This window comes from Cherax quadricarinatus, chromosome 32 (assembly GCF_038502225.1).
Source record: "Cherax quadricarinatus isolate ZL_2023a chromosome 32, ASM3850222v1, whole genome shotgun sequence".
Lineage (NCBI taxonomy): Eukaryota > Metazoa > Arthropoda > Malacostraca > Decapoda > Parastacidae > Cherax > Cherax quadricarinatus.
Window position 1 is genome coordinate 3,807,541 of NC_091323.1, and position 72,089 is coordinate 3,879,629.

Below are 72,089 nucleotides of genomic sequence, written 5' to 3' on the forward strand. Positions count from 1 at the left end.
AATATCAGAAGAGAGGGAACTCACTCGCCTCTTAAACCTTACCACAACGATGACCTCTACGTAATGACACATATCTTCATTGCTCAAAGTATTGTTAAAAGAGCAAAAGAAACATTCCAAAAGTCAACAACTTAGTTCAGTAGCGTAAAGAATGCTCGTACCTCGTCAACTATAATCAAAAGTGATTTGAGAGGATTGTTGACGAATATCAAGATCAACTTTTCCGATATTACACCAGCGCTGTATGATCCTTATTGGTTTAATGCTTAGTTATGATAAATATAATAATAAATACTTCAGTATAAGAAGTCTCGTCTAGACGGATTAAATTAATCTGTGATTACCTTGATGAGCCACCTCACCTTCAGACAGGTGAAGTAGTTAGTAACTGACCAATCTTCTGACGCTATATCTCCCAATCATCAACAATTTTCTTTAACCAACTCACTAACAAAACACAAGTTGACAGTTGCTTCTAACTGCGGTCTAGGTGATGATGATCCAGTAACCTAGATCTAGCTTCGTCTTTTACCTGATAGACAGACACCTACTTTGATTATAAGAACTTTGAATTGGCAGAGTTGGGATTAAATGCATGTCCTTCATGTTTACAATCATTGTAATGAGTAGTTCAATAATACTGTGTCTATCACAGTACACACAAATCCAGGTGAATCTCTGCCACATCTAAGTGAAAATAAAAATGTAATACGTATGCACAGTACCGTGACTGGAACAATACATAGATAACCCTCACGTAGGAGAATAAATTATTATTATAATCAAAAAGAAGCGCTAAGCCACAAGGGCTATACAGCGCTGCGGGGTAGGGAAGGAAGCGAGGGTATTGGGCGGCAGAATGGGTAAGGGATGATCAGTAGGTTACAGAAAACAGCGGGGCAGGGGATAGTGCGGGGGTAGAGGGTAGCAAGAGAATGAGGTAGAAAGGGCTGAAGGTATCATCAGAGTTTGTGAAGTAAGTCAGTTGTTGTCAAAAAGTCAATGAGAGAGTCCGGATGAAAGGTGGGTCCATCAGCGAGAAGGGAAGGTAAAGAGAGAGCAGCGGAGCGAGGACGACGACGGAGGTAAATTCTGCGTGCTCGTTGATAAAGTGGGCAGTCTAACACAATGTGGCTGACTGATAATGGAACCTGACAATTCTCACAGAGAGGAGCAGGGCGCCTCTCCATGAGATATCCATGAGTAAGACGAGTATGGCCAATGCGAAGACGGGAGTGAGTAGTCTCCCAACCTCGACACTGGTGACAAGAAGACGGCCAGTAACCTATACTCGGTTTAATAGATTGAAGTTTGTTACCGAGCATAGTAGACCAACGTTGTTGCCAACGGGTGTGAAGGTGGGTAGCTATTGCAGCAAAATAGTCCGCAAATGGAATACCTCTATATGAAACTGGTAGGTCATGTACTGCTGACCGCGCAGCAGTGTCTGCCTGTTCATTGTCCTGTACGTCAACATGACCAGGGACCCGACAAAAAACAATATCTTTATGCTTGATGAAGATATAGGAGAATAAAACTTATCACGGGGTTTCGATCTAACTTGGCCCATTAACTAGTCACACTTGGACCATTAAATAGTTACACTTGGACCATTAAATAGTCACACTTGGACCATTAACTAGTCACACTTGGACCATTAACTAGTCACACTTGGACCATTAACTAGTCACACTTGGACCATTAAATAGTCACACTTGGACCATTAACTAGTCACACTTGGACCATTAACTAGTCACACTTGGACCATTAACTAGTCACACTTGGACCATTAAATAGTCACACTTGGACCATTAACTAGTCACACTTGGACCATTAACTAGTCACACTTGGTCCATTAACTAGTCACACTTGGACCATTAAATAGTCACACTTGGACCATTAACTAGTCATAATTGGACCATTAACTAGTCACACTTGGTCCATTAACTAGTCACACTTGGGCCATTAACTAGTCACACTAGTTAATGGTCCTAGTCGGACCGAAATGTCGTCATATATTTCAGTCTCCTACTTGCGGGTTACTTGTGTAATTCAGGATCATTTAACTATATTATAAATGTGAGATACTCTATCATTTTTACACACAAGATATTTATTCCTTTATAAATCTTCAGTCTTTGCATTTTAAAAACGTCATCTTTACTTGCAAAAACTTTAGCATTTAAGAGTTTTAGCATAATATCTGTGTAACTGTGTCAAATTACAATATATTTTTTGGTGATCATTACTAGACTTTTGCGGTTTTAAGCGTAAGTTTATTACCTTCCTAACAATATACCATCTTCTTTTGTATCTTATTTACATCAGAGGCTGTACGACGTTTGAATAGACGATCCATTCCCATGCCTTTTAAGCACCATTTTGGACTGTGCCGAGAACCATTGCATTCCACAAAGTCAGGAAACAACTGATATCAATCTACGAGCTTAAATAAAATTGATAGTGTCCATTTAGTTGTAGTGTTGTTATGCTAATCTGTCAGTGACCTAACCTACAATTTACCCATAGCCCTTGTTTAAGTCAGAACAACTGATATTAGTTCTCTCGTATCTATGTAAAGGCAATTCATGTGGAAATTGTCCAGTGACTTCTGTTGTTACGCGTGACAAGGACGTGTAGCCATGCCAAGCTGCCATTGGTAAATAATGGAGTCAGAGTATCGGCCATACTGCCAGTGAAGTTGTAGGCTCCAGGGAACAGTGTGGACAGATGCAGCAGGTTAGCTTGCTAGTCTAACTGGGACTCTGGCTTCAGTTTACACTGAAATACCAGCTGGAACACACACACACTTGTGCCTCTGTAGTTCACTGGACTGATGAACAGTTAACCAACAATGACAGTGATGGCTGTTATTATCCTGATCTAACCGGCAACTAACAGAGAGAGAGAGAAAGAGAGAGAGAGAGAGAGAGAGAGAGAGAGAGAGAGAGAGAGAGAGAGAGAGAGAGAGAGGGGGGGGGGGAAAGAAACAAATTTTAATTAAAAATAACATCAAATATTGCAGCAATTGGAATCTCACACACACACACACGCATATATATATATATATATATATATATATATATATATGTATATATATATATATATATATATATATATATATATATATATATATAGATATATAAGATGGGGTGGTAGGGGAAGTGGAATATTCAAAAGGCTTCAGGAAGAAATCCAAATATTCTTCCTTGAAGCCTTTTTATCCACTTCTCCGAGGCTGTGGGTCCCACAATTTACACCAGAGGTGGACCCCAAACATATATATATATATATATATATATATATATATATATATATATATATATATATATATATATATATATATATGTATATATATATATATATATATATATATATATATATATATATATATATATATATATATATATATATATATATATATATATATATATATATATATATATATATATATATATATATATATATATATATATAATCATCATATATTTTCCAGGACATTAAATCGGGAATAATTTAATATAAAAACATAAATTTCTATGCAAATAGGTTAATTCGGTAGTGATGATTTTTTTAATATCAAAGCTCTATAAAATATTCTCCCGTCCATGGACAATGAGACCGGCAACAGTAGCAGCAACAGGAGCAGCAACAGGAGCAGCAACAGCATCAGGAGCAGCAACAGGAGCAGCAACAGCATCAGGAGCAGCAACAGCAACAGGAGCAGCTCCAGCAACAGGTGCAGCACCAGCAACAGGAGGAGCAACAGGAACAGCAACAGCGACAGGAGCAGCACCAGCGACAGGAGCAGCACCAACAACAAGAGCAGCAACAGCAACAGGAGCGGCGATAGCAACAGGAGCAGCACCAGCAACAACAGGAGCAACACTAGCATCACCAGGAACAGGACCAGAAACAAGAACAGCAACAGCATCAGGAGCAGCAACAGCAACAGGAGCAGCTCCAGCAACAGGTGCAGCACCAGCAACAGGAGGAGCAACAGGAACAGCAACAGCGACAGGAGCAGCACCAGCGACAGGAGCAGCACCAGCAGCAGGAGCAGCACCAGCAGCAGCACCAGTAACAGAAGCAGCAACAGCACCAGCAACAGGAGCAGCACCAGCAACAGGAAAAGCTTCAGCATCAGAAGAGGCAGCAGCATTAACAAGTGAAACAGCATTAGCACGAAGAACAACATCAACAGGAGTGTCAGCATAGTTGCTGATCCCTGTTGTATAGTATATTAATATCATCCATGTGCTTTAGATAGGAGATCCCTTTTAGGCCTGTGACTTTGTGTGACGTCACGGGATGCGCATGTGTACGGTCGTACCTCTGCCTCCCTCTCAGTCGGCGTAGACATCCAGGCTAATACAGGCAGAGGCTGGGCTCCATTTCTCTCATCACAGTCTGACAATATATATCGTTACCATCCAACAAGTGTGTCTACCTTCAACCCTCGATATCTCCATTTAAGAACCCCTACGATAAATGGTGCCAGCGGTGTGGGCGTAAAATTGATAATTACGCCGATGTACGGAGATTTCTTTCGACCAGCAAGACGGCCATTTCGTGTCCCCAGTAGGCCGACCTAGCCAAGCCTGCTACCTCAAGTCAGCTACTCTCTCAAGCTCCTACCAGCTTCTACACCATTCACTGGTCAGTCTCTTTGTATTACTGTTTATCTGCTTATTTGCATCACTCCCGAGGGGTTGACCCGAGTTTGCAAAATAAGCCAGCTTCCAGTCTGTGGTGAGGGAGCTCAGTCGAGCCTAGTCTACTCCATCCAGTTCCTTTGCCTGCCAAGCCAGCTTCCACCCCTGCTGTGCTCATCGTGTGAAGTTATCAAGCTATTCTGTGTGAAGGGTTTAGATAAGCCAGCTAGCAACTAACCCAGGTGTCTTACCCCAGTACTCAAGCAAGCCACGTGAGTAGTCTTCATCGCTTGTGATTCAAGCTCCAAGCCATCCTGAGTGCTTTTTTTTCATCCCTGTGGTGTTGTGGTATTTCGTGGGTGTATTTTAAGCTAGCCAGCTTAGAATACCTTCGCGGCAGTGTGGCTGTTCTCAGTGAGGCTTACGCCGTTCAACCCATAGGCCCAACCACCCACTCACTACGTGTGCCTCACCACGCGGTCTCAGACGCCTTAGCCCTGTTATGCCCACAAACCCAACCACTATCACTGTGTTGTGGTACTCACCCAACCTCTACCAGTGTTTTGGCGCACTACTAAGGGTTGTAGCACCATATTTTAAGGACCACATAGGGGGTCAAGAGCTAGAGTGTGTTTCGCGCCACCGTTGAAAGCCTCCTGTGTGAGTTCATCGTCGATGTAAGCGCAATTCTATGGTCACGTGTGCAAAGGACAGCATCCGCAGCAGGAGTAGCAACAGCAACAGGAGCAGCATTAACAACTGAAACAGCATTAGCACGAGGTACAACGCCAACAATAGGAGTAGCATCACCACCAGGAGCAACATCAACAACAGAAGCAACATCAGTAAAAATGAAGATTAGAAACTATAGCAGCTTTTGCAACAGGTGGATCGTCAGCAACTGAAACAGCATCTGCAACATTAACATCATCAGCATCAGAAGCAGCATCTGCAACATTAGCAACATCAGCATCAGAAGCAGCATCTGCAACATTAGCATCATCAGCATCAGAACCAGCATCTGCAACATTAGCAACATCAGCATCAGAAGCAGCATCTGCAACATTAGCATCATCAGCATCAGTTAGCATCATCAGCATCAGAACCAGCATCTGCAACATTAACATCATCAGCATCAGAAGCAGCATCTGCAACATTATCATCAGCATCAGAACCAGCATCTGCAACATTAACATCATCAGCATCAGAAGCAGCATCTGCAACATTAACATCATCAGCATCAGAAGCAGCATCTGCAACATTAACATCATCAGCATCAGAAGCAGCATCTGCAACATGCAAAAGAATCAGCTTAAGCAGAGAATATGAGAGAAGCATTAGAAACATGAGGACTATAAGCAGCAGCAGCATCAGCATCAGCACTAGCAGCGTCAGCATCAGCACTAGCAGCATCAGCAGCAGCACTAGCAGCATCAGCAGCAGCACTAGCAGCAGAAGCAGCACTAGCATCAGCAACAGCACTAGCAGCAGCATCAGCACTAGCAGCATCAGCATCAGCACTAGCAGCATCAGCATCAGCACTAGCAGCAGCAGCAGCACTAGCAGCATCAGCACTAGCAGCATCAGCAGCAGCACTAGCAGCATCAGCACTAGCAGCATCAGCAGCAGCACTAGCAGCAGAAGCAGCACTAGCATCAGCAACAGCACTAGCAGCAGCATCAGCACTAGCAGCAGCAGTACTAGCAGCAGCAGCAGCACTAGCAGTAGCACTAGCAGTTACAGCAGCAGCACTAGCAGCAGAAGCAGAATCAGCACTAGCAGCATCAGCACTAGCATCAGCAGTAGCAGCAGCACTAGCAGTAGCAGCAGCACCACTAGCAGCAGCATCAGCACTAGCAGCAGCAGTACTAGCAGCAGCATCAGAACTAGCAGCAGCAACAGCACTAGCGGCAGCAGCAGCACTAGCAGCAGCACTAGCAGCAGCAAAAGCAGCATTAGCAGCAGCAGCACTAGCAGCAGCAGCAGCACTAGTAACAGCATCAGCACTAACAGCAGCAGCACCAGCACTAGCAGCAGCAGCACTAGCGGTACCATCAGCACTAGACGCTGCAGCACTAGCAGCATCAGCAACGCTAGCAGCATCAGCACTAGCAGCAGCACTAGCAGTAGCAGCATCAGCACTAGCAGCAACCTCAGAACTAGCAGCAGCTTCAGTACTAGTAGCAGCAGCAGGGCTAGCAGTAGCAGCAGCAGCACTAGCAGCAGCATCAGCACTAGCATCAGCATCAGCACTAGCATCATTATCGGCACTAGCAGCAGCATCAGCACTGGCAGCAGCAGCAGTAGCAGCAGCGTTGGCACTAACAGCATCAACACTAGCAGCAGCATTAGCACTAGCAGCAGCATCAGCACTAGCAGCAGCAACAGTAGTAGCAGCAGCAGCATCGGGTCTAACAGCATCAGCACTAGCAGCAGCAACAGTAGCAGCAGCATCGGGACTAACAGCATCAGCACTAGCAGCAGCATCAGCACTAGCAGCAGCAGCACTAGCAGCAGCAGCAGCACTAGCAGCAACATCAGCACTAGCAGCAGCAGCGCTAGCAGCAGCAACAGTAGTAGCAGCAGCAGCATCGGGTCTAACAGCATCAGCACTAGCAGCAGCATCAGCACTAGCAGCAGCAACAGTAGCAGCAGCAGCATCGGGACTAACAGCATCAGCACTAGCAGCAGCATCAGCACTAGCAGCAGCAGCACTAGCAGCAGCAGCAGCACTAGCAGCAGCATTAGCAATAGCAGCAGCAGCGCTAGCATCAGCATCAGCACTAGCAGCAGCAACAGTAGCAGCAGCAGCATCGGCACTAACAGCATCAGCACTAGCAGCAGCATCAGCACTAGCAGCAGCAGCACTATCAGCAGCAGCGCTAGCAGCAGCACTAGCAGCAACATCAGCGCTAGCAGCAGCAGCAGCACTAGCAGCAGCAGCGCTAGCAGCAGCAGCAGCACTAGCATCAGCATCAGCACTAGCAGCAACAGCAGCACTAGCAGCAGCGTCAGCACTAGCACCAGCAGTAGCACTAGCACCAGCATCAGCACTAGCTGCAGCATCAGCACTAGCAGCAACACTAGCAGCAGCAGCAGCACTAGCAGCAACATTAGCAGTGGCAGCAGCACTAGCAGCAACATCAAAACTAGCATCAGCATCAACACTAGCAGCAGCAGCAGCAGCAATAGGAGCAGAAGCAGCACTAGCAGCAGCACCAGCACTAGCAGCAGCAGCAGCACTAGCAGCAGGAGCAACACTAGCAGCAGCACCAGCACTAGCAGCAGCAGCAGCACTAGCAGCAGGAGCAACACCAGCAGCAGCAGCAACACTAGCAGTAGGAGCAACACTAGCAACAGCAGCAGCAGCACTAGCAACAGCAGCAGCACTATCAGCAGCTGCAGCGCTAGCAGCAGCATCAACAACAGCCGCAATTCAACAACAGTAGAAGCCTGAGCAATGTAGAAGGCTAATTAGAATAGCAGGATCAGCAACAGGAACAGCATCAACCACTGAATGAGCATCAATAGAAACATTTTGCCGGCGATGCGGCAAAATCCACATCCATCCTGAGGACGGTAGTGCAATACCATATAAATATAAAAAAAGACCTAGGAACTAGGTCCCAACTGGGTTAACAGACATATATCTGGATTTATATCTACAGTTCACTTTTCTGCTGCAAACAAATTAAGGAAATTTGCTTTACATGTCTGGTTCCTAATTTTCATTAATAAAATAACCAAAATTATCACATAGGTTATTAGTCAGCTTAAATATTCCTCAATAAGTGGTTAAGCACAAAGTGCTCAAGATAAACCAAAGGGTTGTCATCATATTTAACATTTGGTTTGATCATTATCTGTGAGTCAGCCAATCTGCCAAAAGTACTTGTAATCAAGCCTAAGCCTGGCCACTAGAATATCAGTTCTTGTTATCATAGTGGGTTACAGATTTACTCAGGCTTCTAATTGCAATAAAGAATTGAGACACTTATGCAACATATGGGAATCTTTATTGAAGAAACGTTTCGCCACACAGTGACTTCATTAGTCTTATACAAAGCAGGAAGGTATGAGGAGAGGAGGAGTTTGAGGTAATCAGTCCCTCAGCCTGAAGTCGATGTGTGCGGGAGTTGTTTCTTGAGTAGCTTTGGGTAGATGTCGTTTTGATAAGGACCTGCCTCGTATGGGCCAGTAGGCCTTCTGCAGTGTTCCTACATTCTTATGTTCTTATTAATCTTGTAGAAAGTACAGCACAGGGTCATAGCAGTGGTTTATATACTGTAGTCAGGTGAGGCGAAGCAGGAGGAGGCGGGGTCATAGTGGTACCATCCACTAGTCTAAGTAGGTCTTCGTCTGACGATTGGACAAGTTTTGAAGAATTCTTTGTATCAAAATCCCATGATGTTGCAGTGTCTGACAGATGTGATGAATGGTTTTGAAAACCGACAAGTTGAAGAACTGAGACACTTATGCTCTGTGCTGTACTTTCTACAAGACTGATGGACTGAACACATCGACTGCAGGCTGAGGGACTGATTACCTCAAACTCCTCCTCTCCTTATACCTTCCTGCTTTGTATAAGACTGACGAAGCCACTGTGTGACGAAGCGTTTCTTCAATAAAGATTCCCATATGTTGCATAAGTGTCTCAATTCTTCAACTTCTCGGTTTTCAAAACCATTTATCACAACATTCAGTTTCATTATTTACTTCTATCCACATATTATTCCTAATGGTATACAAAGATACAACAAAGTTATTGTCTACAGAAATCTTTTTTGGGGGCTAACGGGTTAATTTTATCACGAAGGACTAATCTAATGTGCGATGGAATCCTTTTTCTCGAAATTTTTAGTATCTGTATCTGGCTTCTGAAAGAAGCCATTAAGCCAACAGCATCAACAGAAAGAACGCCATTAACAGCGGAATAAATAGCAATAGAAGGAGTTTCAATAAATAGAGAAGCCTGGCTAACAGTAGAACGTTCATCAGAAGAAAAGCAGCATCAGCAACAGAAGCAGCATTATCAATACGATCAACATCAGTAGCAAGCAGAGCATCGGCAAGACGAACATAATCAACAGCAGGAGCAGCATCGGCAACACGAAGAGTATCAACAACAGGAGCAAATCTACAATAGGAGCAGCACCAGCAACAAGAACAGAATCAAGCAACAGGAAGAGTATCACCAACAGGAGCATAATCAACTATAGGAACAGCACCGGCAGCACGAGCAGCATCAGCAAAAGGAAGAGTATCAGCAACAGGAAGAGTATCAGAAACAGGAAGAGTATTAGCAACAGGAGCATAATCAACAATAGGAGCAGCACCGGCAGCACGAGCAGCATCAGCAACAATGAAAACCTCTCCTCCAGTAGAACATTAGTAACAGGTACAGCATAAATAACAGAAGAAGCATCAACAGCAAGATTAGCATCAACAAAATAATCCTCAACCAATATCCATATAAAATTTCAAGCTATTTTTTATGAAGCTTGCTTCTATTATCCTGCCTCAACCATGGACCTGCTTGATACAATTTTCTCGGCCTTTTGAAAAATCAATTGGATGGCTAAAATCTATCACATAAATACACAGAACAGTAGATTATTTTCCAGTTCTAATGCTATGTTAATGTAGTTGTAATCTTAGTTCAAAGCTTTTTCCAGTTTGACCATAGTAAACTTCATCACATTATATACAAGGAATCTTGTAGACACAGCCGTCAGCATTTTTTGGGGGGAAATTTTAATCAAAATTTTTTTCACTGTATTAAGATTTTTAAATACAACTTTGATTTTAAAATTCTTAAGTAGAGAAGTTTTCCTGGTAAGGGAGAACCAACATTTTCTTCATTTAATGAGATTGTCTGTCCTTTGTTGAATTGTAAAAAGTATTTATGAGTTAAGTGTTTGGGTATTTTATATAATTAGCTATCATATGTAGAATTATAGTGCACACATGAGCAGTTATTCGTTGCTTTTCTGTATATCAGGAATTTAAAATCATGGTTTTCCTTAATAATTAATACATCTAGAAAAGACATTGAATTATTTTGTTCAAACTCATCAGTAAAATTTGTGGAATGAGCTAAATTATTTAATTTGAGAAGGCAATGGTTTATATCTATAAACCATTAGACATAAAATATCATCAGTATATCTATACTACTCAGCCGCGTCTAAAAGATTCCATGTAAAAAATGTGATAAAATTTATTTCGGACAAACTGGAAAAAATCTTGAACAAGGATTACAACAACATAAATGAAGTAGAGTCTAATGTTTTGTTTATTCCTGTGAGAGATTTTAACCATCCAATTGATTTTGAAAAATTGCATCAAGCAGGTCCATGGTTGATAGAATTATACTAGAATCATTAAAAACAATTATTAATTTAATATGCATATTGGTTTAGGATTATAAAAAATTAGATTCATTTATAATTAAGTTTAAGTATTAAAACTTTGGAAGAATGTAAGCTATGCCTGACAGGTCCTTGATCATCTCACCCACATCATCATGAAGGGAAGGGTGAGGTGTAATCTTGCCCTTGATAAATTAGACACATGTGCAACTCTTGGGTATCTTTATTGAGGAAACCCAAGAGTTGCACATGTGTCTAATTTATCAACATGTCGGTTCTCTGAACCATTCATCTACAAATCTTGCTCTTGTATGTCTTCTGCTCTTCTGTTATATTTGGTTCCTTGATAATGTGAGAAATCACGAAATCGCTTGCAAGTTCACTAATTTTATCAGTGGATGTTCTGCATATTGTGATATCACCTGTTTACTGTGAACTTATTGAACACCAACACACACACACACACACACACACACTGCAGCATATGGGCGCCTGGCAAACCTGAGAACAGCATTCCGATACCTTAGTAAGGAATCGTTCAAGACACTGTACACCATGTATGTCAGGCCCATACTGGAGTATGCAGCACCTGTTTGGAACCCGCACTTGATAAAGCACGTCAAGAAACTAGAGAAAGTACAAAGGTTTGCGACAAGGTTAGTTCCAGAGCTAAGGGGAATGTCCTATGAAGAAAGATTAAGGGAAATCGGCCTGACGACACTGGAGGACAGGAGGGTCAGGGGAGACATGATAACGACATATAAAATACTGCGTGGAATAGACAAGGTGGACAAAGACAGGATGTTCCAGGGAGGGGACACAGAAACACGAGGCCACAATTGGAAGTTGAAGACACAAATGAGTCAGAGAGATATTAGGAAGTATTTCTTCAGTCATAGAGTTGTAAGGCAGTGGAATAGCCTAGAAAATGACGTAGTGGAGGCAGGAACCATACACAGTTTTAAGACGAGGTTTGATAAAGCTCATGGAGCGGGGAGAGAGAGGGCCCAGTAGCAACCGGTGAAGAGGCGGAGCCAGGAGCTAAGACTCCACCCCTGCAACCACAAATAGGTGAGTACACACACACACACACAAACACACACACACACACACACACACACACACACACACACACACACACACACACGTACACACACGGTATCTGTATCGGCGGAAAATTGGGTATCAATACTGGCAAAAATTATGCTATTAACCCCATGGGAGACAAACGCAGAAACAACACTGCGACTAGTGGCTAGTCGCAGTGTTGTTATTGATCAATACCACTCGTTCGTGGGTACAATATATACATACATACATATATATATATATATATATATATATATATATATATATATATATATATATATATATATATATATATACATGTATATATATATATATATATATATATATATATATATATATATATATATATATATATATATATATATATATATATATATATATATATATATATGTATATGTATATATTAAACCGGCCGTATCCCACCGAGGCAGGGTGTCCCAAAAAGAAAAACAAAAGTTTCTCTTTTCAAATTTAGTAATTTATACAGGAGAAGGGGTTACTAGCCCCTTGCTCCCGGCATTTTAGTCGCCTCTTACAACACGCATGGCTTACGGAGGAAGAATTCTGTTCCACTTCCCCATGGAGATAAGAGGAAATAAACAAGAATAAGAACTAGAAAGAAAATAGAAGAAAACCCAGAGGGGTGTGTATATATGTGCTTGTACATGTATGTGTAGTGTGACCTAAGTGTAAGTAGAAGTAGCAAGACGTACCTGAAATCTTGCATGTTCATGAGACAGAAAAAAGGCAGCAGGATCCTACCATCATTTAAAACAATTACAGGTTTCCGTTTGACTCTCACTTTGCAGGACGGTAGTACCTCCCTGGGTGGTTGCTGTCTACCAACCTAGTACCTAGGATGTATATATATATATATGTATATATATATGTCATGCCGAATATGTAAAAGTGGTCAATTAGCAAGAACTCATTTAAAATTAAGTCCTTTCTAAAATTTTCTCTTATACGTTTAAAGATATATTTTTTTCATTAATGTTGATGTAAAAATTTATAATTTTGCACCAAAAGGAACTTAGAAAACTTACCTAACCTTATTATAACAAGCGCAATTTATTGTAGCCTAACCCAAGTAATTATATTTTAGATTTGTTTACAATAATTTAATACTAAACTAATACAGTGAAATATATTTTTTTCGTTAGGTTCAGAATGATTTTGGCGAAATTATTGCATACACAAATTTTCACTTGTCCTATATGGCAAGATGAGCGTTGCTATTTAAGCCAAGATCGCAAGTTCTGCCTATTCGGCACGACATATATATATATATATATATATATATATATATATATATATATATATATAGATATGTCGTGCCGAATAGGCAGAACTTGTGATCTTGGCTTAAATAGCAACGCTCATCTTGCCATATAGGACAAGTGAAAATTTGTGTGTGCAATAATTTCGCCAAAATCATTCTGAAACTAACGAAAAAAATATATTTCACTGTGTTTGTTTAGTATTAAATTATTGTAAACAAATCTAAAATATATTTAGTTGGGTTAGGCTAAAATAAATTGCGCTTGTTATAATAAGGTTAGGTAAGTTTTCTAAGTTCCTTTTGGTGCAAAATTATAAATTTTTACATCAACATTAATGAAAAAAATATATCTTTAAACGTACAAGAGAAAGTTTTAGAAAGAACTTAATTTTAAATGAGTTCTTGCTAATTGACCAGTTTTACATATTCAGCACGACATATATATATATATATATATATATATATATATATATATATATATATATATATATATATATATATATATATATTATCTCTAAGCTCACAACAGGATTCCAACCTGCAAACTCTGCATCAGAGTACACAGTTCTTTACCACGGAGCCAAACCCCAGAAAAGTATGGGAGCCTAGCCGGAGCTAGACGATGTTACCCCATACCCCAGGGCACCAGGCTTGTTTCCATAGTTATTTCATCAAATCCTGCCACATGCAGTAGACAACGAAAGAGATTTGAAAAGCTTAACAATTCGCAAACAGGCGAACATTGTCTCTGCGCCCACAGCAGGACTAGAATGTCCGGCTCTGCCTAGCCGTCAATACTTATCTCGAGTCTGGCTTCGTAGTAAAGTACTGTGTACTCTGATACAGAGTTTGCAGAAACAAGCGGACGTATATACAAAGAAAGATCGTAGTCAGCGGGATTCGAACCCACCTGTGGAGAGTGGCATCGCTTTCCAATGCCACGCCTTAGACCACTCAGCTACAGATGCCTGAAAAAACTAGGTAGCCTAGTTACAAACCGTGTTTCTCACTAGCCCCAGGCATACCAATAAGCCTCAGGCATGACCCTCTGTATGCGGAGGTATGTACTGAGAGAGATAGCTAGGAAGAAGCATGGCATGTAACCAGGCTCCATAGCTTTTTGAAGCATCTGTGACTGAGCGGTCTAAGAAAGGGGTCTCCAAACTGTGGTCTGCGGCCACATGCGGCCCGCAGCAGCTGGAAATATTTATAAATAATAAAACTAATTACCCCTCATTTTCAGTCACTTAAATTTAATGATTTTGTTGTTTGTGACAATTTTTATGTCAAAATTTGTTCAAACTTTTAGTTCTAATCTTTTCATTCTTCAGATATATTCTTCAGTTATGTAAGGCAAAAGGAAAAGAACAGTGCAGAGTGCCGCAGGTGGTAAAGCCTAGTGTGTCGTATACCACTAAATTGTTACAGTTTAGAAGATGTACAATGTACGTCGGTACTATGTGACCAAACATAAACCAAGTTATTCCCAGTTCACAGGAACACACCTTAGGAAAAATCTGAATCTGTACAGCGCAGGTTTCTTTCCCAACAAGGCTTTTTTACGCTGAAGAGAACTGAAAAATAAAGGTTTAACCAGAGCCAGTTACAAAGTAGCTTATGTGTTAGCTAAAAAAATTGAAATCTATTCACCGATGGAAATCTGATCAAAGAGTGTTTGATGGAAGCACTGGGAGAGTTCGCCTCCAAAAAGCAAACCTGTTCAAAATCCTCAGTCTTGTGCCAAATTTTGTTGGTTGTAGGATTGAAAATATTTGAAGTATTATATTTCCTCAAATTGCAGACAAAGCACGAAATTTTTAGTTTTATTCTCTCATATTTGATGAATCGAATGAGTTTAGTGACGCATGACAACACTTATTCATCCATGGCATCGACAATGAAAAACCGTGAATTTCAAAATGGCATACAATACCGACAGGATGGTAGGTAAGACACATAGGCAACAGTTAGGAAAGTTTCGGAATAAAGTTGCCTAACTGTTGCCCATGTGTCTTACCTACCAACCTGTCGGTATTGTATACGATTTTGATATTCACTCTGTCAGACATTGCAACATAATGGCATCTTGGTACACAAGAGAAAACACCTTGGACAAATCTTTCAAATGAGAATCGTTGCATCCGAGAGAGACGTGACCTGTCAGTGACTACATTCTCTCTTCTACCACCCTGTACCTCTCCTTCCAACGACTATGTTGCTGTTCGCACCTACTCCTAGGTTGAGGGACTGATTACCTCATCTTCTGTACATAGTTCTACTGTCTTCAAGTTATGTCCTAGAATTTGTATTGATAAAGCCACTGGATGGCGAAACGTCTACAATAAAGATACCCAGATGTTGCACATGTGTCTTACTCTCATCACAGTATTTAAGTCTGCACACTGTCGCTTGTCTCATCAGACTGTTTCAGACTATGGAACAGAACTCTTCTCCAGGCTGAGGGACTGACAACCTCAAATCTACGACTTCAAGCGTGATAGACTGATTTTATCGTCTTTACATCTCTACTGCCCCTGCCTACTTTCTGTACACAACTGAAAAAGCCTACTGTGTAAGCGATACGTTTCGGAATGAAGTTCCCTAACTGTTGCCCATGTGTCTTACCTACAACCAATGGAAAACCGTATTAGAATATAACTTGGAGTGGAATAAAGCACAATATGTGACAAATGATGGACGAATGAACATGTCTGTGGTGAACAAAGGTTTAGTTGGACAAATCACAAAGACTTGTGAGAATGGTGGATTCTCAAAACCCATGTTTATGCATTGTGTTATCTATCAGTGAGCATTGTGCGGAGAACATATAGATATGTCTTGCATTCTGAAACCCGTTGTTTCTACAGTGAATTTCATTCGATCTCATGAGCTTAACCATAGTCAGTTTCGTGAGTTTTTGAAAGAAACCGATTCCGAATTCGTTGACTTGGTCTATTATACAGCAGTTCAATGATTTAGTTGTGGGACGGTTCTATCACGGTTCTTTCAGCTCTGGAAGAAAACTGATTCATTTCTCACAGAGAAGAATCGTCCCAAACCATTTTGATCAAACTCTAACTGGCTTTGGTAACTGGTGATTTTGCAGACTTGACAAACCATATGAATCAACTGAGTCTGAAGTTACAAGGTGAAAGAAATTTGATTTGTGATCTATTCACGCATGTCTAAGCATTCAGTATAAAATTTATGCTATTTGAAGGACAGGTGAAAGTTTCTAACTCGGGTCATTTTCCAGGTGAAAAATTTCAGTAAGAAAGTGAAGCAGAATATGATTCTTTATTTGCAACAGGAATTCTTAATGACTTTCAACAACATTTTCAGAAAGGATTTTCCGTTCTTAATGGCCAATCAGTTTCAACGTGAAGTTATTGATCTCCAGTCAGATGATATAATGAAAGAAAAGTAGTAAGACACATAGGCAACAGTTAGGCATCTTTAATCCGAAACGTTTCGCCTACACAGTAGGCTTCTTCAGTCAAGTACAGAAAGTAGGCAAGAGCATTAGAGATGTGAAGATGATGTAATCAGTCCATCACCTTAAGGGTATCAAATGATTTAGATAAAACAAATTGGATATCAAAATGAAGAGGAGTATGGAAGAAGTGAATGTTTTCAGATATTTGGGAGTTGACGTGTCAGCGGATGGTCAGTACGCTGAGGTCAGTGGTCACCTGCGGTCATACCTGTCCTAAGCTCTGGGAGTTACCGTTGGATGTTACCAAGCACCATGGCTTGTTGTAGTGCTTCAGAACCTCAGGTTAAAGCGTTGAATAAGGAGATTCTACTTATTCAGGAGGAAAATAGGAGGCTGAAGCTTCGCCTAGATGAGTTTGGGAGTGAGTGCGAGAAGGATTTAGCTGGTAAGGAGGAAATGGTCACTAGGAATGATACTGGCAGCTGCTTTAATTGGCAAGTGGTTCACGGTTCAGGAAGAAGGAAGATAAGGAAGGTTAACAGAGTAGATGTGAAGGTAGGAAATCGATTCTCTGTTCTCCAAGACGAGTGTACTTCAGTGGTTAGTGAGGTTGAAGGTACAACTGATTCCCCTGCTAATCAAGGTAAGAATATTTTAATAGTAGGAGATTCTCAGGTAAGATATATGGACCATGCTTTTTGTAACAGAGACAGAAAGGCCAGACAGAGGGTGTGTCTCCCAGGAGCTAGTGTTAGTGACATAGTCAGCAGGTTGGATAATATTATGTCAGGTAATGGGAACAAGCACATATCTGTCTTAGTGCTGGAGGTAATAACATTGGGAAGGGCAGGAGAGAGGAGCTGCTGGATAAGTACAGGTCAGCCATAGAAGTACTTATGTCTAAGGGAGGGATCCCAGTCATATGTAGCATCTTGCCTAGAAAGGGAGTGTGCAATGAATGGATGTCTAGGGGAATTGGTATAAATTGCTGGCTAGACAGGTACTGCAAGGAACTTGCAATCCCATTCATTGATAACTGGGGCCTATTCTTTGGAAAACGTGATATGTATGCAAGGGATGGGGTTCATCTCTCTGGGGATGGAGTGGTTGCATTAGCCAATTCGATTGAGAGGGTAATTGATGACTTGTCTAGGAATTTAAACTGACAGATTATAGAGGTATGGGTGTTTGAGGGAAACAATCAGGCTGCAGTATTAGAGTTAAAAACAGTAGTTATTACCGGGATACCTCAGGGATATGTTTAAAAGACAATATTCAAAATAAAGTTGCTAGTAATGGCAAATCAAATGATCAACAAAGAGAGATAGCAGAGGGCAACGAGTGACTAGCTCCCTTAAGGTTTACTATACAAATAGTAGGAGTCCAAGAAATAAGACAGATGAGCTAAGATTACTTGCAAGTGTAAGTAATATAGATATTATTGGTATAACAGAGACCTGGTTCAACCTGAAGGATAGAGAAATGCCTTCTGAATGCAACATACATGGTTATAAACTATTCCACACTGATAGGGTCAACAGGAAGGGTGGTGGAGTGGCGATGTTTGTCAGAGAAAATTTAAATTGTTGTCTTAGACATGATATAAGATTAGAAACATCGAACACAGAATCGGTTTGGCTATAGTTTCTCGAGGGTCGCGACAAATTTATTTTGGGTGTGATATATAGGCCCCCTAACCTTGATAGGGAGTGCAGTAAGCTGTTATGGGACGAAATTCATAAGGCATCTATATATGAAAATGTTGTGATAATGGGAGATTTTAACTTAAGACAAATTGATTGGAACAATATGACAGGAAATTTTGAGTCTTGTGACTTTCTTGATACGGTTAAGGATTGCTTTTTAGAACAGGTTGTGACAGAACCAACTAGAGGAAACAATCTGCTTGACTTGGTTCTTGCCAACAAATATTCACTATTTAATAATCTTGAGGTTAATGATGAGCTTGGGGAAAGTGACCAAAAATCACTTAGTTTCAATATATCATGGAATTACTCATTTAACTGCAACCAGATTTTTGCTTGGCCGACTTAATGGGACTGAAAAATTATCTGGGTGGGCTAACTGGGATGTCCTGACTATGAGTCAGGTAGGTGATCTTGGTTGCCAATATGACCTTTTTCAGAGCATAGTTCTAGCTGCCCAGACAAGTAGGGAAATTAGATCTAACAAAAATTATCCCAAATGGATGAACAATGGATTAAAACATCTCATTGGTCAAAAGAGAGGCATACATAGGCGTGTCAAAAGAGGTGATGGGCAGTTAAGAAATCAATATATTCAATTAAAGAGAGAAATAAAAAAAGGAATAAGAAAAGCAAAAAGGGATTATGAGGTTAAGGTCGCAAGGGATTCAAAGACTAACCCAAAAGGGTTCTTTCAGGTATGTAGAAGTAAGATTAGGGACAAGTTAGGCCCACTTAAGAGTAACTCTGGTCAGGTCACTGTCAGTGATAAGGATATGTGTGAAATTCTCAATACCTACTTCCTCTCAGTTTTCACCCAGGAAAATACTAGCGATATTCCTGAAATAATATATTATGATAAATTAGACACATGTGCAACTCTTGGGTATCTTTATTGAGGAAACGTTTCGCCACACAGTGGCTTCATCAGTCCATAACAATGAGACTCTTGAAGATCAGGAGGAGAATGTGATAATCAATCCCTCGACCTTGAGTCGATGTGGTCAGTCCATCAATCTTGAATAGAATACGGCATATGTGCGGAGAATGAGCTTATAAACCGTAGGCAGGAGAGGTGCAGCAGTCGTAGGTGGTGTCACATTTGTTCACTGTGGAAGTAGGTCGTGCCCATGGGTTAGGCTTTCATGAACCATTTATCTACAACCCTGTCAGACACTGCAACTTATTGGGATCTTAATACTTGGGAATTCTTCGCTTGCCTAACCCTTGGGCACGACCTACTTCCACATTGAACAAATGTGACACCACCTACGACTGCTGCACCTCTCCTGCCTACGGTTTATAAGCTCCTTCTCCACACATACGCCGTATTCTATTCAAGATTGATGGACTGAAGACATCAACTCAAGGTTGAGGGACTGATTACCTCATTCTCCTCCTGTTCTTCAAGATTCTCCTTGTTATGGACTGATGAAGCCACTGTGTGGCGAAACGTTTCCTCAATAAAGATACCCAAGAGTTGCACATGTGTCTAATTTATCAACATGTCGGTTCTATGAACCATTCATCTACAACCATAATAGATTATGTAGAACAGGACGATAATAAACTATGCACGATTGCGGTAACTAGTGACATGGTTCTCAGACAAATAGATAAATTAAATCCTAACAAATCCCCAGGTCGTGATGAACTGTTTGCAAGGGTGTTAAAGGAATGTAAAGAGGAACTTAGCATACCTTTGGCTAATCTTTTTAACATATCACTACAAACTGGCATAGTGTCTGATAAGTGGAAAATGGCAAATGCAATACCTATTTACAAGGCAGGTGACAGGTCCTTGGTTTCGAACTATAGACCAATAAGTCTTACCTTCATAGTGGGAAAAATTTATGGAATCAATAATTGCCAAAGCAATTCGTAGCCATCTTGACAAGCACAGATTGATTAATGGGCGTTGATTAAGGGGCGTTTCTGTCTTACGAATTTACTAACATTTTTCACTAAGGTGTTTGAAGAGGTAGATCATGGTAATGAATATGATATTGTGTATATAGACTTAAGTAAGGCTTTCGATAGAGTTCCACATCAGAGGCTATTGAGGAAACGTAAGGCACACTGAATAGGAGGAGAATTTTTTTTCCTGGGTAGAGGCATGGCTGACAAATAGGCAGCAGAGAGTTTGCATAAATGGGGAGAAGTCAGAATGGGGGCACGTCACAAGCGGTGTTCCTCAGGGGTCAGTGTTGGGCCCGTTGTTGTTCACAATTTACATAAACGACATAGATGAGGGAATAAATAGCGACATAAGCAAATTTGCTGATGACACCAAAATAGGCCGTCCAATTCATTCTAATGAGGACACTAGAGCACTCCAGGATGATTTGAATGGATTGATGCAATGGTCGGAGAAGTGGCAGATGCAGTTAATATAGACAAATGCAAAGTTCTGAATGTTGGACAGGAAAATAATCATGCCACATATAAACTAAATAATGTAGATCTTAATATTACGGATTGCGAGAAGGATTTAGGAGTTCTGGTTAGCAGTAATCTAAAACCAAGACAACAGTGCGTTAGTGTTCGCAATAAAGGTAACAGAATTCTAGGCTTCATACCTAGAAGTATAAATAATAGAAGTCCTCAGGTTGTTCTTCAACTCTATATATCCTTGGTTAGGCCTCATTAGACTAGGCTGCTCAGTTCTGGTCACCGTATTACAGAATGGATATAAAGGATATGGAAAACGTACAGAGGAGGATGACAAAGATGATCCCATGTATCAGAAATCTTCCCTATGAGGATAGACTGAAGGCCCTGAATCTGCACTCTCTTGAAAGGCGTAGAATTAGGGGGGATATTATCGAGGTGTATAAATGGAAAACTTGAATAAATAAAGGGGATGTAAATAGCGTGCTGAAAATTTCTAGCCAAGACAGGACTCGCAGCAATGGTTAAAAGTTGGAACAATTCAGATTCAGGAAGGATATAGGAAAGCACTGGTTTGGTAATAGGGTTGTGGATGAGTGGAACAAATTCCCGAGTACAGTTATTGAGGCTAAAACGTTGTTTAGTTTTAAAAATAGGTTAGATAAATACATTAGTGGGTGTGGGTGGGTGTGAGTTAGATCTGACTAGCTTGTGCTGCTGGGTCTGGAGCCGTGCTCCTTCCGTGAGTGGAGGTGACCAGACTGGGTGGGTCATTGGGGTAATCCTGGGGGGGACATGGACCTGCTCCGCATGGGTTAGTAGGCCTGTTGTAGTATTTATTCTTTCTTATGTTCTTATGAAGGATGAGGTTAACCACAGAATTGATGAAGGAAAAAGATGAGATATGTGTTGAGGTATATGTGGAGACAAAAAACATTATCTATGGAGGAAAAGAAGGGAAAGTATTAAAGTACAGTGGTACCAACACTCTTATCTGAGTGTGAAGCTTGGGTTGTAAATGCTGCAGCGAGGAGGCGGTTGGAGGCGGTTAGAGATGTATTGTCTAAGGGCAATGTGTGATGTAAATATTAGTCAGAGGGTGGTTTGGTCATTTAGAGAGAATGGAATAAAGTAGAAGAACTTGGAGAGCGTATAAATCTGTAGGGGAAGGAAGGCGGGGTAGGGGTCGTCCTCGAAAAGGTTGGAGGGAGGGGGTAAAGGAGGTTTTGTGGGCGAGGGGCTTGTACTTCCAGCAAGCATGCGTGAGCATGTTAGATAGGAATGAATGGAGACGAATGGTATTTGGGACCTGACGAGCTGTTGGAGTATGAGCAGGGTAATATTTAGTGAAAGGATTCAGGGAAACCATTTTTTTTTTATATAGCCAGACTTGAGTCCTGGAAATGTGAAGTTCAATGCGTGCACTTTAAAGGAGGGATTTGGGATACTAACAGTTTGGAGGGATATATTGTGTAACTTTATACGTATATACTTCTAAACTGTTGTGTTCTGAGCACCTCTGCAAAAACAGTGATTATGTGTGAGTGAGGTGAAAGTGTTGAATGATGAAAGTATTTTCTTTTTTTAGAGATTTTCTTTCTTTTTGGGTCACCATATATATATATATATATATATATATATATATTATATATATATATATATATATATGTATATATATATATATATATATTATATACCTATATATATTATATATATATTATATACATATATATATATATATATTATATACATATATATATAAGAACATAAGAACATAAGAACGAAGGAACACTGCAGAAGGCCTACTGGCCCATGCGAGGCAGGTCCAAGTCCCTACCGGCTTAAGCCAATGCACCCAACCTAGTCAGGTCAGGTCACATTGACTCAAGGGAGGAACACGGCAACCGACCCGTTAGCACAAGCTATCAGGTCTAACTCACACCCACCCACATCTACTCATGTATTTATCCAACCTATTTTTAAAGCTACACAACGTTCTGGCCTCTATAACGGTACTTGGGAGTTTGTTCCACTCATCCACAACTCTATTACCAAACCAGTACTTTCCTATATCCCTCCTGAATCTGAATTTTTCCAACTTAAAACCATTGCTGCGAGTCCTGTCTAGGCTAGATATTATCAGCACACTATTTACATCCCCTTTATTTATTCCTGTCTTCCACTTATAAACCTCAATCATATCCCCCCTAATTCTACGTCTTTCTAGAGAGTGCAGTTTCAGGGCCCTTAGTCTATCCTCATAGGGAAGGTTTCTGATACATGGGATCATCTTTGTCATCCTCCTTTGTACATTTTCCAGAGAATTTATATCCATTCTGTAATACGGTGACCAAAACTGTGCAGCATAATCTAAATGAGGCCTAACCAAGGATGTATAGAGTTGAAGAACAACCTGAGGACTCCTATTATTTATGCTTCTTGATATGAAGCCAAGGATTCTATTAGCTTTATTGCGAACACTTATGCACTGTTGTCTTGGTTTCAGATTACTGCTAACCAGAACTCCTAAATCTTTTTCGCAATCCGTAATATTAAGATCTACATTATTTAGTTTATATGTGGCATGGTTATTGTCCTGTCCAACATTTAGAACTTTGCATTTGTCTATATTAAACTGCATCTGCCACTTCTCCGACCACTGCATCAGTCTATTCAAATCTTCCTGGAGTGCTCGAATGTCCTCGTCAGAATGAATTCGACGGCCTATTTTGGTGTCATCGGCAAACTTGCCGATGTCGCTCTTTATGCCCTCATCTATGTCGTTTATGTAGATTGTGAACAGCAGGGGGCCCAACACTGACCCCTGTGGAACACCGCTCGTGACGCTTCCCCACTCTGATTTCTCCCCATTTATGCAAACTCTCTGCTGCCTATTTGTCAACCATGCCTCTATCCAGGAAAAAATTTCTCCTCCTATTCCATGTGCTTTAATTTTCCTCAATAGTCTCTGATGTGGGACCCTGTCAAAAGCCTTACTGAAGTCCATATACACAATATCATATTCGTTACCATGATCTACCTCCTCAAATACCTTAGTGAAAAAAGTTAATAAATTCGTAAGGCAGGAACGTCCCTTTGTAAAACCATGCTGAGATTCGTTGATTAATTTATGCTTTTCAAGGTGGCTACGAACTGCCTCGGCAATTATTGATTCCATAAATTTTCCCACTATGGAGGTTAGGCTTATTGGTCTATAGTTCGAAGCTAAGGACCTGTCACCTGTTTTGAAAATAGGTATCACATTTGCCATTTTCCACTTATCTGGCACCATGCCAGTTTGTAGTGATATGTTGAAAAGATTAGCCAAAGGTGTGCTAAGCTCCTCTTTACATTCCTTTAGAACCCTTGCATACAGTTCATCAGGGCCTGGGGATTTGTTAGGTTTTAATTTATCTATTTGCCTAAGGACCATGTCACTTGTGACCCTAATAGTGCACAGTTTATTATCGTCCTGTTCTACATAATTTATCATTACTGGAATATCACTGGTATCCTCCTGTGTAAAAACTGAGAGGAAGTATGTGTTAAAAATTCTACACATTTCCTTATCACTGTCAGTGAGCTGACCCGAGGAACTTTTGAGTGGGCCTATCTTGTCCCTGATCTTACTTCTGTATACCTGAAAGAATCCTTTTGGGTTAGTCTTCGATTCTCTTGCAACTTTAACCTCATAATCTCTTTTTGCTTTTCTAATTCCCTTTTTTATTTCTCTCTTTAACTGAATATATCGATTTCTTAATTGCCCCTCTCCTCTTTTGATTTGCCTATATATGCCTCTCTTTTGACCAATCAGATATTTTAATCTATTGTTCATCCATTTAGAATCATTTTTGTTTGATCTGATTTCCCTATTTGGAACATAATTTGACTGAGCAGCTAGAACTATGCCCTGGAAAGCATCATATCGGCAACCATCACCACCTACCTGACCCCTAGTCAGGTCATTCCAGTTCAGCCCACCTAAGTAATTTTTCAGTCCTATGAAATCAGCCAAGCGAAAGTCAGGGACGGAGACTTGATTGCCATTATTAGGGGAATTCCATGATATGTTAAAACTGAGTGATTTGTGATCACTCTCCCCAAGCTCATCATTAACCTCAAGATTATTAATTAGTGTTTCCCTACTGGCAAGAACCAAGTCAAGGAGGTTATTTCCCCTAGTTGGCTCTGTCACAAACTGTTTTAAAAAACAATCCTGGATCGTATCAAGAAAGTCACCCGACTCTAAATTTCCTGTCAAATTGCTCCAGTCAATCTGTCTATAGTTGAAATCTCCCATTAGCACAACATTTTCGTATGTAGATGCCTTACGAATTTCGTCCCATAGAAGTTTACTGCACTCCCTATCAAGATTTGGGGCCCTGTAAATCACACCCAAAATTAGTTTTTCTCGGCCCTCGAGAAGCTGTAACCAAACAGATTCAGTGGCTGACGCTTCTAATTTAATATCTTGTCTAACACAACAATTTAAATTGTCTCTGACATACATCGCTACTCCACCACCTTTCCTGTTGACCCTGTCAGTGTGGAATAATTTATAGCCTTGTATGTGACATTCAGATGGCATCTCTCTATCTTTCAGATTGAGCCAGGTCTCTGTTATAGCAATAATATCTATGTTTCCTGCACTTGCAATTAATCTTAGCTCATCTATCTTATTTCTAACACTCCTGCTATTAGTATAGTAAACCTTAAGGGAGCTAGTCCCTTGCTGCCCTCTGCTGTCCCCCTTTGTTTTCTGACCTGTTCTATTGTCTTTATTTATAACTTCATGCTGAATGCCTTTTATACATTTACTGTTTCCAACCCTAGTGTTGCAACCTGCTTGTTTCCCACACACACCCATACCTCTATCTTCCATCAGTTTAAAATCATAGGCATTTCACCAATGGCCTTCTCAATCGAGTCTGCAAGTGCTACCACCCCTGCCCCAGAGAGATGAACCCCATCCCTTGCATACATATCATGTTTGCCATAAAAGTTGTTCCAGTTGTCAATGAATGGGATTGCAAGTTCCTTGCAGTATCTGTCTAGCCAGCAATTTACACCAATTGCCCTAGACAACCATTCATTTCCTACTCCCCTTCTAGGCAAGATGCTACATATGATTGGGATCCCTCCCTTAGACTTAATGAAATCTATAGCTGACCTGTACTTATCTAGCAGCTCTTCTCTCCTACCCTTCCCAATATCATTTCCACCAGCACTGAGACAGATAATGGGCTTGTTCCCATTACCTGACATGATATTATCCAGTCTGTTGACAATGTCCCCAACACCAGCTCCAGGGAAGCACACTCTATCTCTCATCTTCTTATTCCTATTACAAAAAGCACGGTCAACATATCTTACCTGAGAGTCACCAACCACAAGAATGCGCTTACCTTCATTAGCAGGGGCAGTAGTACCCTTACCTTCACTGGCCACTGAAGTACATTCATCCTGGAGAACAGAGAAGCGATTTCCTACCTTCAGATCTTCACTCTTAACTTTCCTTACTCTGATGCGCCTCCCATTACTGTGAACAACTCGCCACTTGTAGCAGGTGCTGGGCTGCACCTCACTGCTGGTACCCGTTGCTACCTCCCCACCTACAGCCTCCTCACAGTGAGAGACAGACTGCACCTCACTGCTAGAAGCCTCATTCCCCACATCTCCAACCACCTCACACTCTCTCCCAGGCCCATTGAGGTGGACCTTCAGCCTCCTAATCTCCTCCTGGAGAAGCAAGACCTCCTCCTTCAACTCTCCAAACTCAGTTTTTAAAACACTGCAGAAGCAAGCCATGCTTTGTAACCGTCCACGCTAATCCCCAAAGCAGCTCAGGGTCTGTGACCTCACGTGACGACTGACCACTGAACATATATATATATATTATTGTGATCACGAACGAGTGGTATTTAATCAATAACAACACCGCGACTTAGCGAAAGACTTGAACCCATGTCGTTTTGGCCCGCCTCATGGTGAGCGAAAATCACATGACGCTCTAACCCACAGGACCACCAAATCCTACAAGAATCAAGCACCCAGCAGAGCTTGATGTTTTACCTTGATCTGAGGACATACGGTGCTGTATGTATATTGTGGCTATGAGGCTAGTACACCAAACGGGGAATGAAATTGGCTCATAGGCACCCACACCACCGGATGTTCTCGGATTAAGGTAAAACGCCTAGCACTGCTGGGTGCTTGATTTTTGTAGGATTTGGCGGTCCTGTGGGTTAGAGCATCATGTGATTTCCGCTCACCATGAGGCGGGCCAAAACGACATGGGTTCGATTCCTTGGCTAGTCACAGTGCTGTTATTTATAATATATATATATATATATATATATATATATATATATATATATATATATATATATATATATGCAAAACAACCACTCTGAAAGAATAGAGAAATTCCAAGCGCTTTCGTGACTACTCACATTATCATAGTTCCTTGATAATGTGAGTAGTCACGAAAGCACTTGGAATTTCTCTATTCTTTCAGAGTGGTTGTTTTGCATATAAATATATATATATATATATATATATATATATATATATATATATATATATATATATAAACACATCTGCCGATTCCCACCAAGGCAGGGTGGCCCGAAAAAGAAAAACTTTCATCATTCACTCCATCACTGTCTTGCCAGAAGGGTGCTATACACTACAGTTATAAAACTGCAACACTAACACTCTTCCTTCAGAGTGCAGGCACTGTACTTCCCATCTCCAGGACTCAAGTCCGGCCTGCCGGTTTCCCTGAATCCCTTCAAAAATGTTATCTTGCTCACACTCCAACAGCACGTTAAGTCCTAAAATCTATTTGTCTCTATTTGCTCCTATCTAACACGCTTACGCATGCTTGCTGGAAGTCCAAGCCCCACGCACACCAAACCTCCTTAACCCCCTCTTTATATATATATATATATATATATATATATATATATATATATATATATATATATATATATATATATATATATATATATTTATATATATATATTTGCACGCATGTTTTGTGTATGTATTGACACATACAGAAGTAATTGTATTATAATTTTAAGAATTTAAAATTTTTCATACTAAGCATCCTGACAGTGTTGGTGGAATAGGTCTGTCTGGCACAGCTGTACATCACGACTAACATTATTACACAAGAATATTCTCTTAAGGAATTAATTAGCATTGTCACGGTATTGTGCCTTTTTTTGTTATTTATAAATGGAATGAAAAATCAGCTTCAATTTCGATATAAGTGTCTTTAAGTATAACTTTACGCTAGTTCTGATTATCGACCAATAAACACGGTTGTCTACATAAGGTGATTACCAGAGAAGCGACTGAGCTTCCAATTTCTCGATTTCGAATCGGTTTCAATATCTCATTTGCTGGTTCATGAAACTTTAATTTGGCTGAAATGATATGGATACCAGTGCCCAATCACCGACCCCTCCCATGGTTCTATCTTGGTCCCATTCCTTGCCCCCTGACCCCCATTAACCCTTCCCTCGGTCTATGTCATTTCTAGCCCCTCCACAGGATCCACCTTGTGGTATTTTATGCCCTTACCCCTTTGGCCTTATTTACCCTCCTCTCTATAAGCCTCATCTCATCCCTTCTCTTTTTACACTAATTCCTGATCCAATGCTGACTCCTAATCTCTTTCTTTATCCTGGCCTCTGTTTCCTTGCCTTATTTTGGTCCCCTACCATGTTGCCTTATCTCGGGCCCTAGAACCAAGTGCTAGCTATATTTTTCTATCTTTCCTGCTACCCTATTGTTCTTTCCTGCTTCAGAACTCGTGGCTCTAGATTTGCTTCAACTTCCTTTGTCCTATCTTCCCCCATACCCCATGAGCCTACCTTCACATCTCTCCTTTGATTTATCTTGGCCCTTATCCTTTATCCCTTATATTCGCCAATATTTCTTTGCCATTTCTTGTCCTTTACTTCTCGTTTATTACGGGTTCCGATCCCTTGATTCTATCATGGCATCTTTTCCGGGTTCTTCCTTGACACCTACCATTGTTTTTACCCTGGCCTCATATTTCTTGGTTTTCCATATCATTTGATTCCATCTTTGCCCTTCTACCCAGGCACTTCTCTTGTCTAATTCCCTCTGGCACTCTCATGTCCCTTTCTACCCTTGTCACCTACCCTAAGGTCTATCCTTTTTTTATTCTGGCCTCTACCCTCTGGTTTTATCTTGGATCCTATGCTTAGTGACGCATTCTTGATATCTCCCCCCACCACCCACTGTCCATATCCTGTCTTATACCCTTTGGCCACAACCGTATCCTTAACTTAAATACTGACTCCTACACCCTGGTCCTCTCTTGGCCCATTTCCCATAATTCTTTCTTTGCCTGCTAGCCCTATCTTAGCCCTACACCCCAGCGATATTTTTTGGTATTTATCCCTTGGTATATCGTGACAAATTCCTACCAAATATCCAAAACAAAAGTGTAAATTTCTCTAGTCCGATAATAACAATGGAATTAGAAAGATGGAAAGCTGTAGTCTAGCAAGTATTACAGGAACACAGATTGTTGACGTGTGACGCTACTATTAATTTACTGAAATATTTCTCGGTGTATATTGTGTGATTGTGAGAGTATGTCAGGTTAAACCAAGTTATTGTAAGGGTAACCACACAGAAACTGTCTTGATTGGTGTAAGTGAAACTTTTATTTGATAGTGACCAAGTTATTATAAGGGTAACCACACAGAAACAGTCTTGATTGGTGTAAGTGAAACTTTTATTTGATAGTGACTTCTTTTCTCTGATGGAGTGAGCTTCTTAATCTATAACTGTTAAACATCCTCTTCTTCCTTCTACTTAAAAATATTCTTTACCAAGCGTACAGTATTTCAGAACGAAACACTTGATCTCTAGAGTGACAATCAACTAAGGCAAATGGACACAGTTGCAACGTGTGAATATTTTATTACAGATCCCAGAAAAGACACCTTAAAGTGGATTCCTGATTTTTTTACCCCTCACTTTTTCATTCAGATACCATTTTTATTTCGTTCATATATCTGATCGGATTTATATTTTCACTGTGTTCTTTTGTTTTAACGGTAGAAAGGTTCATGAAACTACTGGAAAGTTGAGAACGAAAAGGCGTGAAACCGTGACTGAAACAATACACGAATAACCTGCACTAAGAAGACTTAATTAAACGTATAACGACGTGTCTGTCCGACTTAATCCATTAACTAACGACTAATTAATGGTTCAAGTCGTACTGAAACATCGTCATGAATTTCAGTCAACTAAGTAAAGGTTACCTGATTATTATTACAAAAATCCGATGTCATATAATCAAAGATATATTACCCGTTCCCAATTTCCTGGAATTTGTCCGATAACTTTCTAAAGCCGCATCTGCTTGGCTTCAGAAATTCAAATTCGAGGACATATAATGTAATTCACGTGTAAACGGAAAAATCTGACAATTTTACGTGTATAATACTGCCAAATTTTCTCCAGCTAAAAAATGTTAGATATATTTGAGAAAGTGTTGTCAACTTTTAAAATATTTTAGGATAGTTACACCTTACGAACAGTGTGTAAATGTCAATTTGATAATTTACTAATAGTTAGGTAAATCAAAACAAAGTGCTAAACACTTAAGATGCATGAAGTTAAAAAAGCTGGACTTTACTAAAAGAAAGTTTGGAAAAAACTTTGAGTTTCTTAAGTTTTAATTTAGCAGTTTTAAAAAAATATTTATTATATTACTTCGCATGCAATAACTACATAACTCCTCTTCTGATCGGCTTCAAACCCTGAACACTAGTATATCCCAATCATTATTTTCGTTTACTGAAGAAATTTAAAAAAAAATAGAATTTGATTAAAATAGCAAATGCTTATGAGATTGAAGAGAATTTTAAATAGAATAAAATGCGAAAAATGTGGAAAAACTTACTATTTTGTGGGGTTTCAGATTCAATTCCTTAGAAAACTCTAAAATATCAGATTTGAACACATTCGAAAGACGATCGACTTTATTTTAATGATGCGCAAATGTCTCATTTATCAGGTTTAAAACAGTTTATGAAAAGCTAAACATGACAATTAAAGATTCATGGGAATCAAAGGCAAATCCGAAAAAGTTTTTCCAGGTACATAGAAATAAAAGCTAGAGAAAAGTTAGATCAGCTTAATAATAGATCAGCTTAATAATAACTCTGGACAACTTACTGCCAATGAGTGTGTGTGTTCCATTTATTAACAGTTATTACCTTCATGTACTATGAAGTGTACATTGTGCAATAAGCATTCCCGTATGAACGTGTATGCATATATATATATATATATATATATATATATATATATATATATATATATATATATATATATATATATATATATATATATATATATATATATCGTGCCGAATAGGCAGAATTTGCGATCTTGGCTTAAATGCTTAAATAGTAACGCTCATCTTGCCATATAAGACGAGTGAAAATTTGTGTATGCAATAATTTCGCCAAAATTATTCTGAACCTAACGAAAAAAAATGTTTCACTGTGTTTGTTTAGAATTAAATTATTGTAAACAAATCTAAAATATATTTAGTTGGGTTAGGCTAAAATAAATTGTTCCTGTTATAATAAGGTTAGGTAAGTTTTCTAGTATTCTTTTGGTGCAAAATTATAAATTTTTACATTATCATTAATGAAAAAAAATATATCTTTAAATGTGTAAGAGAAAATTTTAGAAAGGACTTAATTTTAAATGAGTTCTTGCTAATTGACCAGTTTTACATATTCGGCACGACATATATATATATATATATATATATATATATATATATATATATATATATATATATAAATATGCAAAACAACCACTGTGAAAGAATAGAGAAATTCCAAGCGCTTTCGTGACTACTCACATTATCAAGGAACTATGAAAGTAAAGCATCCAAGGAAGGTATATAAGGGGTCTGGCCAACACCTCACTATCAGATCCCACAACAGTTAAACACCTGACGCGCGCCGGCCCAACTGGACAGTTTCATATAAATTATCCAAATGGCTTGATATTTTGATCCCTATTGTTGGCAAAATTTCTAACTTTAATGTTAAAAACAAAATAGACTTAGTTCATAAATTAAGCTCCTTGACTGACTTAAATGATTTTAACATGGTTAGTTTTGATGTTACTTCCTTGTTTACGAAAGTTCCTGTTGATGATTTATTAAGTTTCTTATCCGAAGAACTCGTTAACTATGATTTACCATTGCCACTTCCTACTATCATTAAACTTATTAAACTTTGCATTATTGATGCAAAATTTGTATTTAATGATAAGTTTTACACTCAGAAGTTTGGTATGGCAATGGGAAATCCTCTTTCACCTGTTCTTAGTAACCTATACATGGGATTTTTTGAAACAAGGTTGCTTAACACAATCCTCCCTAATAGAGCTAAATGGTTCAGATATGTTGATGATATTTTGTGTCTTATGCCCAAAAATGTAGATATACACCATTTCATTGGAAAATTAGATAGCTTAGCCCATTCTATAAACTTTACTGTTGAGTTTGAAGAAAATAACTCATTGCCTTTTCTAGATGTTTTAATTATTAAGGGTAATAATGAATTCAAATTTAAAATTTACAGAAAACCTACAAATAACTGTTCCTATGTCCACTATTATTCTTCGCATCAAGATAGAGTCAAACTGTCTGTTTTCTCATCAATGTTTTTGAGAGCTTTACGAATTTGAAGTCCTGAGTTCATAGATGAGGAAATATCCAAAATTTATGGAATAGGTAATAATTTAAAATACCCAAGAAATGTAATTGATAAAACTTTTAAAGTTGCTAGAAATACTTTTTACAATCCAAAAAGGGACAACCAGCCTTATTCAACTAAAAATATGTTGGTTCTCCCTTACCATGAAAACTTGGTTGACATGCCTTCTCTTCTTAAGACTTTTAATATTAAAGTTGTATTCAAAAATCTTGATACAGTAAAAAAAACTTTTGATAAAGAATTCCCCCCAAAATGCTGATGGATGTGTCTATAAGATTCCTTGTAAAATTTGCGATGAAGTTTATTACGGTCAAACTGGTAAAAATCTCGAACTAAGATTAATAAAACAACATAAATATAGCATTAGAACTGGACAAGATTCCAATGCTCTATTTATTCATGTAAGAGATTTTAACCATCCAATTGATTTTCAAAAAGTTGAGAAAGTAGTATCAAGCAAGTCCATGGTCGACAGGAATATAATTGAATCTTGTTTCATAAAAAGCAGTTTTGACAATAATATGAACATTTCCTTTGGTTTATATAAATTAGATCCATTTATAATTAATAGAATTTGGGAAGAATTTAATAATACACTGGACAAATAATAATTTTTTAAATTTTCTTGGGTAGAATAGTTTGTTGGTGGGTTGTGCGAAGGACCTGTCCAGTTGGGTCGGCGCACGTCAGGTGTTTAACTGTTGTGCGATCTGATAGTGAGGTGTTGGCCAGACTCCTTATATAGCTTCCTTGGATGTTTTACTTTCATAGTTCCTTGATAATGTGAGTAGTCACGAAAGCGCTTGGAATTTCTCTATTCTTTCACAGTGGTTGTTTTGCATATTCTGAAATCACCTGTTTACTGTGATCTTATTGCATATATATATATATATATATATATATATATATATATATATATATATATATATATATATATATATATATATATATATATATATATATATATGCATGCAAAACAACCACTCTGAAAGAATAGAGAAATTCCAAGCGCTTTCGTGACTACTCACATTATCTATTCTTTCAGAGTGGTTGTTTTGCATATTCTGAAATCACCTGTTTACTGTGATCTTATTGCATATACATAAATATATATATAATATATATATATATATATATATATATATATATATATATATATATATATATATATATATATATATATATATATATATATATATACATATAAGTGTTCACCGCGTGTGTTTCCCCCCCCCCACTTCCCCAAACACGCGTACATACACTGTGCAGACTCGTACTCCCTCTCTTCCTCCCTCCCCCAGTACCACGAGGGCTTGAGACCGCCAACCATATCTCGGCCTACGCTATTCTCTATCATTCTCCACCCTCACCATGACCAACTCGTGGAATGAACCTCCACGCACGAGTTACATTTTCCCTCCAGCCCAGCTTACAGATTGAGGTATGGCAGATGATGCAGATAGCCAGCCACAAAGCCAGGAAAACTGTGGACCTAACAACGAAAAAAGAGGCACATGTCAGGTGTGTGGAGAGTATCGGGCACGCAATAGGAATGGCCTTATAGGTACACACAATGGATTTGCTGGATCACATATGGTCCCTGCAGAGAGCACCCACAGCCTCCACAGGCAGATGAAAGTTCCAGTGGTAACCTCAGTTGCGAAGATCTTCTGATGGCATTCAAATCCACGGCTAGCAGTACCTTATGTCACATTCCTAAAGCGGCTTGTCCATATGCAGCAGGGAAATTCACAGACCTTCTTAAGCAGGTGAATGGAGGTTCCACCAACTTAGAAGCCCGAGGCACCAACCTTCTCCTGTTCGGCAATGTCTGTCTTGCAGTTCCTGAAAGACGCGGCAAATCGCTAACGGCATGAGTCAATAAAGCAGTGTGAAACTACCCAAGAACAGATAACTGTGTCCTTCTGCCCCAATCATAGCAGGAATAGCAGAGGAAGACCCAAGAAAAATTCTATTGAAAACGAGAAAATTTGTGCACAGGCTAGCAAAAAAATCGAAGATAACACAGTGGGAGCAATGAGAATAATCACATGTGACGACACTGTTGCTTCGATAGATGAGGCCACAGCCCAAGCAACCAACCAGGGACACCAGAGTCATTAACAACAACCCTGAGGAAGATCTCTTCAATGGATAATTAATTTTGCCACAATCAGAAGTCTATTATGCAAGTGTCATTTCCAGCAGGATGCGCAGGAGGTTACACTGGAATTCGACCACAACACATCAAAGAGATGGTAAACCCAGTACTCGGCACATCTGCATCAATTCTTTTCTCTGAGTTTACAACTTTCGTCAACATCTGCCTGACTGGGCGGATTCCGGAAGAAATTAAACCTTTCATTTTCGGAGTCTCATTATGCGCTTAGAAGGAGGAGGATGGGGGAATCAGACCCAGTGCTGTCGGTAACATTCTTTGCAGTCTCGTTGCCAAAGCAGCAGTAAGAAACATTCGCATAGAAGCCGACAGTTTACTCCACCCAAACCAACTAGACTTTGGGGTCTCTTAAGGCAGTGAAGCGGCAGAACACAAGGGTGTAATCAAACTAGGCTTTAATATGGTGAAAAGAGATGTGGTCTTGCCAGCTGTTCAGGAAATTGTCCCCGAACGCTTGAGAGGTGCGGTAGGAGCTCAGGACCCCAGGTTCATTTAAGCAGCCATGCTGTGGGACACCCTTGTAGACCATTCAAGCAGACCAGTACCTCCCAAAGAACACAAACAGTCCCACTGGGACAAATCGATAATGGAAAAAAAATTGCCAACACAATGCTCACTAACGCTTCAGAAAAGGACAAAGCTCGTCTCCCAGCGGTGAAAGCACCATATTCAGGAGATTTCCTTTTAGCTCTTCCCAATTTCTCCCTGGACACCCGACTCGACTCACAGGCCATTCGGATTGGTGTTGCTCTTCGCCTAGCTGCCCCGATACTCACAGAACATATGTGGATTTTCGGCAGGGCGTCGGCTGATTAATTCGGACTTCATGGTCTCGTGTGTCACACATCAGAAGGGAAGTATGCTAGACATGAGGTGAACGACATCATAAAGAGAAGTCTCGTCACAGCCCGTTGCCCAGCGTAACGTGAACCACAAGTACAGAGGTCTAACTGAAGTCAAAAGTGTCCTGATGGAGTGACTATGCTACCCTGGAAGAATGGTAAGCAGATTGCCTGGGACTACACCTTTGCGGCCACTTTGGCAGACGCCTACTTGCCATACTCTGAAGCTGAAGGGCGTGGAGCCACAAGCTACAGGGATACCCAGAAGCTCCGTAAATGTGAAGGCCTACCCTCTTGCTATAACTTCATTCCAGTAGGGTCGGAGACCCTTGGAACATGGGGCAACTGTGCTCTAAAGTTCCTCAAAGAGGTGAGTGAAAAGCTTGTCAGAGAAACTAAGGCTTACAGAACGGCCGGCTTCCTCATTCAAAGACTAAGTGTTGCGATCCAGAGGGGAAATGCCTGCAGCCTTTTAGGCATGCGGCCCAGCATCGGTGAGCTGGACGAAGTATTCGAAATGTAGGCTCAGAGATGTTATTTATGTTGTTCTACTCCCCATTGTATTTTCGTCAAATAATGTTCACACAGAATATAGACTATAGGGGGTGGTTGGAGAAGAAAATATTAAAACTGTTTCGGGAGAACCTTGAGTTTTCCCTGAAGTAAGTTTATTCTTTTATCTGAGGATGAAGGTCCCCAGGAAAGTTCCAGAGGTGGTACCTCCCTATATTTATATTTTTGAATATATATATATATATATATATATATATATATATATATATATATATATATATATATATATATATATATATATATATATATATATATATATAAATGCACCTCGCAGACACAAGCGGGTATATACAAAGAAAGATCGCAGTCAACAGGATTCGAAACTACAACTGGGGACGGTCAAGATTCCCAGGCAGCGCTCTAGCACACTCGGCCACACAAATGCCACAGACTGGGCAGCCTGGTTCACAAGCCATGCTTGAGGCTCACTGACGTGCCCGGACTGGGAAAGAAACATGGCTTGTGAACCAGGCTGCCCAGTCTTTGGCATTTGTGTGGCCGAGTGGATTAGAGCGCTGCCTGGGAATCTTGACCGTCTCCAGTAATAGTTTCGAATCCTGCTGACTGCCATATTTCTTATATATATATATATATATATATATATATATATATATATATATATATATATATATATATATATATATATATATATATATATATATATATATATAAAGATCGACCTTTGCTGAGTTCCTAGGTGTCTGGGCTGTGCATATTAATTGCCGAATAACACTGACCTCCGTCAGGAGTTCGACGTCCCTGGGTGCACACTCCCCCGTGCACCTCGCTCATTGCTCTAGTGTTGTTGCTGCCTTTATTGCTGTAGCGTTGCTGCTCTCGTTATTGTCTGTCTTGCTGCTGTAGTTATTAGTGTAGAAGCAATGTTATTATTACGGTAAGGTTGTTTCTGTGTTGTTATTGCATGTGTCATTCCCTTTGTTATTTTGGATTTTTTGTTGATGTGTGCTTGACCATCATGCTGCAGCTTTGCTGTTATTGTTGTTGCAGCAGCTAAGCTTTTGTGTTCTTTCCGCTGAATTCTTGTTGCATTTTATCTTTGTCTAGTTGCTTTTTCTTTGTTATTGTTTTCATTGCCTTTTTTTTAAATGTTTATGCTTCTTTTATTGTACTTTTATTGTTGTTTTTTCTTCTTTCGTTAGCGGTGCTTTTGCTGCTGTCTCTGCTCTTGTTTTTGCTCCTGTTCTCATTATTAATGATAACTTCATTGCTTTTGTTGTTGTTGTTGCCTCTCTCAAAAAAAATAAAAATAAATATTTAAAAAACGTTTTTGTACGTAAAGGATCATCATCAGGTTAAAACTGAGAAAGAAAATGAAGGTCAGCAAAGTTGAATTTAGTTCAGGTGAAAAGTTCAGAAGAGAGAGAAGGTCAGATGAAATCAGGCGTGTCTTGAAAAAAATAAGAAAATTAGTCACTTCTCTTGGAATAGCAATCTGGAAACGGGATCTTTTGGCTGAAGACTATTAATTCAGTAGGAATGGCGATGATATTTAAGTTGGCAACTAAAAAAAAACCACACAGAGTTGTTTACGTCAGTAACGGGACAACTTGTTCGTGTTCCTTAAGTCCGTCAGGAAGAAGCAGCTTGTTTCGTCTCATAACGGAGAGAGCAGGAACAGGAAATAAAGGAAATACTGGAAGCAATAATTGTAAGAGGGGAAAAAAATATAAACAAAGTTTAATATGCAAAGTACCAATGGTGTTACTCAGAATTTAGTAATAATGGTAGAATTACCGAGTAAAGAGGACATAGATGCAACTAATGAGACATTTTAATGTGGCAACGTTTCGCTCTCCTGAAGCTTTGCCAAGCTTTTGTAACGGCTTGACAAAGTTTATTTTTCCTAACACATTAAGATTTTGAGGATTAGAAACATAGTGAAGGAAACAAAGGAGAGAAGGAAGTTCCTTAAGCATGATGTAACGAAATTGGGAGAAAAATTGAGACGAAAGAATGAACTGCAACGTACAGAAGGTTCAGAATAAAAAAAAATGAGGTTTACGGAAGCGGAAGACGCAAGAGGTAGGACAAACAATAAATCCTTCAGGATGGCTCTGGTTACCGTGGCTCAGTGAAGTCCCGGGAGCTGATGGAGGTAAGCAGCAACAAAAGAACCAAGAAAATCAGTGAAATTTTAGGCACAACAGTAGGCAAGAGGATGGTAGACAAAGCCATAAGTTAACAAGAGTCAGGCATAGTGTGGTGCGTCTTGCAGAAGACCAACAACTAAGTATTTAGTATTGTCTATTTGCCCATTATTTTATTTTATATGTAGTTAGTTCAAGGTGAAGTGATTAGGTGCAGTGGAAACAGCTATAGGTAATAAGGTTCAATATCACATGCATTTTGAAAGGTTATAATACACAACACAATGATGTAATGTAAATACCTGGGTCACCTTCAGTAAGGTAACCAATGACTTTCATAATCAAGTACGTGTATAATGAGGTAACTAATTCCTTCATACAGATGATCAAAAGCTCCAGCTGCGGGTCATCATACTACTAAGACCCGGGTTAGGAAACACTTGTCCTGTTTCATGACAAACTTTACCTGTCGTAACCACTAAATTTTCAACTGGAACACGCCGTTGTTGCTGCTACTCTTACGATCGCTGTTGTTTCTGCAGTAACTGCTTTCGTTGCTGTTGCTCTGTCTCTGCAGTAACTACTTTCGTTGCCGTTGCTCTGTCTCTGTAGTAACTACTTTCGTTGCTGTTGCTCTGTCTCTGCAGTAACTACTTTCGTTTCTGTTGCTCTGTCTCTGCAGTAACTACTTTCGTTGTTGAAATTAAGGCACATGTGCAACATCTGGGTATCTTTATTGTAGACGTTTCGCCATCCAGTGGCTTTATCAATACAAATTCCAGGACATAACTTGAAGATAGTAGAACTATGTACAGAAGATGAGGTAATCAGTCCCTCATCCTAGTAGTAGGTGCGAAGAGAACCGTAGTCGTGGAGATTCTGAAGCAGAAGCAAGGCGCCTGACGCTTATATACTAACGTCAGGTGGAAATGGGACGAGTAGCAGACGAGGGCATAGTCATTGGAAGGCGGGATTCCCCAGTGGAAGTAGGTCCTACCCAAAGAGATGGGTTAGTTGTAGTAGTAGTTGTCGTAGTCGTGAAGGTTATGTACATGTCCTCAGAATCAAGATTCCATGATGTTGCAGTGTCTGACAAGTTGTATATGAATGGTATACAATACCGAAAAGATGAAATTAAGACACATGTGCAACATCTGGGTATCTTTATTGTGGACGTTTCGCCATCCAGTGGCTTTATCAATACAAATTCCAGGACATAACTTGAAGATAGTAGAACTATGTACAGAAGATGAGGTAATCAGTCCCTCAACCTAGGAGTAGGTGCGAAGAGCACCGTAGTCGTTGATTCGTTGTTGTTGCTCTGTCTCTGCAGTAACAGCTTTCGTTGATGGTGCTTGTCTCTGCAGTAACTACTTTCGTTGCTATTGCTCTGTCTCTGCAGTAACTACTTTCGTTGCTGTTGCTTGTCTCTGCAGTAACAGCTTTCGTTGCTGTTGCTCTGTCTCTGCAGTAACAGCTCTCGTTGCTGTTGCTTGTCTCCGCAGTTACAGCTTTCGTTGCTGTTGCTTGTCTCTGCAGTAACAGCTCTCGTTGCTGTTGCTTGTCTCTGCAGTAACAGCTTTCGTTGCTGTTGCTTGTCTCTGCAGTAACAGCTTTCGTTGCTGTTGCCTGTCTCTGCAGTAATAGCTTTCGTTGCTGTTGCTTGTCTCTTTGCCAGTGCTGTTCTTGTTGCTCTTGTCAGTGTTGTTGTTGCTCCTCTTGTTGTTATTAGTTTTGTTGCTAACGCCGACCTATCTGAATCATACGAGGTACGAATAACATCAGACGAGATTAACATCATAAAAAATCAGACAAACACACTGGTAACAACAGAAAATTGAGTTAGAGCTCTGATCATGAATTATGGACAAACAAAACTTTATATAATCATTAAAATTGTTATGGAAATTAACGACTGGAATTCTCATTTCCGCCCATCAAATCATAATTTGGATTGAGCATTCTAAATTATTATTATTATTATTAGTAGTATTAGTATTATTGTTTTGCAGTTTACTGCCTTATTGTAATAAACTGTATTTTAAAATAAGCAGTTTATATTGCAGGGAAAAAGTGTTCCATAATTGTATAAATAATGTCAACCTTAACACGTATTGAACGGGTTTTCGTAACAATTATTATTATTATTATTACACCTATGGTGATTGTCAGATTTTATTTGTTTCTTTGTTTCGATAACTTAAAAACACCTGTTCTGATCGGAATAAAACTTTCACTATCGGAATACCTTACAGGAAAGCTCGAATTACAATTTAAAATAAAAAAAAAGAGCAGATGATTCCATGCGAGAACTGAATTGCATTCAAGATTTAATCTTAAGTGCGACTTAGAAAAAGGTTCAGAGTGTTGCTGGAGTGTGTGGTTGTTAATTTGTTATTTATATGTGTAAACTTGTGTTTTATTCTGCAAGATAACTTACAAATGCTTTGCATAAATAACCCTCATATAGGAGAATTAAGCTTCTCTCTCTCTCTCTCTCTCTCTCTCTCTCTCTCTATATATATATATATATATATATATATATATATATATATATATATATATATATATATATATATATATATATATATATATATATATCTTATAAGTAGGTTATTTGTGTATTGTTCTACCATGGTATTGTAACTCGGTCTTCCATAAAAATTTCTCTTAAGAAAGTGGAATTATTAGATTTCGTGATGAAAATAGATAATGGTATTCATGATCGGCTTCAAACTTTTACTGCTGGAAGTTCTGGGCTACAAAACCCAATAACAAGGCGATCCTTAGATCGCCTTCTTATTGTACTTTCCAAGTTGAAATTTGTGGGTTTTATTAAACAAACTACAGAATGCCTTTTATGATCGGCTTGTAGCTTATGTATCTTTCCAAGAATAATTTTTTTTTGTTAATTCACTTAAACTAAAATAAAATGACATGTTAATGCATCATCCGATCAGATTTAAACCTTGAACGACAATGTATCTTACAAGATTTATTTATCTGGTAAATCTTAGGTAGCATTCCGCAATATCATTAAAAAACTACACGTATTTCGGTCGCTGAGCGATCCCATAAAGGTGTCCCGGTAGCCCATAACTCCAGTCCCCAGTGACTCATTACACGCTATTGGAATAGTGCAGAGTGCGGCATAAGTTGATAATACAGGTAAATATCAGTATTTAAGATCTGATGAGAATCAGAAAGAATATTCATGAGCCGCTCAGAAGTTGATTTAAGTTTCGAGGATGGAAAAGTTGGAAATAATCAGATGTGACAATCAGAATGTATTTCATGAAAAGTAATATTTCACTTTTCTCGAAATTCATAAAAGCAAATTGGAACCTACACAGTGTATATTACATAATTTTTTTAAGAACAGTCTTGATGGCACACAGATGTTAGGCAGTGGTTCCCAAACTGGGGGTAAATTACCCCCTGGGGGTAATTTAACCATTTTTGGGGGGTAATGGAGGGGTGACAGAAAAAAAAGTTATGAATTCTGAAAATCAAGAAAACAATGCGGTACCCGGTATGAGGATTATTGTTAACTTTGTCTTAGTATATAAAGTTGTAAAGTAAACCTATTATAAGTAAGTAATAAAGTTAAACCAAATAACAATAAACATCAAAAACTAATATACAGTATTAGAAAAGAAGAAATATATAGCTAAGTGTGTGGAAACCCAAAAGTATTTTGACAAGTGTGCTTCAGGACAAAAGTCACTCAGTAGCCCAGATCGACCTGTCCAGTACGCGTCACTCACTTCCTGAGGCTGCCTCTATTTCACACTGTCAGTTTATCTGTGAGCATCAGCCGAGGTAGACATAAGCTGGTATGTATGTGTATTGCCCTGTGCAGTATATAGTTAGTATTTACCCACTGTTACTGTGAATTTGTAGCTATTATTAATTTTATATATAATGTATGTGTGGTTCTTACGTTTTCAATGGTTTTGCTAGGATTAGCAGAGTATGCGAGGCTGTATACGTTCACGTTTAGCCATATATATCAATAATAACAACATTTTGTGAAAGGGGTAACATGCTTTATGTGGCATGTTAAATTGGGTAACAAGCTGAAAAAGTTTGGGAACCACTCTAACAGTTAGAGGCTCATAAAAGACTATTAAATTAATATGACCTATTATAACCAAATGAAGTCATCATTGTGACTTAATTCTGATCAGATTAGGTATTTTCCAATTATTTCACGGAAACCAGTTTGATTTATAAAATTGTTTCATTTGACGAAAATACATTATGACGAAAATACATCATGACGAAAATACATATTGACGAAAATACATTATGACGAAAATACATTATGACGAAAATACATTATGACGAAAATGCATTATGACGAAAATACATTATGACGAAAATATATCATGACGAAAATACATCATGACGAAAATTCATTATGACGAAAATACATCATGACGAAAATACATTATGACGAAAATACATCATGACGAAAATACATTATGACGAAAATACATCATGAAAATACATCATGACGAAAATACATTATGACGAAAATACATCATGACGAAAATACATCATGACGAAAATACATTATGACGAAAATACATTATGACGAAAATACATCATGACGAAAATACATCATGACGAAAATACATCATGACGAAAATGCATCATGACGAAAATACATTATGACGAAAATACATCATGACGAAAATACATTATGACGAAAATACATCATGACGAAAATACATTATGACGAAAATACATCATGACGAAAATACATCATCACATCATCCATTTTCCATTTATTGAGCTGAATTAAAAAAAAATTGTGCCTACGCAGCCTAAACTTATGAAACATTTTGTCCATATCACACGATGTATCAGCCACTGAGGATTTATGCTGTTCGTAATTGCTGTGATTTAATCAGAGGAAAGTGCTAAACCCGTATGAGTCATATTGAACTTGTGGAATGAAAGGCACTCAAATTCAGAACAAGAATAAGAATCATCTGTTACTCTATCCTTAACATATTCCTTTTTTTTGGACCTGTTAACTCTTTATTGATAAGTTTTATTTTCTTATGCTACCTTCTCATCTAAATTATTCATTTAATTGTTTGCTTCGTTATCAACATCAAGGCAAAATTATGAAATAAAGAAAAGTAAAGCTGAATCATTTTGAGAATGAAAGTAACAAAATGGCGTCAAAAATTCCAATTTTCTTCTAACAATGGTACACAGGTGTTGGAATTTTTCATACTGGTCAGAGGAACTTATCACACAGATACAAAATCTGGGAATGACTTATGTAACATTGAACATAGGTCACTTATGCACGTAAATAGTTCTTTGAATCTAGGCCAAGATACATTATGCAAGCCTCGAAAATTTGAAGCCGATCCAATATGGCGTTCTCGAGCAATAATAGAAATTTTTTTGAGATGGCTAATGAAAAAATAGTTAAGTCTTCCTTCGTTCAACTTAAAAACACCACAAAAGGAATTATTATTTTTCCTCGTTCATTTTTCTCATTTGCATTCCATTTAAAGTTTTCTTTAATAATGAAGGAAAAAAATATTTGATTTTGATTGTTAGAAATATTTGATTTTGATTATTTAAAAAATATTTGATTTTGATTATTTAAAAAATATTTGATTTTGATTATTTAAAAAATATTTGATTTTGATTATTTAAAAAATATTTGATTTTGATTATTTAAAAAATATTTGATTTTGATTATTTAAAAAATATTTGATTTTGATTATTTAAAAAATATTTGATTTTGATTATTTAAAAAAATAATTGATTTAAATTATTTAAAAAAAAACATTTGATTTTGATTTAAAAAATAATTGATTCTGATTATTTAAAAAAATATTTGATTTAAATTAGCAAAAATGGTAAATTGTCACTCGCATGTCTCAAAATTTATATAAAATCTCGTCCTAGTGAAACACATCAACATTTTGTTAGATTAGAAGCTGAAAATAAGAAGTATTCTTTGGATTTAATTAAGAAAATAATTTCCTTTCTGAAACTGACAAAATGAAATATCCATAGCTCAAAGCAATTGAAAAAGACGTGTTTTAATAAATCCCACCATTGCTAAAAGTTTGAAGTCGATCAGAAAAGGCATTCTGAAGTAAAAGATCGGATTCCAAGACTCCAAGTTTTTAAAGTATTTCAGTAAAATTTTCACCTCTACTCCGGCTAAACTTATGGGTTATTATCCTTTGTATTTAATGGATCGTCAATAAAAATTTGAAGCTAATCAGACGAGATATTCTTTAGTTATAAATAAAAAAGAAATGTCAGTGTTTACTCATTACAAATGGCAAATAAAGATTTATTCCGCCTGACGTGAACCTTGTGTTTAGGAAGCCACACCAGTAGTTAGTGTTCAGCCAATAAGAAGTCATTCTTTAGTTATGATACGGATTCGAACGATTACAACTTTTTTTCCTATTTTACTACATAAAGTAATGTGTCCAGGTGCGAGGAAAACTTTATAGGACTATCCTGGTCTTAACATACACCAACCAGTAAATAATGAAGACCTTCAGAAGAGTCAAACTGAATATTATTTAACGTGATTTAACAGGAATAAAAATGGCTCATTATCTTACACATAAAATGGTCAAATCTGCATCAACACTTTTAAATTTTACTCTCCAGCATCGACGAATTTTTGACACTTTCTTTTTTAAACGTTCGAAGTTCCACCACTAATGTTTTTAGAAATTATCCCAGGTATTCCAGGATGCTGGGAATAGCTTCAAAAACATAGATCATAAGGCAAGTGAACACACCAGGTGTTCCACGAATTTGGAGCTGGATGACTTGGAGGGCGAATAAATCTGTAGCGTAGGGAAGACATGGAGCAAGCGTGAGTGTATAGAAGGCAAGTGTATGAGAGGCAAGTGTTTTTTTATGGACTGATGTGCTGCTGTGAGCAGGTACCATTTATGAAGGAATTTAGGGAAATTGGTTAGCTGGACTTGAGTCCTTGAAATGGGAAGTACAGCGCTTGCACTTTGAAGGAGAGGTGGGGATATTTACAGTTTTGAACTATGGTATCGGCACCTCTCTGAAAAGACAGTAATGGAGCGAGCGATGATCAAAATGTTTACATTTTAGCGTCACCCTCAGTGGGAGACGGCAGGCGTGTTGAAAAATAAAAAACTTCAGTTTTGAGAAGGGTAACTACTTTGTCTCTTAATATTAAGGATGAGATGGTACAGTTCATAGGATACGTGGACAAGTTTTCTTGGACTGAACAACGACCGAAACCATTCTAGTGTTCTTAGAGAAGTGCCAAACACTTAAATGTTACACAGAACCTGGTAATTAAAAGTAATCATGTTTGATCGCAGGAAGATGAAGCAAACTCCAGCATCTTCACTTCAGACTACTAACCCTTCCCTAAAACCAATATTGTCTCCATCCATCACATCCCCTTCCCATGGCGGGTAGAGTGACGAATGTAAACAAAGCAGACGTGACTTTAGTTGCCAGCCATTAGGTAATACAAATTTTAAATTTGGAAATTAAATAACTAAAGAGAGTGCAATGAACACTTGTCAATGCTCAGTAATGACCCACATGAAGACAAACTCAGAAAATTAGTTGGTCTGTACATTTCGACCCAATGATGAGGTCCTGTTCAGCAGATGAAGAGGATCCAGCAGGGAATCGAAATATACAAACCAACTAACTTTCTGAGTTTCTCCCTACATGTGTGTTATTACTGAAATTGAATTTCATGGAAAATAAAAATGGCGATTACATAAACAAAGAAAATATAATTACTGAAATACGCGTTGAAAATTAATTTTACAACTGGCTGGACGACAAAGATTATTATTATAATCACAGGGAAGCCCTAAACCCGTAGGATTATAAAGCGCATGTAGGGGGATGGAAGGTATTCAGGCTTAATTCAGGGAACCGGAGCACAGGTCCAATTCCCTAGATCAAGAGCCCCTCACCAGCGTCAAGGAACCTCCCTTGAGGGATGGACGAAAAGAGGAGAAAACAATATCAACACAGTGTTCTTACAGCAGTGAAAGACAAAACAATGCCCCATTTAATGTCCTTATTGAACTTGAGAAGGGAACCATGTACCTCACAGTGCTCTTACAGCAATAAAGGAGGGAATAAATACTTCACTCCGCCCCATTTAATGTCCTTATTGAACTTGAGAAGGGAACCATGTACCTCACAGTGCTCTTACAGCAATAGAGGAGGGAATAAATACTTCACTCCGCCCCATTTAATGTCCTTATTGAACTTGAGAAGGGAACCATTTACCTCACAGTGCTCTTACAGCAATAAAGGAGGGAATAAATACTTCACTCCGTCCGAAAAGCAATAGAGGGAGCAATACTCTCCTCAGCGATTGAAAAGGGAACAATACCTTACTGAATGTGGCCCGGTGGCCTGGTGGCTAAAGCTCCCGCTTCACACACGGAGGGCCCGGGTTCGATTCCCGGCGGGTGGAAACATTCGACACGTTTCCTTACACCTGTTGTCCTGTTCACCTAGCAGCAAATAGGTACCTGGGTGTTAGTCGACTGGTGTGGGTCGCGTCCTGGGGGACAAGATTAAGGACCCCAATGGAAATAAGTTAGACAGTCCTCGATGACGCACTGACTTTCTTGGGTTATCCTGGGTGGCTAACCCTCCGGGGTTAAAAATCCGAACGAAATCTTATCTTATCTTAACAGCAATTAAGCAGGAACAATACCTTCCATACAGAGTGTATGGATGGAACGCTGCTCAGAGAGTGTATTACAAGCAGTGGCGAAGAGAATAATGACTTTTTCAGAATATAGAGCAGTGAAGAAGGACACAGCACCCTCCTTACAGAGGGTGTATGCGCGGAAGGATAAGACGAAACAACATCCTGTAAACACTGCAACAGGAAGTACGTGCGTCAGATTCGTAAAACTCTATCAGTTCGATCAAGGAACATAAACACGCTTGTAACAGGACTGACCACAGTAATGCCGAGGGGCATTTGACGAAGTGGAATTAAGGCATTACGTCACCAGGAAGCTAAATGTACAGTAAGGAGACGCCATTGTTTAGAAATATTTCCGTAGAGGAAACATATTAAGTAACGTTGTAACACATCGGTACGTACAATGTTCGCCAAGACCGGCTTCCTGGAACTGGTCTTAATCTTTCGCTGACCCGCCTCTGGTTCCCGAAGGAGAATGAGGTTTGCGTAACATATCCGCCAGGTTGGCTCAGGTGCATCTGAACATGCATCACCTCACTCAAATCGGGTCTCAGTAATCAGGTGACTTGACAGTGGTTCAGCTCACCTAAGGTCACATTAAAGCCAGCTTACCTTACATTTTTGTTTGCTTCAGTAATCCTGTCTTTCATGCCCGTTGAGTGTTTCTTTCCACAGTTGATTCTGATCTTATTGTTGATGCTACTGTTATTGATGTTATCGTTGTTAATACTGCTATGACCGCGGGTTCAATCCCGGCCGGGGGTATGATTTGTTTGCAATCGTGTCATTACGATTTCTTGAGCCATGTTATCGTTGTTAATACTGCTGTTATTGATGTTATCGTTGTTAATGCAGCTGTCGTTGTTCGTGCTGCTATCATTGTTGTTGTTGCTGACGTTGTTGATGCTGATGCTGTTGTTGTTGGTGCTGAGGCTGGTGACATACTTGTGTTGTTGTTGTTGCAGCTGTCTTTGACACCGTGCAACAATACTGCCCAAAATGCATCTCGCTTCGTAATTCATGTATTTGCATACAACAATAATATTCCAGTGATAGTATTCAAGATTTAATGACCTAGAATAAAATATAACATAATCTTTGTTGCAAATAAATAGTTTGTGACTTATATTTCTGAATCTTTTTTTCTTATTTGTTTTTAGCCGGAAAAAAAAATATGAGCTCCCTTTTACCCTCTCTCTCTCTCTCTCTCTCTCTCTCTCTCTCTCTCTCTCTCTCTCTCTCTCTCTCTCTCTCTCTCTCTCTCTCTCTCGCTCTCTCTCTCGCTCTCTCTCTCTCTCTCTCTCTCTCTCTCTCTCTCTCTTTATTTCGATAACTGGACTTAATATCGTTATGTGATTTTCCTTATTAACCCGTGGGATAATTTCCTCAGTGTAAGTGTTCCCTGTGACGAGCAGCATCTCAGAGATCTTAGATGTGACAGAGTGGGAAGAGAGAGGGGATGAAGGAGTAACTAACGTAGCTAATACAGGAAAGGCAGGTAGAGAAGTGCGAGAGAAGCAGGTGGGAGGGAAGTAGGTGGGAGGGAAGTAGGTGCGAGGGAAGTAGGTGCGAGGGAAGTAGGTGCGAGGGAAGTAGGTGGGAGGGAATTAGGTAGGAGGGAATTAGGTGCGAGGGAATTAGTTGGGAGGGAATTAGGTGCGAGGGAATTAGGAGGGAAGGAAGCAGGTGGGAAGGAAGTAGGTGGGTGGGAAGTGGGAAGGAGGGAAGTCGGTGGGAGGGAAGTATGTGGGAGGGAATTAGGAGGGAATGAGTTAGGTGGGAGGGAAGAAGGTTGGAGGGAAGAAGGTGGGAGGGAAGAAGGTGCGAGGGAAGTAGGTGGGAGGGAATTAGGTGGGAGGGAAGTAGGTGGGAGGGAATAAGGTGCGAGGGAAGTAGGTGGGAGGGAATTAGGTGGGAGGGAAGTAGGTGGGAGGGAAGAAGGTGCGAGGGAAGAAGGTGGGAGGGAATTAGGTGGGAGGGAAGCAGGTGGGACGGAAGTAGGTGGGTGGGAAGTGGGTAGGAGGGAAGTCGGTGGGAGGGAAGTATGTGGGAGGGAATTAGGAGGGAATGAGTTAGGTGGGAGGGAAGAAGGTTGGAGGGAAGAAGGTGGGAGGGAAGAAGGTGGGAGGGAAGCAGGTGGGAGGGAAACAGGTAGGAGGGAAGTAGGTGGGAATGATTCAGGTGGGAGGGAAGTAGGTGGGAGGGAAGCAGGGGGAGGGAAGTAGGTAGGAGGAAAGTAGGTGGGAGGGAAGTAGATGGGAGGGAAGCAGGTGGGAGGGAAGCAGGTGGGAGGGAATAGGTGGGAGGGAAGCAGGTGGGAGGGAAACACGTAGGAGGGAAGTAGGTGGGAGGGAAGCAGGTGGGAGGGAAGCAGGTGGGAGGGAAACAGGTAGGAGGGAAGTAGGTGGGAATGATTCAGGTGGGAGGGAAGTAGGTGGGAGGGAAGCAGGGGGAGGGAAATAGGTAGGAGGAAAGTAGGTGGGAGGGAAGTAGATGGGAGGGAAGCAGGTGGGAGGGAAGCAGGTGGGACGGAAGTAGGTGGGAAGGAAGTATGTGGGAGGGAAGCATGTGGGAGAGAAGCAGGTGGAAGAGAAGTAGGTGGGAGGGAAGCAGGTGGGAGGGCAGCAGGGAGGGAAGCAGATGGAAGGAAAGCAGGAGAGAGGGGAACAGGTGAGAGGGAAGCAGGGGAGAGGGAAGGAGGGGAGAGGAAAGCAGGGGAGAGGGAAGAAGGAGAGAGGGAAGCAGGGGAGAGGGAAGAAGGGGAGAGGGAAGTAGGGGAGAGGGAAGCAGAGGAGAGGGATGTAGGGGAGAGGAGAGTAGGTGAGAGGGATACCATAATGCAAGTGTCATGTGAGATGAGATCAGGTTGCTATGTTAGGCTGGGTTAAAACACTGACTTAGCTCAGGATTCCTCTTTTAATGGCTCACACAGGTCCAGCTCTACTGCTATAACCCCGGTAGACCCATCATACTCATGGCTTTGAATATCCCCTTCATATAACTTGGTTATTTTTCTTTCAATAGAACGAAAGTATACAATTGACATTTTAACTTGCAATAAAGCATTGCTCACAAATCAGAGAACAGATGGGACTTGAACCCATGGCAAGCGAGTCATGAAAGTTTTAGGACTTTTAGTATAGGTGATTTCTTTACAACCCCGTCTATAAAATTTGTTAAACAACCCTTGTGACATTACACATAAATAACTACTACTACCACCTCCTGCCTATATATACCCCTCCTTCTCCCTTTTTTGTTAGTGTGACTTTGTAAATAGTTCAAGTCGGACCGAAACGTCGTCGTAAACTCCTGTCTTCTATCTACGGGTTATTTGTGTGACATTACACATCCTTGTGTAAGACTTACTTTCACTGGGAAGTAGTCTCTCTGTCTCCTATACACCTTAACCTGAGCCTCACTATCCTAAAAATACTTTACAGCATTTAGTAACTTACTATCTACTCCATACACTTGCAATATCTGCCACATTGCTCCCCTATCCACTATCATATGCTTTTCTAAATTCATAAATGAAATGAAAACTTCCCTACCTTTATCTAAATACTGTTCACATATATGCTTCAATGTAAACACTTGATCTACACATCCCCTACTCATTCTAAAGCCTCCTTGTTCATCTGCAATCCTGCTCTCTGTCTTACCTCTAATTATTTCAATAATAACCCTACCATACACTTTATCTGGTATATTCAATAAACTTATTCCTCTATAATTTTTACAATCTCCTTTGTCCCCCTTCCCTTTATATAAATGAACTATACGCACTCTCTGCCAATCCCTGGGTTCCTTCCCCTTTTCATACATTTATTAAATAAAAACACCGACTACTCCAACAATGTATCCGCCCTACTTTTAACATTTCTGTCATGATACCCTCAGTTCCAACTGCTTTACCCCCTTTCTTTCCACGTAATGCCTCATGCATCTCCCTCACACTTACATCCTGCCCATCTTCACTCCCAAAACATGTTATACCTCCCTGGGCGGTACATGAAATTACTACCTCTCTTTCATCATCGACATTTAAAAGTTCCTCAAAATATTCCCACCATCTACCCAATACCTCCAGCTCCCCATCTACTAACTCCCCAACTCTGTTTTTAACTGACAAATCCATTCTTCCCCTCACCTGTTTATTAGCATTCCGATTTTTTTCTTATTTTCAGCAAAATTTCTTGACATAGCCTCTCCCACTCTATCATTCGCTCTTCTTTTGCACTCTATCACCACTCTCTTCACCTTTCTTTTACTCTCCATATACTCTGCCCATCTTATATCACTTCTTTGTAAAAACCTCTCATAGGCTTCCTTTTTATCTTTTATCGCACCCTTAACTTATCATTCCACCAATCACTCCTCTTTCCTCCTGCACCAACCCTCCTATAGCTACAAACTTCTGCCCCGCATTCTAACACTGCATTTTTAAAACTATCCCATCTCTCTTCCATACTGCAACTACTCATACTTGCACCAGACCACTTTTCTACCAATAGTTGCTTATATCTCACTCTAACTTCCTCCTCCCTTTGTTCATAAACTTTCACCTCTCTCTCTCTCTCTCTGTTGTCATTTTTCTTTTTGTCCCCTCTACCTCTTACTCTAACTATAGCAACAACTAAATAATATTCCAATATATCAGTTGCCCCTCTATAAACATGTACATCCTGGAGCCTACCCATCAACCTTTTATCCACCAATACATAATCTAACAAATTAGTTTCATTACGTGCTATATCAAATCTTGTATATATATTTATCCTCTTTTCCATATAATATTACTTCTTACCAAACCTTTTTCCTACACATAGCTCAATTAAAGGCTCCCCATTTTCATTTACCTCTGGCACCCAAAATTTACCTACTACTCCCTCCACAACATTTTTACCCACTTCAGCACTGAGATCCCCAAACAAAAGCACTCTCTCACTTGGTTCAAAACTCCCCACGCACTCACTCAACATCTCCCAAAACCTCTCTCTCTCTACACTTCTCTCTTCTCCAGGTGCATAAAAACTTACTATAACCCACTTTTCACATCTAACTCTTATTTATTTCACATAAGAGTTGAATTTATACATTTATATTCCCTGTTTTCCAGCCATAGCTTATCCTTCAACTTTATTGCCACTCCTTCCTTAGCCCTAACTCAATTAGAAACACCAGACCTAATCCCATTTATTTCTCCCCACTGAAACTCTTTTACACCCTTCAGCTCGTTTGTGGTAGTAACTCTGTTGCTGCTTGAGTTATTTAGTAATCTATTGTGTTGGCATTTGTTTGCTCTCCGTTGGTCATCAACCTCGCACACAAACACACACACACACACACACACACACACACACACACACACACACACACACACACACACACTCTAAGTGAAACAAAGCTTTGTTTCACTTAGAGTCAGGACATACAGCTTATCACCCATCACATCCAGAATCATCTCTTTCTAATCATTCGCACTACATTTACGCACATTCAAACATTCCACTTTCAAGTTTTTTTTTTATTTATTGCAAACTATGAGGGAAAAGAAGTTACTAGCCCATTGCTCCCAGTATTTTAGCTGAACTTTATAAACTCGCATGGCTTCCGGAGGAGTGATTCTTATTCCACTTCCCCATGGAGATGAAAGACAAGAATAAAGAACAAGAACTATTAAGATGAAATCAAAGAAAACACAGATTAGTGTTTATACATAAATGTGCAGTGTGACCTAAGTGTAAGTAGAAATAGCAAGACATACCTGAAATATTCCATGTTTTTGACAGAATGAATGACACAAAGAATCCTACAATAAAGTAAAAAACTTATAGGTTTCCATTGTGCACTCTGCAGGACGGTAGTACCTCCCTGGGTGGTTGTTGTCTACCAGCCTACTACCACAGGACGGTAGTACCTCCCTGGGTGGTTGTTGTCTACCAGCCTACTACCACAGGACGGTAGTACCTCCCTGGGTGGTTGTTGTCTACCAGCCTACTACCACAGGACGGTAGTACCTCCCTGGGTGGTTGTTGTCTACCAGCCTACTACCACAGGACGGTAGTACCTCCCTGGGTGGTTGTTGTCTACCAGCCTACTACCACAGGACGGTAGTACCTCCCTGGGTGGTTGTCTACCAGCCTACTACCACAGGACGGTAGTACCTCCCTGGGTGGTTGTTGTCTACCAGCCTACTACCACAGGACGGTAGTACCTCCCTGGGTGGTTGTTGTCTACCAGCCTACTACCACAGGACGGTAGTAGCTCCCTGAGTGGTTGTCTACCAACCTACTACTACAGAACGGTAGTACCTCTCTGGGTGGTTGCTGTCTACCAGCCTACTACAACAGGACGGTAGTACCTCCCTGGGTGGTTGCTGTCTACCAGCCTACTACCACAGGGCGGTAGTAGCTCCCTGAGTGGTTGTCTACCAACCTACTACTACAGAACGGTAGTACCTCTCTGGGTGGTTGCTGTCTACCAGCCTACTACAACAGGACGGTAGTACCTCCCTGAGTGGTTGTCTACCAACCTACTACCACAGGACGGTAGTACCTCCCTGGGTGGTTGCTGTCTACCAACCAACTACCACAGGACGGTAGTAGCTCCCTGGGCGGATGCTGTCTACCAACCTACTACCACAGGACGGTATTATCTCCCAGGGTGGTTGCTGTGTTCCAACCTACCATAGGAAGGTAGTACCTCCATGGATGGTTGCTGTCTACCAACCTACTACCACAGTACGGTAGTACCTCCCTGGGTAGTTGATGTTTGCCAACCTACTACCACAGGACGGTAGTACCTCCCTGAGCGATTGCTGTCTTCCAACCTACTACCACATTACGGTATTGTTGTCTACCAACCTACTACCACAGCACAATAGTACCTCCCTGGGCGGTTGATGACTTCCAACCTTCTATCACAGGACGGTAGTACCTCACTGGGCAGTTGCTGTCTGCTAACCTACTACCACAGGACGCTAGTATTCCCCTGGGTAGTTGCTGTCTATTAACCTACTTCCGCAGGACCTGCCTGAGTGGTTGCTGTCTATCAACCTCCTTCCACAGGACAGAAGTACCTCCCTGTTTAGTTATCTACCAGCCTACTCTCACAGTGCAGTAGTATCTCCATTGGTAATTGCTGTCTTCCAACCTACTATTACAGGACGGTAGTATCTCCCTGGGTGGTTGCTGTCTACCAGCCTTCTACCACACTACGGTAGCACCTCCCTGGGAGGTTGCTGTCTACCAACCTTCTACCATAGTAAGTTAGTACCTCCCTTGGTAGTTGCTGTCTACCAACGTACTACCACAGGACGGTAGTACCTTCTTGGGTGTTTATTGTGTACGACCGTAAAAAGATTACTAGTGAGGTAAGTAGACAAGAGCTTGAAATGGTACGCAAGTAGCTGTACCTTCACACAGAGTCTGAGAGAACACAACACGATGTTACTTGATAAACTGCTTAATTAGTAAAATAATTTGGGAATACAATAAAATAAATTGCACACTCTGAAAATCAAAGGTAAGAAAGCGTATGCAAGTGAATGAGCAACAGGAAATTTCACAAAATAATGCAGAGGGAATTAGCAATTGCAAAACCTGGCAAAATTAACTGCAAAATTATGATAGCAAGATGGGCAAAAATTTGCGTATACAACAAAATGATATATAATTGCAGAAAACACTGAAATATAGTGCAGCCTTCCCTAACACACATGAAAAATGTTGCAGGTTCTGGCAATTGCAGATTGGAATGCAAAATAAAAATTAATTCACTTGCAGGAAAGTAAGATGACAAAGAAAATTATATTAGCAGAGTATGAAATAGTACCAAAAATCACAAAAATTAGCTGTATCAAGAAATACTAAATTCCACAAAAAATAAAATTAATAATATGCAAATAAACAGGTTCCTGAAAATTGCAATGACAGGAACCGGTGCCGCATAAACAATAACAAATATAATATATACAGTTTAGCAGACAATGGTAAAACAAAGTCAAGTCTTAGAAGAAGTAAATATGGATAACTTGAGAAAAATAGGCTTCTAGACACAAATTGTGATGAAAGTTAAGACACATGTGCAACATCTGGATATCTTTATTGTAGACGTTTCGCCATCCAGTGGCTTTATCAATACAGATTCTAGGACATAATAGGAAGACAGTAGAACTATATAGTTCTACTGTCTTCCTATTATGTCCTAGAATCTGTATTGATAAAGCCACTGGATGGCGAAACGTCTACAATAAAGATATCCAGATGTTGCACATGTGTCTTAACTTTCATATTGTCGGTATTTTATACCTTTCTTACACAAATTGAGATAACTGCACACTAGAAAAACTAATAAGAACACTGTGCAATAACGCAATACTATTTGACAAGGAATTAATGAATGAAAGATGTGCAGGGTGTGTACAGTTTGTGACTAGCTTGCAGAGGCAACAATCAAAATAATAGCACATGAAAATAATTTGCAAACTATATAAAGTATGGGTAGCACCCTGAACAATTTTGATCAACAGCAAATAATGATAAGTTGGTGTGCAAGTTGCAAAATAATATGCTGAAATATAAATGCAAAAGTGCAAAACTGTAAGTGCAAAATGGAACAATACTGCAGGTAAGTGGCAAGGTGTACAAAGTTTATATAGGCTTTACAAGCTGATTAATAACATCGCTGAACAATTCACTGAAAGAATGGCTTCAGCAAAGGCTGTATTTAGTGTCAGAACAATTAAATAGTGTCAAAAATGCTAGGAAATGCTAGACAAGTCACTGTTTACTTAACTTTGATTGCTGGGAGGTCTGTGCACACGCACAGGTATGCAGGTATGAAGGGCTGACGGTACTGGGTTTATCAGCTGTGCACTGGTGAACTCTGGGTTGAAGCTGTACATACCTCTGTAATCTCTTGTGGTCGTTATGGGGTTCTTCTGTGAGGTTAGATGAACGAGCACAGCTTGGGAATTACAGGTAAAGACGCAGAACTCTATGAAAAGGACAAGTGTAACGAAACACGGCGAAAATCTTATGCACCAGCAGCGTTGTATGCAAACACTCCGCGAGTGTGTTCGAACACGCTGGCTGGCTGCGGCTTTGGTCACGCAGGCGAACAAGGCAAAAACTCGACACAAAATAGCACTAGAACGGGATGCAAGGTTATGAAACTGAAAGAGGGCTGTAAACAATTTCTTAAGTATTTACTGTAAGTTTTACATTGGGGAAAAAATTAAGAATTAATAGCCTGGCTTAGGGGCTAAGCCAACTGGGTTCCCACGTGGACAAACTGGGTAGAGCTTCTTGAAGAACACAGGTAGTTCAGCAACTCATGCAGACTGCGGGCTGGACACTGGAACGAAGAGAGGAGAGAGGAGACAGCTGGTGTGGGCTGACGTCGCCTAGGGTAGGCCGGCTCCCAGGTAGAGCTTAAGCAAGGCACACGTTTGGGGCCAGACACATCCAACCTCACCTCGACTTCTTGTAGCTTGACGAGCGTAGGGACGGTGTAGGAGGCAGAAGAAGGCTGCAGAGAAGCGCTGAGATGCTGCAGGGCAGATGAAGTGTACACGTGACTGCTGGGCCCGGGAAGACGCCGTGACGACAATGTCCAAACTCAGCAGTGTGGTGGTCAATCTGAAGATTGTCCCTCATATTCCTTGCTGTTTCAAGGAAACCTTTGAAACTGCAAGGAATATGTGGGCCAATCTTCAGAATGCCCAAACTGCTAACTCAAGAAGCCAGCGGGTGCCTTGGATGTGGCTCGGTGACCGGCTCTGTTCCCCTCCATCCCGGAAAACAAAGGCTCACTCTGCCGCTGAAAAAACCGTTGCCACCACTGTTTTAAAATGCCTCATGCGCCGGGTCTGGCCTTGCGATTTCTTGCTGGGTAGCGTAGACATAGGAGGAATACCATCGATTGACTAGCTTCAGATTTATTAGGAAATCAAATGGGTTCACAGCGAGCAGAGTGAAAGATAAGCCGCGGAGGGGAGTTATTGTTCCTAGGAGAAGGGGCCATCAAGTGAGAGAATAATGATGGGGCAGGCTGAGCTGCTAAGCCTATGCCACCAGTTGTCAGCAGTACCTTATTTCACATTCCTAAAGTGGCTCGTCCATATGCGGCAGGGAAATTCACAGACCTTCTTAAGCAGGTGAATGGAGGTTCCACCAACTTAGAAGCCCGAGGCACCATTAAGGTTTGACGCAACCTTCTCCTGTTCGGCAATGTTTGTCTTGCAGTTAATGAAAGACGCAGCAAATCGCTAACCACATGAGTCATGAAAGCAGTGCGCAACTACCCAAGAGCATTTAATAGTGTCCCTCTGCCCCATCATCGCAGGAATCACAGAGGTAGGAGCAAGAAAAATTCCACTGAATTATCGCAAGTGACGACACCTTTGGCAATATAAACACAAATGCAGTATAATGTGATCCTTTATTGACTACGTTTCGCCCACACAGTGGGCTTTTTCAAGTCACAAACAGAACTACCTGGGGTGGAAGGAACGCGAGTATTTATAGTCCGGCTGAGGTCAGGTGAAGAATGCTGCATCTGATGATGTACCGAGTTGGGTTGTAGAGTCTAAAAACTTGGGTAGCTTGGAAAGGAGACTGGACAAGTTTGTGAGCAGACCTTCTACAGTGTTCTTATGTGGGATAGCGATGAAGAAGTTTCTTGGCAAGTGGTTCAGCTATGTTATAGAAGCCACTTGCCAAGAAACTTCTTCATCGCTATCCCACATAAGAACACTGTAGAAGGTCTGCTCACAAACTTGTCCAGTCTCCTTTCCAAGCTACCCAAGTTTTTAGACTCTACAACCCAACTCGGTACATCATCAGATGCAGCATTCTTCACCTGACCTCAGCCGGACTATAAATACTCGCGTTCCTTCCACCCCAGGTAGTTCTGTTTGTGACTTGAAAAAGCCCACTGTGTGGGCGAAACGTAGTCAATAAAGGATCACATTATACTGCATTTGTGTTTATATTGCCATTGTGTCGGTATTTTATACCATTTATTTCCGACGACACCTTTCGTGGATCGTGCAGCGACAGGAATACATATAGTTTGTGGCGTGTGTGCGTGGCAGTGCAGAAGCCCTGAGCCTTCCTTTAAGAGAAGTGAAGATGGGCGTCTTCCATCTAAATGTGACTGACACTAACTTAATTAAGCAGATCTGCCGCAAATATTGCTTCCAGTTAATCAGGGACAACAAGACAAATCTTCTCTCTTTACTGGAGATAATATCTACACCTCAACGTCCCCTACGTTGAGGTGTAGATATTATCTCCATACACTTGAGGGAATCCTCTCTCTGTCGCCTGGAAGATTATTAATCCTCTGAGGCTGGCAAGATCTGTACCTCATTCAATTTATAATTTTTCACTAACAGGCTTAACTATCGCTGCTTAGTATTTTGTAGATAAATCACCTAATGGCACGTAATTTAGAAATAACATTTACATTTTCGGTGACGTTATGAATTATCGTAGAAGTAATTGCATCCCTATTAACGACATTACTTGCCTGACCACACTTGCAATGACCACCTCATTTCCACCTAAATATCGTTTTGCAAAATATTATGTATCGTAAATGCTACATTGGCATTGTTTATTATTATTTGGTAATGAAATTATTCTATGTCTTCTGGAATAATCGGCTTATTGCAATTTAGCTAATGATAATATAATAATCATTATTCTTTTCACAGCAATCATATTACGTATTTAGAGCTTTATGGCGTTTATTGATAATCAGAGTTCATTTCTAATTAGAACTTAATAAAGGCTAATTCATAATGAATTAATTAACATCAGTACATACTCACACTTTTAATGATTTCAGAATTGATTATGAAAGTGAATAATCCTCTTATGGGCTCAAATGATCCTATTACCATATTATCAGAGCCTCAGTTGGGTTTACCTGGAGTTTACCTGGAGAGAGTTCAGGGGGTCAACGCCCCCGCGGCCCGGTCTGTGACCAGGCCTCCTTACTTTCAGTTGCTGAACAAATTATACTTACAACTGTCAAGGATTCTTCGTTTACTGAAAAATACAAATGAAACTGAAGGCAGATACGGAAGCAGCAAGCGAAATAATAAACGAAGGTAAAAGGAAACTTTATAACAAAGGAGAAAAAAGACACGTAGTTAGGAAGTCCTATTCTTTATAATAAACAAAGTGTGGCAGAACTGCTACCAGAAATGATGAAGGATTAATGGAAGTGAAAACAGGAATGATCAAAGAATGGCAAGTAGTAACGTTGTTAAACTAACAAGAATTAACAGAAAGTAAGTTAAAACAAGTTAATGTAAGTTAAAAACTATATTCGTGTTAGTAATAATCTTTTAAAATAGGTAAAAGATATTATTTAAATTGTGTGAGAGTGAAACATAAATTATTTAAGATCAGCACTGGAATAATCACCGGCAACTCACTTGACCAACGTAGATCAAAGGATTTTAATAGATGTTTCAATGAGGTTTCGCTTGACTTTTGCTCCTTCACTCTTTTGATAATCTTCTCTATGACTTTGCATACGTGTCCGTCTCCTTTTTTAAAAACTGGTACTACATTTGCTGTCTTCCATACCTCAGGTAGTCGTCCCGTTTCGATAGATGTGTTGAAGATTGTTGTTAGTGGTACACATGGCGCCTCTGCTCCCTCTCTCAGGACCCATGGAGAGATGTTATCTGGTCCCATCGCCTTTGAGGTATCTAGCTCACTCAGCAGCCTCTTCACTTCTTCCTCGGTTGTATGTATTGTGTATATCACTTGATGGTGGACCCCACCTCTCCGTCTTTCTGGGGTCCTTTCTGTCTCCTCTGTGAACACTTCTCTGAATCTCATTTTGAGCTCCTCACTTACTTCTCGGTCATTTCTTGTGATCTCCCCTCTTCCTTCTTCAGCCTGATTATCTGGTCCTTGACTGTTGTTTTCCTCCTGATGTGGGTGTTCAACAGCTTCGGTTCAGATCTGGCTTTTGCTGCTATGTCATTTTCTTATTGTCGTTGGGCCTCTCTTCTTACCTGTGAATATTCGTTTCTTGCTCTACGACTGCTCTCCTCATTCTCTTGGGTTCTTTGCCTTCTATAATTCTACCATTCTGTTGCACACTTGGTTATGACCTCTCTACACTTTTGAGTGAACCAAGGGCTCATCCTGGCCTTCTCGTTATTTCTGTTACCCTTGGATACAAACCTCTCCTCAGATTCCTTGTATATTGTTGTCGCATATTCCAACACCTCATTTACTGAGTTCCCTACCAGTGCTCTGGCCCACTGAACCTCATGCAGGAAATTCATGTGTGTGTGTGTGTGTGTGTGTGTGTGTAACAATCAACAGAGGGTGGGAACAAGTGCAAGAAAATTAAATTGAACCTCAAAAACAGTGAAGCTGCAAGTATTATGAGCTTCATTGCTCTTTGCTTCAGTATTCTGGGCTTCAGTATTTTGATCATCATTGTTCTGGGCTTCATTGTTCTTGGCTTCAGGATTCTGGGATTCAATGTTCTTGGCTTCAGTGTTCTTGGCTTCCTTTTCTTGGCTTCATTGTTCTGGGCTTCTTTGTTCTGGGCTTCATTGCTCTGTGCTTCATTGCTCTGGGGTTCAGTGTTCTGGGGTTCAGTGTTCTGGGGTTCAGTGTTCTGAGATTCATTGTTCTGTGCTTCATTATTTTGGTTGTCATTGTTTTGGACATCATTGTTCTTGGCTTCAGTATTCTGGGATTCAATGTTCTTGGCTTCAGTGTTTGGGGTTGCAGTAACTGAATACGTACATCCTACCAACATGATAGGTCTGGGCTCTTTCAACATCGTAACATGATGTCAACAATTATAATGAATGACACATGCATTGTTCTGGTCATCGTCATGTACACCTGTGGTCCCTCTAGAAGCCTGTGATCCAGGCTTCTAGAGGTTAATCCAACGCATAGCTTTGCATATCCTCATATGATTACATTCTCCTGTTTTAGGATATGATAGTTGTTTTTCATGTGTAGATGTTAAATTCTGGTGAAGTCACGATACCACGCAGATGTGTCTCTCAGCGTGTGTTTTCGTGGTTGCTTGCTACGTCACAAACTGGCGAAACAATACCTCGTCCCAGATAAGTGTTCCTGCTTGGTGGTGTAAATGATCGGCGGTGCTCTACCTGTATGGTCAATGATAATATGTGAGAAAGGTGGATCAATGTGAATGTTTGTTGGATTTAAGTGAACTCCTCTTAAAGGAAAGCGGGACTAGCAATTAAAAGTGCTCTAAGGTACAAATAAATTAAGTTCTAGATGTGGGAAATACAGTGCCTGTGCACTCTGCTGACCTCACGGTTCAGAGGGTCAGTTCACTGATGATCTCCGCCCCTTCTTAGAAGTCAAGCTAATGCATGAGGGAAGACGTATATATTCACTGCATTGAAGGAAAATCGTGATAGGAAAAGGAAGAACTTTTTTTTTCATTTACAAATGCTTCCCATTCAGACTTAGTTACATCGCCTGAAAATAATATGTTCCTAAATACGGTTATGTGTACTTAGGAAGTACCGAGGCTGTGGTTCCCATGATGCTGGACAAGCTGATTACGTCGCTCTGTTGGTCTTGAAGATACTTAGCAGAGGAAATATTTATTACAGAGGCGACTTTACAAGTATTATTTAATGAAGTTTACTGTATTAAGGTGCTTGAGAGAAACGTGGTATAATCGAGGTGTTTTTATCAAGGTGCTTGAGAGAAACATGGCATAACCAAGGTGTTTTTATCAAGGTACTAGAGAGAAACGTTGTGTTATCAAGGCTGTCCCTGAATTTTTTTTTTTTTATATATTTTATTTAAAACTCAGGTACAAAAATATATGGGTACATAATCAATATGTAACAAGATACAGGCAGTGAACTATAATCAACTGTGACTACACAGTACTGAAGAAGCACATATATAATGACAGAACTGACTGCTGCACTCAAATCAAACACCGCTTGTACGTACTGTGCTTCACATGAAAAGGTGGTCACATATACATATATATACACACTATATAAATATATATATATATATATATATATATATATAAATATATATATATATATATATATATATATATATATATATATATATATATATATATATATGTACATATATATACACATATACATACATATATATATATATATATATATACATATACATACACACACATACAACCCACCCAGTAAAGCTTACACTCCCCCCCCCATGAAAACGTGCCACTTTCACCTTAAATACACAGTGACAAAACTCTTATACATACACATTTGCAAAAGCATTAAAAACTTCAATGACAATATATATATAAACACAATCCAGCCAGCTAAACGGCTGACACTATAATACAAGGAATGTCTGAACCTGATGGCTCACATCCACCATAGAACACAATCCACCCTACCCTCATATACCCTATGGTAATAATTAATATCGTGCACACTTCAACCCCCCCCCCACATGCCTAGTAACTGTGTCTGCCGTCACCACTCATAACCACCAACAGTTCTTGATAGTAATTAGCATCTTATATATCACCCTAAAAACACGCTACACACATAAACCTACCACAATAATAAATAAATTTACACATTATTCCCTCCTGCAGACAGATTATTTACACTGCCGGAGATAATCTATACATCACATCCTACAGAGAATGGACAACATTAGACATCTAAAATATGACATGTGTATCACATGACCTGCTATTGCAGAGATTACTTAAACTCCTACCCCCCCCAAATGAAAAAAAAACTGACCAGTTTCACCTGGCAATACACAAGATCAAAAACTCATTCACTTGAACATATATAATGAAAATGTGAAAAAAAACATCTGTAACAATATATAAGCAAAAACACCCCAGGCAAGATCTTACATTATATACAAAACCAAAACGTTCCACTAGTTAAAAAACAGGTATGAAACCTCATTATTATGACAAGTTACATTGCTCATATATAGGTAGACATGTATAATTACAGGTTAAAATATTCTTATATACTAACATGCTTATGTACATCCTTACAAAACATGAAGGAATCCTTAGATAAATTATAATCATCGGTGTTCACAATAACACCAAGACACATTACATTTAATATCACATTGAATATTACCTCAACATCCTTTCCTCACACAATTCCACACACACTCACACAATCGTCCTCTGCAACACCCCCCCCCCTGGGAAGGCCAGCCCGTTCATGCCCCTGACCTCTTATAAAGACCATAAATCCCTCAAAAGAAAGTCCCTGTAGCCCTCCGAGAAATCCCTCTCCCACCTCCTACCATATATTTCCCTGTTGCGACACTTTGTTCTATAAAAGGATGCTGCTATGGCCATCCTACGTTCCTCCGCCCCTTTGTCTCTCATTGCCCATGATATATACACAAAATCAACCATTAAGTAAGCCACTGCCCTTTGAACCTTTACCCCAACCCCACCTACATCTAAACTAAGCGCTCTCAAAACCGACAACCCTTTCCCCCCCCACATACCGGATTACTTTCCCTAACCATTCCCGCACAATCCCTAGGCTTTCACAAAAATAAACTACATGAAAAGCTGATTCATCTACCCCACAAACCTGACACACCCCACCCTCCCTTATTCGCCTATTTCGTAAAACAACCCCAGACGGCAATATTCCGTGAAGAAACCTATACATTACCTCCCTCACGCGTGGCCGGATGCGTAACCCTTTTAATCGGCCCCAAATGTCTTCCCATGCGTACATCGGGTACACTCCTTCCGTTGCCACTACCACCCTAGGCCATATCTTCCTCTCCATGGACCCTACCCGCACGTTTCTCGGCTCTCTGACCATCATCAATAGACGCAACAACTCCTCACCATCTCTCAAATCTTGTCCCTTCCACCATCTCCGAAGATCTCCCTGCAGCCTCCCCAACCCTCCACTCCCTTCCCCCCGTGCCCTTAGCAACCCATGTTTCACATATACACACTTCAACCTTCTTTCCAAATGAATTAACCCCAGCCCTCCCAAGGCCACCGGAAGTGTTACCACCTCTCTTTTCAACCAATCGCATCCCGAACCCCAGATAAAACGGAAAACTCTGCTCAACAATCTCCGGACATCCCCATACACCAAAGGGTACAAAGCTGCCACATGCCATATTTTACTGTACAAAAGCACATTGACCACAATGACCCTCTGGTGTAGCGTAAGATGTGTCGGCCTCAATCCTGACAATCTTCCCAATACCCTATCTACCACACCCTTTGAATTATTCTCCCTCGCCATCTGAGCATTACCCATATACACAACTCCACAAATTTTCACCCGGTCCACGACACTCCACCTCACCCCCCCACCCCCGCCCTCCTGCCCATCCCATTCACCCAATATCATGAGCTTAGATTTATGCACATTCACTGCCATACCTGTTGCCATCACAAAAACGTCTATAACTCTCTCCAGACCCTCCAATCCCTCCCTCCCACTCACTAGGACAGTTGTGTCATCAACGTAACCTATGATACTGGGACTCCCACCTCGTATGTCCTCCCTTACCCCCTCCTGTATGCACCTTTCCACTGCCCTATAAAACGGATTCTGTAAACATGCAAATAATATTTGTGACAACGGGCAACCTTGCCTCAATCCCCTGCCCATTTTCACATGCAACCCCACCCTCCCATTTATCTGTACACACATCCCAGCTCCCCGATATAAAGTACGTGCCCAATTCACAATGTCCTCCCCGAACCCTTGCCACTCTATGATTCTCCACAGAGCCTCCCTCTCGACACTGTCATATGCCGTTCTCCAATCCAACGCCAATACCCCACGTTCCCCCTCTTGTGGACCCTCAATAAACCTTCTAATAACCCCATGCCCCTCATACATTGATCTCCCCGGAATCCCATATTGACCCCACACTATTACCTTTCCAATTACCTTTTTTATACGATTACCCAAAATTTTTGCAAAAAGTTTGTAGTCTGCACACATGAGTGATATCATCCGGTAATCTCTCACTGTGCACTGACTTTCACCCTTTGACACCAAAACTACTAGTGCTGTCGCCTGCAAAGGTCCCAACGCACCCCTCTCTTTTATGATATTAAATAATTGCACCAAAAAATCTTTTAATACTCCCCAATGCTGTATGTAAAACTCCGCAGGCAGTCCATCTATCCCCGGTGCCTTACCCCTGCTCATACTCATTAAAGCCGTCCACACCTCTTCCTCCACAATAGGCCCCTGTAACTGTTCCCTGTCGTCCCTGTCCAGCACACTCCGCACCCATCCCCCTGTCTCTCTTAAAGCCCCCTCTCTCACACCCACACTCCTCATATGTGCACTAAGCCAAGAATCAACATACCCTCCCATCCCCTCCGTTGTCACCAAATCTTGTCCCTCCCTATACCCTTCTATGTCCTCAAGAACTCTCAAACCCACCATTTCCATTGCAACGCGCCGGCGCCCCTGCCCTCGCAGGACACACGCCGATGGTCTATCACCCCACATGACCTCCTCCAACCCCCCTAAAACCCTTGCCGCATCAAACCTCTCATTTTGCACTTCCATTAGGCGTTCCTTCACTCCTTCTATGTCAGCCACAGGGGCTCCCATCCCCCCCTTCCTCTCTCATGATACTCCCTTAACTGCCCCTCAAGATACCTAATAAGCCCATAAGCCAACTGATTCTCGTGCCTTCCCTGTCGGACATAGAACTCTCGAATCCTCGTCTTCGCCGTCACATCCCACCATCTCAACACATCCCCATTGACTTCCATCCCTTCCCATAAGCCTTTCCACCATTGTGCAAATAGGACCCTCCCCTCAACATCTTGAAGCAACCGAACATTCAATTTCCAATAACTCTTATACCTGTTCGGCCGCCCCTCCCATCCCAAATCCACCAAAACACCTCTATGATCAGAAAAAAAGACATCCAAAACCCTTACACTCCGCACCACAGCTTTCCTTGTCACGTATATCCTGTCCAGCCGTGCAGCATACCCCTGCCTCACAAAGGTGTGCTGCACCTCCCACGCCGCCCCCCCCCTCTACATCCACCAACCCCACCCCGGTTAACAGGTCCCTCAGAACGCCAGAACAATATCCTGCTCCCCTAGGTTCCACATCCTTGCGGCGTATAACGCAATTCCAGTCCCCTCCCACCACAGCTAATGCTGGAAGCGACCTTAAGTGATACACCAACACTTCACGTACAAACGCATTCTTCACTCGACTGCCCCCCTCCGCCGGACCATAAACACACACAAAAGACATCTTATCTCTTCCCCATGTCCCATCCACTCTTATAACCCTCCCCTCACCCCCCTCCTCACAATGATGTACAGTAAACGGGCTAGCCTCCCTCACCAAAATAGCCACTCCTCCTTTCAATCTCGTTGAGTGTGCCGTATATACAGTATACCCCTCAATCATCAACATACAACCCGGCTTGTGGTTGTGCTCTTGCACAAACACTACATCTACACCATACCTAATGAGCATCTCATGAAACCATTCACACTTCCTAGAATTTTTCAGACCATTAACATTTATAGAGAGACTCTTGAATTTGTCAATGGAGGTTTGCCTTTACGTATTGCACCACCTTTATCCCCCTTCCCCTTTATACGCCCTTGATCTTCAATCACATTCTGTGATCTGCTTTCACATGCCCCTTGCCCCTGGACCCCCCAGGTCCATGCTCAACCACTTCAGCCCACACCTTTTTGCCCGAACGCTGTGCCGGAGTGAGCACATCCACATCGTCCACGTCCGAGGGCACTGCCGCTCTCTTCCGTGACACTCGAGCCTTTCTCCCCGCCTCCACCTGGAAGCCATCCCCGTGCACTTCCGCCACCACCGTGCCAATTTGCAACCCAGCCTCAACCTGGGTCTCTGACATGCCTCCCCCCCTCTCACCACCTGGAACCCCAGCAGCATCCAGGGCACCCACAAGCCCCTCAACTGTGACCTCTCCTGGGGTCCCTAACAGGTCGTGGAGGACTGAATCAATGGTAGCCTCCACGGCCCTGTCCTCACCCAGTGACACCACATCTTTGGTCTCCGGTGCCTGCCCGGCAGTGCATGTCTCTCTCGGAAGAGTTACACACTCTTCCTCCCTCAAGGCCTCCTCGACCTCCACACTCCAAGCCTTGTTCAAGGAAACCGACTCAGGTCGTGCCAAATCCAACGTCTCAAGGTCCTCTGATGCCTCCTTATGCTGCTCCTTCGCCTGTGTACCCTCTTGTTTAACACACTGCGCAGCAATGTGATCATAGGCACCGCATAATCGACAGGTACGTTGTTGCCCTGCGTAAGTCACCATTACTTGAGTCCTGAAGTCTTCTAGGAAAATATAGGAAGGAATAGGATGCCTCAATGTCATTTTTAATGAAAAACTTCCTTCAGGCATCCCAGAATACGATCCTTCCTTCCATTTCCCCAATGTCGCCATATGAACAGTCCCAAACTTCTCGAAGACAGCACGTAGGTCTGCCTCATTAGCCTCAAAGGGTACATTTCTTATCTTCACCCACGTATAATGGCGGGACACATCATGTAGCCTTACCGTCACTGCAGGATTCACTGGTACACAAAGATCTTGGAACCTGGCGACTATGTCCTCATATACACTTGCATTGAGAAATTTCACAAAAATTCTATATGCCCCGTTCAAGGCTACACCATACAGCTCTTCGTTGGCAATGCCGTATGTGTCCCTGATGATGGCAGGTAATAAAACTTGAGCTGAGTGGGCATGCACAGCCCCACGCACCACTTCTATGCCGACAGTGTTTACCCTTCTTCTTGTCGGCTGCGCCATTTTGAGAAAACCAAGTTGTCACCGGATGACAGCAGAGGGCAGGCTCAGCTCACGTCCGCTCGTCCCAAAGGTTGAGCGACGAATGTGACTGTCCTTGAAATTAAGACACATGTGCAACATCTGGGTATCTTTATTGTAGACGTTTCGCCATCCAGTGGCTTTATCAATACAAATTCTAGGACATAGCTTGAAGACAGTAGGACTATATACAGAAGATGAGGTAATCAGTCCCTCAACCTTGGAGTAGGTGCGAAGAGCACCATAGTCGTGGAGATTCTGAAGCAGAAGCAAGGAGCCTGGCGCTTATATAGTAACGTCAGGTGTAGCAGACGAGGGCATAGTCACTGGTAGGCGGGTAGGTCACTGGTAGGTATTATATACCATTCTTGCACAACTTGTCAGACACTGCAACATCATGGAATCTTGATTCTGAGGACATGTACATAAGCTTCACGACTACGACAACTACTACTACAACTATCCCATCGCTTTGGGAAGGACCTACTTCCACTGGGGAATCCCGCCTACCAGTGACTATGCCCTCGTCTGCTACACCTAACGTTACTATATAAGCGCCAGGCTCCTTTCTTCTGCTTCAGAATCTCCACGACTATGGTGCTCTTCGCACCTACTCCTAGGTTGAGGGACTGATTACCTCATCTTCTGTACATAGTTCTACTATCTTCAAGTTATGTCCTAGAATTTGTATTGATAAAGCCACTGGATGGCGAAACGTCTACAATAAAGATACCCAGATGTTGCACATGTGTCTTAATTTCATCTTGTCGGTATTATATACCATTCTTGCACAAGGTTGTCCTTGATAAAGTATGTTTAAATTAGCATTACTGCCAGCCCAATCTACCTGCCCACCTTTCATGCCCACTCTTACTGCCCACCCTTCATGCCCACTCTACCTGCCCACCCTTCATGCCCACTGTACCTGTCCACCCTAACTGCCTACCCTTCTTGCCCACTCTACTTGTCCACACTGGTTGCCCACCCTGCCTGCCCACTCTACCTGTCGACTCTACATGCCCACCCTGCCTTCTCACTCTACCTGTCCACCCTACCTGCCCACCCTATCTGTCCACCCTTCTTGCCCATTCTACTTGCCCACACTGGTTGTCCACCCTGCCTGCCCACTCTACTTGTCCACCATACCTGCCCACCCTGCATGCCCACTCTACCTGTCCGCCATACCTGCCCACCTTACCTCCACACCCTTCTTGCCCATTCTACCTGTCCACACTGGTAGCCCACCCTGTCTGCCCACTCTACCCGTCGACTCTACATGCCCAGTCTACCTGTCCACAATGCTTGTCCACTATACTTAACTACCTGCCTTTATTACATGCTTATCCCTACCTTTCTGCATTCACTGCCCATCCTAGCTGCCCAAATTACCATCCCACGCTACCTGCCTACCTTCCCTGCCCATACTACCTGCCCACCCTACTTGCCCACCTTCCTCACCCACCGTCCCTACTCAACCATCCTACCATACCTGCCCACTCTGGAAATATAAACACATATGCAGTATAATGTGATCCTTTATTGACTACGTTTCGCCCACACAGTGGGCTTTTTCAAGTCACAAACAGATCTGTCTGCCTTACTCTCTACCTGTCTGCCTTACCCTCTCATCCTTCCAGACAATCCTGCCTAATCACCATATCTGCCCACCCTACCTGCCCACCTCCCCTACCCACCTCGCCTGCTCTCTAATCTCATAAATACCTGACACTAAGGTAACATTATGTCTGGCACAAATTAAATTTTGCTGTTTTAATGTTTTTCAGTAAGGAAACTGCTTATATGATCAAATAAACATTAATCCCACAGGCATGAGAATTCTCTAGCTGCTTTAAGCTCTAAAATATAAAGCCAAATATATACCAGTTTATAAAAAGGGATGAGTAGTGAGAGATTTGTTTACAACGTACAAAGTATTCTTTTCTGCAGATTTCTTATTATGCAGTTAGATTTCATACACTTATTTTAAAATGATCCTTCTGAATGATGAATATTCTTACTTACACACTTGTTATTTTATTAAAAGGTGATCAGTCCTTTAGCCTTGACCAGTCTCACGCAGTGTTATAAGGATGAATCTATGTATACTGGATCCCAAATAGATGTGCAGCAACTGAAGATATCGTTACAGAGGGGCGGGGCCCAAGAGTTGGCTTGATGTTAGCACTGGGTTGTAGAATGAAGCAAGAATCCTCGATGGTGCTATAACATTTAAGAAATACTACATTAACGTTATACAATGCAGACAAATGTATAAGGCACATGTATAGAACATGTGCAGCACATGTGCAGATGTGTTCATTTACAGCACCTGTCTTCAGGCTTCAGTGAGCAAAATTCATCTTAAGAACATAAGAACATAAGAACATAAGAATGGAGGAACACTGCAGAAGGCCTATTGGCCCATGCGAGGCAGGTCTTTATCAAAACGACCTCTACCCAAAGCTACACAAGAAATAACTCCCGTACCCAATGATACCAATCAAACCCAGTCCCTCCCACTCATATATTTGTCCAGTCTCTTTTTAAAACTACCCAAGGTCCTAGCCTCTACCACCCCACTGGGAAGACTGTTCCACGCATCTACAACTCTGTTAGAAAACCAGTACTTACCTATGTCCTTTCTAAATCTAAATTTATCCAATTTAAATCCATTATTTCTGGTTCTTACCTGGTTCGACACCCTCAGTACTTTATTAATATCTCCGTTGCTTATGCCCGTCATCCAATTATACACTTCAATGATATCTCCCCTCATTCTACGCCTCTCCAGAGAGTGGAGATTTAAGGCTTTAAGTCTATCTTCATACGGGAGGTTCCTTACACAGTAAATCATTTTAGTCATTCTTCTCTGTATGTTCTCTAATGAGTCTATGTCCATCCTGTAGTAAGGGGACCAAAACTGAGCAGCATAATCTAAATGAAGCCTCACTAGTGATGTATAGAGCTGTAAAATAACTTTTGGACTTCTGTTATTTATACGTCTTGAGATAAATCCAAGTAATCTTTTGGCCTTGTTGCGCACACTAAGGCACTGCTGTCTTGGCTTTAGATTTCTGCTCACCACGACCCCCAAGTCCTTTTCACATTCTGTATGATCAAGCTCTACTTCACCTAGATTATAGCTTCGAGGGTTATTTTCATTACCAAGGGCTAGTGGAAATATAAACACAAATGCAGTATAATGTGATCCTTTATTGACAACGTTTCACCCACACAGTGGGCTTTCTCAAGTCACACACGGATCTACCTGGGGTTGGAAGGTACGAGAGTATTTATAGTCAGAATGTTGAGGTCAGGTGAAGAATGCTGCATCTGATGATCCACCGGGTGGGGTTATAGAGTCTTGGGTAGCTTGGCAGGGGTATTGGACAAGTTGTAGACCTTCTGCAGTGTTCTATGTTCTTATGTGGGATAGCGATGAAGACACTGCCGAGAAGAGATACATAGTCCTCCCCAACAACTCCATTGCCAAACATGTTTCCAACATCTTTGCCAAAACATCATTCCAAGTATCTACCTCCACAACCACGACCATCAAGGACATCACCAGTAATAGACAGGACAAGCCTCCATCCTCTGCAGGGGTATACATAATCCCTTGTAATGACTGCAACAAATTATATGTGGGCGAAACATCAAGAGACCTCCAAACACGCATTTCAGAACACCAATATGCAAGCAGGACTGACGATACAAGGAATGCCTGTGTACAGCATCGCAATTCACACAACCATTTAATTAACTACAGAAACTCAAGACTTATAGCCACAGAAGACAACACTCAATACAGAAGAATCCTGGAATCATCGCTTATCTCTATAACCAACAATTTCAACCAGAACAATGGCTTCTATAACATAGCTGAACCACTCGCCAAAAAACTTCTTCATCGCTATCCCACATAAGAACATAGAACACTGCAGAAGGTCTACAACTTGTCCAATACCCCTGCCAAGCTACCCAAGACTCTATAACCCCACCCGGTGGATCATCAGATGCAGCATTCTTCACCTGACCTCAACATTCT